Consider the following 72,089-nt stretch of genomic DNA (forward strand, 5'->3'; position numbering starts at 1 on the left):
AGAGACTAGCTGGAGGTGTCTGGACGGGCAAATTTAACTGTCATTTCCCACCAGGAAGAGGAATTAACCAAAGGCTCAGCGTGCCGTGCCGGAACCAAATTAGGGCCCGAAGCAATCCTGCGGTGTTGCGGCCCGCTCACAAGAAAGCGAGTTGAAGAAAGGAGCTCAGGGGCACTGTAATTCACAAACCTGCAGAGTTATAAATGACAGCTATCGTCCAAAAATATACTGAAGTAAGGCTGCCAAGAGGACTTGAAAGCGGGGCAGAATTGCAGGAAACCGATTTCAGGAGGTAGACTGGAATTGCATTTAAAGCATAGGAAAAGAGGCAGAACGTCCACAATGATGCACTTGGACAAAAAGGGCGTATGCGTTTTTTCCTGAATATATTCAGGAAAAAACGCATACGCCCTTTTTGGCCAACCAAGCAAGCTTGCAAAGGAAATCTGCACTACAATGAAGTCTCACTTCCCCCTGGTCAAAAGGGCCATCTGAAAAAAGTGTAAAATCTGAAAGGCAGGACAGGCCATGGAGAACTGGGAGCCTTGTTATTCTGATGGGCGGGATGTAAATTGCCAACAGCCCCTTGGGAGAAGTGTATGGTGTTTCCTGAAACATCTAAAAAACAAAGCAACGGAGCCTAGGGCACATCCACTTATGGCCCTATAGCTTAGGGAAATTAAAATCAAAAAGACACAGCCACCCCTAAATTTGGGATGGTCCGTTTAAAAGAAACTCGTTTACGGTACTAGTTCAATATCGCAGAAAGTGAAAAATGGATAAAGAAGTTGTGGTACTTACGTACAATGAAATATCACTCAGCAATGAAATCTATGTCATCAGGCCCGTAGCAGCATAATGAGTGGATTCAGGTATGATGATTCTAACTGAAATAAGTCACACAGAAAAAGAAACATCATAAGATATCACTAATACACGGAATGTAAACTTGGCTATACAGGAACTGGATTACAAAACAGAACAGGGTCTCAAATTTCGAAAACCAACTTATGCTTGCTTAAGGGGAATGTTGAGTTGAGGTGCTGCATAAAACCAGAGATTGAAATGAGCACAGATAAAGTTCCTTAAGCCAAATATGTAATAGACAAGAGCTACTCCTTGCTCAACGAAATGGACTCAACACCTCATATTAAACGCCTAAGAATGTACCTGACTAGTAAGTATCTTAAAAGCTATGGATTGCTATGTCTCCGAAAGAGAATCAATCGTGTGTACAGGGGCACAACCCCAGCAGTGATAGGATTGGAGAGGTTCGGTGAGCAAATGAAGACCCTTTGATGTCATATTGCATGGTACCATTCCAAGGGTCTCAACTCTCCAGGTTTAAGGGATTCTTCCTTCAGCTAAATCATGCATGTGGAACCCAGAGTATGATCAACCATGTGATTGGGAGATGTGTTCTAATATTTCGCAGTTTTCGTCACCTGGTACTCGGGTGCAATATTCCAGATGCTTTACTAACACTCTCCTGACTTGGAGAGTCAGTGCCTTTAACCGCCTGTTTAGCCCTATTTGCAATTTCTGCGGAAGATGAACAGGAATAAGGAGAACCAATGAGAGACTAGCTGGAGGTGTCTGGACGGGCAAATTTAACTCTCATTTCCCACCAGGAAGAGGAACTAACCAAAGGCTCAGCGTGCCATGTCGGAATCAGATTAGGGCTTGAAGCAATCCTGCGGTGTTGCGGTCAGCTCACAAGAAAGCAATTTGAAGAAAGGAGGTCAGGGGCACTGTAATTCACAAACCTGCAGAGTTATAAATGACAGCTATCGTCCAAAAATATACTGAAGTAAGGCTGCCAAGAGGACTTGAAAGCCGGGCAGAATTGCAGGAAACCGATTTCAGGAGGTAGACTGGAATTGCATTTAAAGCATAGGAAAAGAGGCAGAACGTGCACAATGATGCACTTGGCCAAAAAGTGCGTATGCGTTTTTTCCTGAATATATTCAGGAAAAAACGCATACGCCCTTTTTGGCCAACCAAGCAAGCTTGCAAAGGAAATCTGCACTACAATGAAGTCTCACTTCCCCCCGCACAAAAGGGCCATCTGAAAAAAGTGTAAAATCCAGAAAGGCAGGACAGGCCATGGAGAACTGGGAGCCTTGTTATGCTGATGGGCGGGATGTAAATTGCCAACAGCCGCTTGGGAGAAGTGTATGGTGTTTCCTGAAACATCTAAGAAACAAAGCAACAGAGCCTAGGGCACTTCCACTTGTGGTCCTACAGCTTAGGGAAATTAAAATCAAAAAGACACAGCCACCCCAAAGTTTGGGACGGCTCTGCTTACAAGAACCTCGTTTACGGGACAAGTTCAATATCGCAGACAGTGAAAAATGGATAAAGAAATTTTGGTACTTACGTACAATGCAATATCACTCAGCAATGAAATCTATGTCATCAGGCCCGTAGCAGCATAATGAGTGGATTCAGGTATGATGATTCTAACTGAAATAAGTCACAAGAAAAAGAAACATCATAAGATATCATTAATACATGGAATGTAAAGTTGGCTACACAGAAACTGAATTACAAAACAGAACAGGGTCTCAAATTTAGAAAACCATCTTATGCTTGCTTAAGGGGAAAGGTGAGTTGGGGTGCTGCATAAAACCAGAGATTGAAATGAGCACAGATAAATTTCCTTAAGCCAAATATGGAATAGACAAGAGCTACTCCTTGCTCAACGAAATGGACTCAACACCCCATATTAAACGCCTAAGAATGTACCTGACTAGTAAGTATATTAAAAGCTATGGATTGCTATGTCTCCGAAAGAGAATCAAGCGTGTGTACAGGGGCATAAACGCAGCAGTGATAGGATTGGAGAGGTTCGGTGAGCAAATGAAGACACTTTGAAATCATATTGCATGGAACCCATTCCACGGGTCTCAACTCTCCAGGTTTAAGGGATTCTTCCTTCAGCTAAATCATGCATGTGGAACCCAGAGTATGATCAACCATGTGATCGGGAGACGTGTTCCAATATGTCTCAGTTCTCGTCCCCTGGTACTCGGGTGCAACATTCCAGATGCTTTACTAACACTCTCCCGACTTGGAGAGTCAGTGCCTTTAACCTCCTGTTTGGCCCAGTTTGCAATTTCTGCGGAAGATGAACAGGAATAGGGAGGACCAATGAGAGACTAGCTGGAGGTGTCTGGACGGGAAAATTTAACTCTCATTTCCCACCAGGAAGAGGAATTAACCAAAGGCTCAGTGTGCCGTACCGGAACCAGATTAGGGCCTGAAGCAATCCTGCGGTGTTGCGGCCAGCTCACAAGAAAGCGAGTTGAAGAAAGGAGCTCAGGGGCACTGTAATTCACAAACCTGCAGAGTTATAAATGACAGCTATCGTCCAAAAATATACTGAAGTAAGGCTGCCAAGAGGACTTGAAAGCGGGGCAGAATTGCAGGAAACCTATTTCAGGAGGTAGACTGGAATTACATTTAAAGCATAGGAAAAGAGGCAGAACGTGGACAATGATGCACTTGGGCAAAAAGGGCGTATGCGTTTTTTCCTGAATATATTCAGGAAAAATCGCATACGCCCTTTTTGGCCAACCAAGCAAGCTTGAAAAAGAAATCTGCACTACAATGAAGTCTCACTTCCTCCCGGTCAAAAGGGCCATCTGAAAAAAGTGTAAAATCCATAAAGGCAGGACAGGCCATGGAGAACTGGGAGCCGTGTTATGCTGATGGGCGGGATGTAAATTGCCAACAGCCACTCGGGAGAAGTGTATGGTGTTTCCTGAAACATCTAAAAAACAAAGCAACAGAGCCTAGGGCACATCCACTTATGGCCCTATAGCTTAGGGAAATTAAAATCAAAAAGACACAGCCACCCCTAAATTTGGGATGGCTCCGTTTAAAAGAAACTCGTTTACGGTACTAGTTCAATATCGCAGAAAGTGAAAAATGGATAAAGAAGTTGTGGTACTTACGTACAATGAAATATCACTCAGCAATGAAATCTATGTCATCAGGCCCATAGCAGCATAATGAGTGGATTCAGGTATGATGATTCTAACTGAAATAAGTCACACAGAAAAAGAAACATCATAAGATATCACTAATACACGGAATGTAAACTTGGCTATACAGGAACTGGATTACAAAACAGAACAGGGTCTCAAATTTCGAAAACCAACTTATGCTTGCTTAAGGGGAATGTTGAGTTGAGGTGCTGCATAAAACCAGAGATTGAAATGAGCACAGATAAAGTTCCTTAAGCCAAATATGTAATAGACAAGAGCTACTCCTTGCTCAACGAAATGGACTCAACACCTCATATTAAACGCCTAAGAATGTACCTGACTAGTAAGTATCTTAAAAGCTATGGATTGCTATGTCTCCGAAAGAGAATCAAGCGTGTGTACAGGGGCACAAACCCAGCAGTGATAGGATTGGAGAGGTTCGGTGAGCAAATGAAGACCCTTTGATGTCATATTGCATGGTACCATTCCAAGGGTCTCCACGCTCCAGGTTTAAGGGATTCTTCCTTCAGCTAAATCATGCATGTGGAACCCAGAGTATGATCAACCATGTGATTGGGAGATGTGTTCTAATATTTCGCAGTTTTCGTCACCTGGTACTCGGGTGCAATATTCCAGATGCTTTACTAACACTCTCCTGACTTGGAGAGTCAGTGCCTTTAAAAGCCTGTTTAGCCCTATTTGCAATTTCTGCGGAAGATGAACAGGAATAAGGAGAACCAATGAGAGACTAGCTGGAGGTGTCTGGACGGGCAAATTTAACTCTCATTTCCCAGCAGGAAGAGGAATTAACCAAAGGCTCAGCGTGCCATGTCGGAATCAGATTAGGGCTTGAAGCAATCCTGCGGTGTTGCGGTCAGCTCACAAGAAAGCAATTTGAAGAAAGGAGGTCAGGGGCACTGTAATTCACAAACCTGCAGAGTTATAAATGACAGCTATCGTCCAAAAATATACTGAAGTAAGGCTGCCAAGAGGACTTGAAAGCCGGGCAGAATTGCAGGAAACCGATTTCAGGAGGTAGACTGGAATTGCATTTAAAGCATAGGAAAAGAGGCAGAACGTGCACAATGATGCACTTGGCCAAAAAGTGCGTATGCGTTTTTTCCTGAATATATTCAGGAAAAAACGCATACGCCCTTTTTGGCCAACCAAGCAAGCTTGCAAAGGAAATCTGCACTACAATGAAGTCTCACTTCCCCCCGCACAAAAGGGCCATCTGAAAAAAGTGTAAAATCCAGAAAGGCAGAACAGGCCATGGAGAACTGGGAGCATTGTTATGCTGATGGGCGGGATGTGAATTGCCAACAACCACTCGGGAGAAGTGTATGGTGTTTCCTGAAACATCTAAAAAACAAAGCAACAGAGCCTAGGGCACTTCCACTTATGGTCCTATAGCTTAGGGAAATTACAATCAAAAAGACACAGCCACCCCAAAGTTTGGGACGGCTCTGTTTACAAGAACCTCATTTACGGTACAAGTTCAATATCGCAGAAAGTGAGAAATGGATAAACAAGAAGTGGTACTTACGTACAATGCAATATCACTCAGCAATGAAATCTATGTCATCAGGCCCGTAGCAGCATAATGAGTGGATTCAGGTATGATGATTCTAACTGAAATAAGTCACACAGAAAAAGAAACATCATAAGATATCACTAATACACGGAATGTAAACTTGGCTACACAGGAACTCGATTACAAAACAGAACAGGGTCTCAAATGTAGAAAACCAACTTATGCTTGCTTAAGGGGAAAGGTGAGTTGGGGTGCTGCATAAAACCAGAGATTGAAATGAGCACAGATAAAGTTCCTTAAGCCAAATATGTAATAGACAAGAACTACTCCTTGCTCAACGAAATGGGCTCAACACCCCATATTGAACGCCTAAGAATGTAGCTGACTAGTAAGTATCTTAAAACTTATGGATTGCTATGTCTCCAAAAGAGAATCAAGCGTGCGTACAGTGGCAAAAACGCAGCAGTGATAGGATTGGAGAGGTTCGGTGAGCAAATGAAGACCCTTTGAAGTCATATTGCATGGTACCCATTCCACGGGTTTCAACTCTCCAGGTTTAAGGGATTCTTCCTTCAGCTAAAACATGCATGTGGAACCCAGAGTATGATCAACCGTGTGATCGGGCGACGTGTTCCAATATGTCTCAGTTCTCGTCCCCTGGTAATCGGTTGCAAAATTCCAGATGCTTTACTAACACTCTCCCGACTTGGAGAGTCAGTGCCTTTAACCTCCTGTTTGGCCCAGTTTGCAAATTCCGCGGAAGATGAACAGGAATAGGGAGAACCAATGAGAGACTAGCTGGAGGTGTCCGGACGGGAAAATTTAACTCTCATTTCCCACCAGGAAGAGGAATTAACCAAAGGCTCAGCGTGCCGTGCCGGAACCAGATTAGGGCCTGAAGCAATCCTGCGGTGTTGCGGCCACCTCAGGAGAAAGCGAGCTGAAGAAAGGAGCTCAGGGGCACTGTAATTCACAAACCTGCAGAGTTATAAATGACAGCTATCGTCCAAAAATATACTGAAGTAAGGCTGCCAAGAGGACTTGAAAGCGGGGCAAAATTGCAGGAAACCGATTTCAGGAGGTAGACTGGAATTGCATTTAAAGCATAGGAAATGAGGCAGAACGTCCACAATGATGCACTTGGGCAAAAAGTGCGTATGCGTTTTTTCCTGAATGTATTCAAGAAAAAAAGCATACGCACATTTTCGCCAACCAAGCAAGCTTGCAAAGGAAATCTGCACTACAATGAAGTCTCATTTCCCCCCAGTCAAATGGGCCATCTGAAAAAAGTGTAAAATCCAGAAAGGCAGGACAGGCCATGGAGAATTGGGAGCCTTGTTATGCTGATGGGCGGGATGTAAATTTCCAACAGTCACTCCGGATAATTGTATGGTGTTTCCTGAAACATCTAAAAAACAAAGCAACAGAGCCTAGGGCACTTCCACTTATGGTCCTACAGCTTAGGGAAATTAAAATCAAAAAGACACAGCCACCCAAAAGTTTGGGATGGCTCTGTTTATAAGAACCTCGTTTACAGTACAAGTTCAATATCGCAGAAAGTGAAAAATGGATAAAGAAGTTGTGGTACTTACGTACAATGCAATATCACTCAGCAATGAAATCTATGTCATCAGGCCCGTAGCAGCATAATGAGTGGATTCAGGTATGATGATTCTAACTGAAATAAGTCACACAGAAAAAGAAACATCATAAGATATCACTAATACACGGAATGTAAACTTGGCTACACAGGCACTGGATTACAAAACAGAACAGGGTCTCAAATGTAGAAAAGCAACTTATGCTTGCTTAAAGGGAAAAGTGAGTTGCGGTGCTGCATAAAACCAGAGATTGAAATGAGCACAGATAAATTTCCTTAAGCCAAATATGTAATAGACAAGAGGTACTCCTTGCTCAACGAAATGGACTCAAAACCCCATATTAAACGCCTAATAATGTACCTGACTAGTAAGTATCTTAAAACCTATGGATTGCTATGTCTCTGAAAGAGAATCAAGCGTGAGAACAGGGTCATAAACGCAGCAGTGATAGGATTGGAGAGGTTCGGTGAGCAAATGAAGACCCTTTGAAGTCATATTGCATGGTACCCATTCCACAGGTCTCAACTCTCCAGGTTTAAGGGATTCTTCCTTCAGCTAAACATGCATTTGCAACCCAGACTATGATCAACCGTGTGATCGTGAGTCATGTTCAAATATGTCTCAGTTCTCGTCCCCTGGTACTGGGGTGCAACATTCTAGACACTTTACTAACACTCTCCCGACTTGGAGAGTCAGTGCCTTTAACCTCCTGTTTGGCCCGGTTTGCAAATTCCGCGGATGATGAACAGGAATAGGGAGAACCAATGAGAGAGTAGCTGGAGATGTCTGGACGGGCAAATTTAACTCTCATTTCCCACCAGGAAGAGGAATTAAGCAAAGGCTCAGCGTGCCGTGCCGGAACCAGATTAGGGCCTGAAGCAATCCTGCGGTGTTGCGGTCAGCTCACAAGAAAGCGAGTTGAAGAAAGGAGCTCAGGGGCACTGTAATTCAAAAACCTGCAGAGTTATAAATGACAGCTATCGTCCAAAAATATACTGAAGTAACGCTGCCAAGAGGACTTGAAAACGGGGCAGAATTGCAGGAAACCGATTTCAGGAGGTAGACTGGAATTGCATTTAAAGCATAGGAAAAGAGGCAGAACGTCGAGAATGATGCACTAGGCCAAAAAGGGCGTATGCGTTTTTTCCTGAATATATTCAGGAAAAAACGCATATGCCCTTATTGGCCAACCAAGCAAGCTTGCAAAGGAAATCTCCACTACAATGAAGTCTCACTTCCCCCGGGTCAAAAGGGCCATCTGAAAAAAGTGTAAAATCCAGAAAGGCAGGACAGGCCATGGAGAACTGGGAGCCTTGTTATGCTGATGGGCGGGATGTAAATTGCCAACAGCCACTTGGGAGAAGTGTATGGTGTTTCCTGAAACATCTAAAAAACAAAGCAACAGAGCCTAGGGCACTTCCACTTCTGGACCTATAGCTTAGGGAAATTAAAATCAAAAAGACACAGCCACCCCAAAGTTTGGGATGGCTCTGTTTACAAGAACCTCGTTTACGGTACATAATCAATATCGCAGAAAGTGAAAAATGGATAAAGAAGTTGTGGTACTTACGTACAATGCAATATCACTCAGCAATGAAATCTATGTAATCAGGCCCGTAGCAGCATAATGAGTGGATTCAGGTATGATGATTCTAACTGAAATAAGTCACACAGAAAAAGAAACATCATAAGATATCACTAATACACGGAATGTAAACTTGGCTACACAGGAACTGGATTACAAAACAGAACAGGGTCTCAAATTTAGACAACAAACTTATGCTTGCTTAAGGGGAAAGGTGAGGTGGGGTGCTGCATAAAACCAGAGATTGAAATGAGCACAGATAAAGTTCCTTAAGCCAAATATGGAATAGACAAGAGCTACTCCTTTCTCAACGAAATAGACTCAACACCACATATTAAACACCTAAGAATGTACCTGACTAGTAAGTATCTTAAAAGCTATGGATTGCTATGTCTCCAAAAGAGAATCAACCGTGTGTACAGGGGCATAAACGCAGCAGTGATAGGATTGGAGAGGTTCGGTGAGCAAATTAAGACCCTTTGGAGTCATATTGCATGGTACCCATTCCACGGGTCTCAACTCTCCAGGTTTAAGGGATTCTTCCTTCAGCTAAAACATGCATGTGGAACCCAGAGTATGATCAACCGTGTGATCGGGAGACGTGTTGAAATATGTCTCAGTTCTCGTCCCCTGGTACTCGGGTGCAACATTCCAGACACTTTACTAACACTCTCCCGACTTGGAGAGTCAGTGCCTTTAACCTCCTGTTTGGCCCAGTTTGCAATTTCTGCGGAAGATAAACAGGAATAGGGAGAACCAATGAGAGACTAGCTGGAGGTGTCTGGACGGGCAAATTTAACTCTCATTTCCCACCAGGAAGAGGAATTAACCAAAGGCTCAGCGTGCCATGTCGGAATCAGATTAGGGCTTGAAGCAATCCTGCGGTGTTGCGGTCAGCTCACAAGAAAGCAATTTGAAGAAAGGAGGTCAGGGGCACTGTAATTCACAAACCTGCAGAGTTATAAATGACAGCTATCGTCCAAAAATATACTGAAGTAAGGCTGCCAAGAGGACTTGAAAGCCGGGCAGAATTGCAGGAAACCGATTTCAGGAGGTAGACTGGAATTGCATTTAAAGCATAGGAAAAGAGGCAGAACGTGCACAATGATGCACTTGGCCAAAAAGGGCGTATGCGTTTTTTCCTGAATATATTCAGGAAAAAACGCATACGCCCTTTTTGGCCAACCAAGCAAGCTTGCAAAGGAAATCTGCACTACAATGAAGTCTCACTTCCCCCCGCACAAAAGGGCCATCTGAAAAAAGTGTAAAATCCAGAAAGGCAGAACAGGCCATGCAGAACTGGGAGCATTGTTATGCTGATGGGCGGGATGTGAATTGCCAACAACCACTCGGGAGAAGTGTATGGTGTTTCCTGAAACATCTAAAAAACAAAGCAACAGAGCCTAGGGCACTTCCACTTATGGTCCTATAGCTTAGGGAAATTAAAATCAAAAAGACACAGCCACCCCAAAGTTTGGGACGGCTCTGTTTACAAGAACCTCATTTACGGTACAAGTTCAATATCGCAGAAAGTGAGAAATGGATAAACAAGAAGTGGTACTTACGTACAATGCAATATCACTCAGCAATGAAATCTATGTCATCAGGCCCGTAGCAGCATAATGAGTGGATTCAGGTATGATGATTCTAACTGAAATAAGTCACACAGAAAAAGAAACATCATAAGATATCACTAATACACGGAATGTAAACTTGGCTACACAGGAACTCGATTACAAAACAGAACAGGGTCTCAAATGTAGAAAACCAACTTATGCTTGCTTAAGGGGAAAGGTGAGTTGGGGTGCTGCATAAAACCAGAGATTGAAATGAGCACAGATAAAGTTCCTTAAGCCAAATATGTAATAGACAAGAACTACTCCTTGCTCAACGAAATGGGCTCAACACCCCATATTGAACGCCTAAGAATGTAGCTGACTAGTAAGTATCTTAAAACTTATGGATTGCTATGTCTCCAAAAGAGAATCAAGCGTGCGTACAGTGGCAAAAACGCAGCAGTGATAGGATTGGAGAGGTTCGGTGAGCAAATGAAGACCCTTTGAAGTCATATTTCATGGTACCCATTCCACGGGTTTCAACTCTCCAGGTTTAAGGGATTCTTCCTTCAGCTAAAACATGCATGTGGAACCCAGAGTATGATCAACCGTGTGATCGGGCGACGTGTTCCAATATGTCTCAGTTCTCGTCCCCTGGTAATCGGTTGCAAAATTCCAGATGCTTTACTAACACTCTCCCGACTTGGAGAGTCAGTGCCTTTAACCTCCTGTTTGGCCCAGTTTGCAAATTCCGCGGAAGATGAACAGGAATAGGGAGAACCAATGAGAGACTAGCTGGAGGTGTCCGGACGGGAAAATTTAACTCTCATTTCCCACCAGGAAGAGGAATTAACCAAAGGCTCAGCGTGCCGTGCCGGAACCAGATTAGGGCCTGAAGCAATCCTGCGGTGTTGCGGCCACCTCAGGAGAAAGCGAGCTGAAGAAAGGAGCTCAGGGGCACTGTAATTCACAAACCTGCAGAGTTATAAATGACAGCTATCGTCCAAAAATATACTGAAGTAAGGCTGCCAAGAGGACTTGAAAGCGGGGCAAAATTGCAGGAAACCGATTTCAGGAGGTAGACTGGAATTGCATTTAAAGCATAGGAAATGAGGCAGAACGTCCACAATGATGCACTTGGGCAAAAAGGGCGTATGCGTTTTTTCCTGAATATATTCAAGAAAAAAAGCATACGCACATTTTCGCCAACCAAGCAAGCTTGCAAAGGAAATCTGCACTACAATGAAGTCTCATTTCCCCCCAGTCAAATGGGCCATCTGAAAAAAGTGTAAAATCCAGAAAGGCAGGACAGGCCATGGAGAATTGGGAGCCTTGTTATGCTGATGGGCGGGATGTAAATTTCCAACAGTCACTCCGGATAATTGTATGGTGTTTCCTGAAACATCTAAAAAACAAAGCAACAGAGCCTAGGGCACTTCCACTTATGGTCCTACAGCTTAGGGAAATTAAAATCAAAAAGACACAGCCACCCAAAAGTTTGGGATGGCTCTGTTTATAAAAACCTCGTTTACAGTACAAGTTCAATATCGCAGAAAGTGAAAAATGGATAAAGAAGTTGTGGTACTTACGTACAATGCAATATCACTCAGCAATGAAATCTATGTCATCAGGCCCGTAGCAGCATAATGAGTGGATTCAGGTATGATGATTCTAACTGAAATAAGTCACACAGAAAAAGAAACATCATAAGATATCACTAATACACGGAATGTAAACTTGGCTACACAGGCACTGGATTACAAAACAGAACAGGGTCTCAAATGTAGAAAAGCAACTTATGCTTGCTTAAAGGGAAAAGTGAGTTGCGGTGCTGCATAAAACCAGAGATTGAAATGAGCACAGATAAATTTCCTTAAGCCAAATATGTAATAGACAAGAGGTACTCCTTGCTCAACGAAATGGACTCAAAACCCCATATTAAACGCCTAATAATGTACCTGACTAGTAAGTATCTTAAAACCTATGGATTGCTATGTCTCTGAAAGAGAATCAAGCGTGAGAACAGGGTCATAAACGCAGCAGTGATAGGATTGGAGAGGTTCGGTGAGCAAATGAAGACCCTTTGAAGTCATATTGCATGGTACCCATTCCACGGGTCTCAACTCTCCAGGTTTAAGGGATTCTTCCTTCAGCTAAACATGCATTTGCAACCCAGACTATGATCAACCGTGTGATCGTGAGTCATGTTCAAATATGTCTCAGTTCTCGTCCCCTGGTACTGGGGTGCAACATTCTAGACACTTTACTAACACTCTCCCGACTTGGAGAGTCAGTGCCTTTAACCTCCTGTTTGGCCCGGTTTGCAAATTCCGCGGATGATGAACAGGAATAGGGAGAACCAATGAGAGAGTAGCTGGAGATGTCTGGACGGGCAAATTTAACTCTCATTTCCCACCAGGAAGAGGAATTAAGCAAAGGCTCAGCGTGCCGTGCCGGAACCAGATTAGGGCCTGAAGCAATCCTGCGGTGTTGCGGCTAGCTCACAAGAAAGCGAGTTGAAGAAAGGAGCTCAGGGGCACTGTAATTCACAAACCTGCAGAGTTATAAATGACAGCTATCGTCCAAAAATATACTGAAGTAACGCTGCCAAGAGGACTTGAAAGCGGGGCAGAATTGCAGGAAACCGATTTCAGGAGGTAGACTGGAATTGCATTTAAAGCATAGGAAAAGAGGCAGAACGTCGAGAATGATGCACTAGGCCAAAAAGGGCATATGCGTTTTTTCCTGAATATATTCAGGAAAAAACGCATATGCCCTTATTGGCCAACCAAGCAAGCTTGCAAAGGAAATCTCCACTACAATGAAGTCTCACTTCCCCCGGGTCAAAAGGGCCATCTGAAAAAAGTGTAAAATCCAGAAAGGCAGGACAGGCCATGGAGAACTGGGAGCCTTGTTATGCTGATGGGTGGGATGTAAATTGCCAACAGCCACTTGGGAGAAGTGTATGGTGTTTCCTGAAACATCTAAAAAACAAAGCAACAGAGCCTAGGGCACTTCCACTTCTGGACCTATAGCTTAGGGAAATTAAAATCAAAAAGACACAGCCACCCCAAAGTTTGGGATGGCTCTGTTTACAAGAACCTCGTTTATGGTACATAATCAATATCGCAGAAAGTGAAAAATGGATAAAGAAGTTGTGGTACTTACGTACAATGCAATATCACTCAGCAATGAAATCTATGTAATCAGGCCCGTAGCAGCATAATGAGTGGATTCAGGTATGATGATTCTAACTGAAATAAGTCACACAGAAAAAGAAACATCATAAGATATCACTAATACACGGAATGTAAACTTGGCTACACAGGAACTGGATTACAAAACAGAACAGGGTCTCAAATTTAGACAACAAACTTATGCTTGCTTAAGGGGAAAGGTGAGGTGGGGTGCTGCATAAAACCAGAGATTGAAATGAGCACAGATAAAGTTCCTTAAGCCAAATATGGAATAGACAAGAGCTACTCCTTTCTCAACGAAATAGACTCAACACCACATATTAAACACCTAAGAATGTACCTGACTAGTAAGTATCTTAAAAGCTATGGATTGCTATGTCTCCAAAAGAGAATCAACCGTGTGTACAGGGGCATAAACGCAGCAGTGATAGGATTGGAGAGGTTCGGTGAGCAAATGAAGACCCTTTGGAGTCATATTGCATGGTACCCATTCCACGGGTCTCAACTCTCCAGGTTTAAGGGATTCTTCCTTCAGCTAAAACATGCATGTGGAACCCAGAGTATGATCAACCGTGTGATCGGGAGACGTGTTGAAATATGTCTCAGTTCTCGTCCCCTGGTACTCGGGTGCAACATTCCAGACGCTTTACTAACACTCTCCCGACTTGGAGAGTCAGTGCCTTTAACCTCCTGTTTGGCCCAGTTTGCAATTTCTGCGGAAGATAAACAGGAATAGGGAGAACCAATGAGAGACTAGCTGGAGGTGTCTGGACGGGCAAATTTAACTCTCATTTCCCACCAGGAAGAGGAATTAACCAAAGGCTCAGCGTGCCATGTCGGAATCAGATTAGGGCTTGAAGCAATCCTGCGGTGTTGCGGTCAGCTCACAAGAAAGCAATTTGAAGAAAGGAGGTCAGGGGCACTGTAATTCACAAACCTGCAGAGTTATAAATGACAGCTATCGTCCAAAAATATACTGAAGTAAGGCTGCCAAGAGGACTTGAAAGCCGGGCAGAATTGCAGGAAACCGATTTCAGGAGGTAGACTGGAATTGCATTTAAAGCATAGGAAAAGAGGCAGAACGTGCACAATGATGCACTTGGCCAAAAAGGGCGTATGCGTTTTTTCCTGAATATATTCAGGAAAAAACGCATACGCCCTTTTTGGCCAACCAAGCAAGCTTGCAAAGGAAATCTGCACTACAATGAAGTCTCACTTCCCCCCGCACAAAAGGGCCATCTGAAAAAAGTGTAAAATCCAGAAAGGCAGAACAGGCCATGGAGAACTGGGAGCATTGTTATGCTGATGGGCGGGATGTGAATTGCCAACAACCACTCGGGAGAAGTGTATGGTGTTTCCTGAAACATCTAAAAAACAAAGCAACAGAGCCTAGGGCACTTCCACTTATGGTCCTATAGCTTAGGGAAATTAAAATCAAAAAGACACAGCCACCCCAAAGTTTGGGACGGCTCTGTTTACAAGAACCTCATTTACGGTACAAGTTCAATATCGCAGAAAGTGAGAAATGGATAAACAAGAAGTGGTACTTACGTACAATGCAATATCACTCAGCAATGAAATCTATGTCATCAGGCCCGTAGCAGCATAATGAGTGGATTCAGGTATGATGATTCTAACTGAAATAAGTCACACAGAAAAAGAAACATCATAAGATATCACTAATACACGGAATGTAAACTTGGCTACACAGGAACTCGATTACAAAACAGAACAGGGTCTCAAATGTAGAAAAGCAACTTATGCTTGCTTAAGGGGAAAGGTGAGTTGGGGTGCTGCATAAAACCAGAGATTGAAATGAGCACAGATAAAGTTCCTTAAGCCAAATATGTAATAGACAAGAACTACTCCTTGCTCAACGAAATGGGCTCAACACCCCATATTGAACGCCTAAGAATGTAGCTGACTAGAAAGTATCTTAAAACTTATGGATTGCTATGTCTCCAAAAGAGAATCAAGCGTGCGTACAGTGGCAAAAACGCAGCAGTGATAGGATTGGAGAGGTTCGGTGAGCAAATGAAGACCCTTTGAAGTCATATTGCATGGTACCCATTCCACGGGTTTCAACTCTCCAGGTTTAAGGGATTCTTCCTTCAGCTAAAACATGCATGTGGAACCCAGAGTATGATCAACCGTGTGATCGGGCGACGTGTTCCAATATGTCTCAGTTCTCGTCCCCTGGTAATCGGTTGCAAAATTCCAGATGCTTTACTAACACTCTCCCGACTTGGAGAGTCAGTGCCTTTAACCTCCTGTTTGGCCCAGTTTGCAAATTCCGCGGAAGATGAACAGGAATAGGGAGAACCAATGAGAGACTAGCTGGAGGTGTCCGGACGGGAAAATTTAACTCTCATTTCCCACCAGGAAGAGGAATTAACCAAAGGCTCAGCGTGCCGTGCCGGAACCAGATTAGGGCCTGAAGCAATCCTGCGGTGTTGCGGCCACCTCAGGAGAAAGCGAGCTGAAGAAAGGAGCTCAGGGGCACTGTAATTCACAAACCTGCAGAGTTATAAATGACAGCTATCGTCCAAAAATATACTGAAGTAAGGCTGCCAAGAGGACTTGAAAGCGGGGCAAAATTGCAGGAAACCGATTTCAGGAGGTAGACTGGAATTGCATTTAAAGCATAGGAAATGAGGCAGAACGTCCACAATGATGCACTTGGGCAAAAAGGGCGTATGCGTTTTTTCCTGAATATATTCAAGAAAAAAAGCATACGCACATTTTCGCCAACCAAGCAAGCTTGCAAAGGAAATCTGCACTACAATGAAGTCTCATTTCCCCCCAGTCAAATGGGCCATCTGAAAAAAGTGTAAAATCCAGAAAGGCAGGACAGGCCATGGAGAATTGGGAGCCTTGTTATGCTGATGGGCGGGATGTAAATTTCCAACAGTCACTCCGGATAATTGTATGGTGTTTCCTGAAACATCTAAAAAACAAAGCAACAGAGCCTAGGGCACTTCCACTTATGGTCCTACAGCTTAGGGAAATTAAAATCAAAAAGACACAGCCACCCAAAAGTTTGGGATGGCTCTGTTTATAAAAACCTCGTTTACAGTACAAGTTCAATATCGCAGAAAGTGAAAAATGGATAAAGAAGTTGTGGTACTTACGTACAATGCAATATCACTCAGCAATGAAATCTATGTCATCAGGCCTGTAAAGCATAGAGTGGATTCAGGTATGATGACTCTAACTGAAATAAGTCACACAGAAAAAGAAACATCATAAGATAACACTAATACACGGAGTGTAAACTTGGCTACACAGGAACTGGATTAAAAAACAGAACAGGGTCTCAAATTTAGAAAACCAACTTATGCTTGCTTAAGGGGAAAGGTGAGTTGGGGTGCTGCATAAAACCAGAGATTGAAATGAGCACAGATAAAGTTCCTTAAGCCAAATATGTAATAGACAAGGGCTACTCCTTGCTGAACGAAATGGACTCAAAACCCCATATTAAACGCCTAAGAATGTACCTGACTAGTAAGTATCTTAAAACTTATGGATTGCTATGTCTCTGAAAGAGAATCAAGCGTGAGTACAGGGGCATAAACGCAGCAGTGATAGGTTAGGAGAGGTTCAGTGAGCAAATGAAGACCATTTGAAGTCATATTGCATGGTACCCATTCCACGGGTCTCAACTCTCCAAGTTTAAGGGATTCTTCCTTCAGCTAAAAAATGCATGTGGAACACAGAGTGTGATCAACCGTGTGATCGGGAGATGTGTTCTAATATGTCTCAGTTCTCATCCCCTGGTACTCGGGTGCAAAATTGCAGACGCTTTACTAACATTCTCCCGACTTGGAGAGACAGTGCCTTTAACCTCCTGTTTGGCCCAGTTTGCAATTTCTGCGGAAGATGAACAGGAATAGGGAGAACCAATGAGAGACTAGCTGGAGGTGTCTGGACGGGCAAATTTAACTCTCATTTCCCACCAGGAAGAGGAATTAACCAAAGGCTCAGCATGCCGTGCCGGAACCAGATTAGGGCCTGAAGCAATCCTGCGGTGTTGCGGCCAGCTCACAAGAAAGCGAGTTGAAGAAAGGAGCTCAGGGGCACTGTAATTCACAAACCTGCAGAGTTATAAATGACAGCTATTGTACAAAAATATACTGAAGTAAGGCTGCCAAGAGGACTTGAAAGCGGGGCAGAATTGCAGGAAACCGACTTCAGGAGGTAGAGTGGAATTGCATTTAAAGCATAGGAAAAGAGGCAGAACGTCCACAATGATGCACTTGGCCAAAAAGGGCGTATGCGTTTTTTCCTGAATATATTCTGGACAAAACACATACGCCCTTTTTGGCCAACCAAGCAAGCTTGCAAAGGAAATCTGCACTACAATGAAGTCTCACTTCCCCACGGTCAAAAGGGCCATCTGAAAAAAGTGTAAAATCCAGAAAGGCAGGACAGGCCATGGAGAACTGGGAGCCTTGTTATGCTGATGGGCGGGATGTAAATTGCCAACAGCTACTCAGGAGAAGTGTATGGTGTTTCCTGAAACATCTAAAAAACTGAGGAACAGAGCCTAGGGCACTTCCACTTATGGTCCTATAGCTTAGGGAAATTAAAATCAAAAAGACACAGCCACCCCAAAGTTTGGGACAGCTCTGTTTACAAGAACCTCATTTATGGTACTAGTTCAATATCACAGAAAGCGAAAAATGGATTAAAAAGTTGTGGTACTTATGTACAATGCAATATCAATCAGCAATGAAATCTATGTCATCAGGCCCGTAGCAGCATAATGAGTGGATTCAGGTATGATGATTCTAACTGAAATAAGTCACACAGAAAAAGAAACGTCATAAGATATCACTAATACACGGAATGTAAACTTGGCTACACAGGCACTGAATTACAAAACAGAACAGGGTCGCAAATTTAGAAAACCAGCTTATGCTTGCTTAAGGGGAAAGATGAGTTGGGGTGCTGCATAAAACCAGAGATTGAAATGAGCACAGATAAAGTTCCTTAGGCCAATTATGTAAAAGACAAGAGCTACTCCTTCTTAACGAAATGGACTCAACACCCCATATTAAACGCCTAAGAATGTACCTGACTAGTAAGTATCTTAAAACCTATGGATTGCTATGTCTCCGAAAGAGAATCAAGCGTGTGTACAGGGGCATAAACGCAGCAGTGATAGGATTGGAGAGGTTTGGTGAGCAAATGAAGACCCTTTGAAGTCACATTGCATGGTACCCATTCCACGGGTCTCAACTCTCCAGGTTTAAGGGATTCTTCCTTCAGCTAAAACATGCATGTGGATCCCAGAGTATGATCAACCATGTGAGTGGGAGACGTTTTCAAATATGTCTCAGTTCTCGTACCCTGGTACTCGGGTGCAACATTCCAGACGCTTTATTAACACTCTCCCAACTTGGAGAGTCAGTGCCTTTAAACTCCTGTATGGCCCAGTTTGCAATTTCTGCGGAAGATGAACAGGAATAGGGAGGACCAATGAGACACTAGCTGGAGGTGTCTGGACGGGCGAAATTAACTCTCATTTCCCACCAGGAAGAGGAATTAACCAAAGGCTCAGCATACCGTGCCGGAACCAGATTAGGGCCTGAAGCAATCCTGCGGTGTTGCGGCCAGCTCACAAGAAAGCGAGTTGAAGAAAGGAGCTCAGGGGCACTGTAATTCACAAAACTGCAGAGTTATAAATGACAGCTATTGTCCAAAAATATACTGAAGTAAGGCTGCCAAGAGGACTTGAAAGCGGGGCAGAAGTGCAGGAAACCGATTTCAGGAGGTAGACTGGAATTGCATTTAAAGCATAGGAAAAGAGGCAGAACGTCCACAATGATGCACTTGGCCAAAAAGGGCGTATGCGTTTTTTCCTGAATATATTCAGGACAAAACACATATGCCCTTTTTGGCCAACCAAGCAAGCTTGCAAAGGAAATCTGCACTACAATGAAGTCTCACTTCCCCCCGGTCAAAAGGGCCATCTGAAAAAAGTGTAAAATCCAGAAAGGCAGGACAGGCCATGGAGAACTGGGAGCCTTGTTATGCTGATGGGCGGGATGTAAATTGCCAACAGCCACTCAGGAGAAGTGTATGGTGTTTCCTGAAACATCTAAAAAACTGAGGAACAGAGCCTAGGGCACTTCCACTTATGGTCCTATAGCTTAGGGAAATTAAAATCAAAAACACAAAGCCACCCCAAAGTTTGGGACAGCTCTGTTTACAAGAACCTCGTTTACGGTACAAGTTCAATATCACAGAAAGTGAAAAATGGATAAACAAGAAGTGGTACTTACGTACAATGCAATATCACTCAGCAATGAAATCTATGTCATCAGGCCCGTAGCAGCATAATGAGTGGATTCAGGTATGATGATTCTAACTGAAATAAGTCACACAGAAAAAGAAACATCATAAGATATCACTAATACACGGAATGTAAACTTGGCTACACAGGAACTCGATTACAAAACAGAACAGGGTCTCAAATGTAGAAAAGCAACTTATGCTTGCTTAAGGGGAAAGGTGAGTTGGGGTGCTGCATAAAACCAGAGATTGAAATGAGCACAGATAAAGTTCCTTAAGCCAAATATGTAATAGACAAGAACTACTCCTTGCTCAACGAAATGGGCTCAACACCCCATATTGAACGCCTAAGAATGTAGCTGACTAGAAAGTATCTTAAAACTTATGGATTGCTATGTCTCCAAAAGAGAATCAAGCGTGCGTACAGTGGCAAAAACGCAGCAGTGATAGGATTGGAGAGGTTCGGTGAGCAAATGAAGACCCTTTGAAGTCATATTGCATGGTACCCATTCCACGGGTTTCAACTCTCCAGGTTTAAGGGATTCTTCCTTCAGCTAAAACATGCATGTGGAACCCAGAGTATGATCAACCGTGTGATCGGGCGACGTGTTCCAATATGTCTCAGTTCTCGTCCCCTGGTAATCGGTTGCAAAATTCCAGATGCTTTACTAACACTCTCCCGACTTGGAGAGTCAGTGCCTTTAACCTCCTGTTTGGCCCAGTTTGCAAATTCCGCGGAAGATGAACAGGAATAGGGAGAACCAATGAGAGACTAGCTGGAGGTGTCCGGACGGGAAAATTTAACTCTCATTTCCCACCAGGAAGAGGAATTAACCAAAGGCTCAGCGTGCCGTGCCGGAACCAGATTAGGGCCTGAAGCAATCCTGCGGTGTTGCGGCCACCTCAGGAGAAAGCGAGCTGAAGAAAGGAGCTCAGGGGCACTGTAATTCACAAACCTGCAGAGTTATAAATGACAGCTATCGTCCAAAAATATACTGAAGTAAGGCTGCCAAGAGGACTTGAAAGCGGGGCAAAATTGCAGGAAACCGATTTCAGGAGGTAGACTGGAATTGCATTTAAAGCATAGGAAATGAGGCAGAACGTCCACAATGATGCACTTGGGCAAAAAGGGCGTATGCGTTTTTTCCTGAATATATTCAAGAAAAAAAGCATACGCACATTTTCGCCAACCAAGCAAGCTTGCAAAGGAAATCTGCACTACAATGAAGTCTCATTTCCCCCCAGTCAAATGGGCCATCTGAAAAAAGTGTAAAATCCAGAAAGGCAGGACAGGCCATGGAGAATTGGGAGCCTTGTTATGCTGATGGGCGGGATGTAAATTTCCAACAGTCACTCCGGATAATTGTATGGTGTTTCCTGAAACATCTAAAAAACAAAGCAACAGAGCCTAGGGCACTTCCACTTATGGTCCTACAGCTTAGGGAAATTAAAATCAAAAAGACACAGCCACCCAAAAGTTTGGGATGGCTCTGTTTATAAAAACCTCGTTTACAGTACAAGTTCAATATCGCAGAAAGTGAAAAATGGATAAAGAAGTTGTGGTACTTACGTACAATGCAATATCACTCAGCAATGAAATCTATGTCATCAGGCCTGTAAAGCATAGAGTGGATTCAGGTATGATGACTCTAACTGAAATAAGTCACACAGAAAAAGAAACATCATAAGATAACACTAATACACGGAGTGTAAACTTGGCTACACAGGAACTGGATTAAAAAACAGAACAGGGTCTCAAATTTAGAAAACCAACTTATGCTTGCTTAAGGGGAAAGGTGAGTTGGGGTGCTGCATAAAACCAGAGATTGAAATGAGCACAGATAAAGTTCCTTAAGCCAAATATGTAATAGACAAGGGCTACTCCTTGCTGAACGAAATGGACTCAAAACCCCATATTAAACGCCTAAGAATGTACCTGACTAGTAAGTATCTTAAAACTTATGGATTGCTATGTCTCTGAAAGAGAATCAAGCGTGAGTACAGGGGCATAAACGCAGCAGTGATAGGTTAGGAGAGGTTCAGTGAGCAAATGAAGACCATTTGAAGTCATATTGCATGGTACCCATTCCACGGGTCTCAACTCTCCAAGTTTAAGGGATTCTTCCTTCAGCTAAAAAATGCATGTGGAACACAGAGTGTGATCAACCGTGTGATCGGGAGATGTGTTCTAATATGTCTCAGTTCTCATCCCCTGGTACTCGGGTGCAAAATTGCAGACGCTTTACTAACATTCTCCCGACTTGGAGAGACAGTGCCTTTAACCTCCTGTTTGGCCCAGTTTGCAATTTCTGCGGAAGATGAACAGGAATAGGGAGAACCAATGAGAGACTAGCTGGAGGTGTCTGGACGGGCAAATTTAACTCTCATTTCCCACCAGGAAGAGGAATTAACCAAAGGCTCAGCATGCCGTGCCGGAACCAGATTAGGGCCTGAAGCAATCCTGCGGTGTTGCGGCCAGCTCACAAGAAAGCGAGTTGAAGAAAGGAGCTCAGGGGCACTGTAATTCACAAACCTGCAGAGTTATAAATGACAGCTATTGTACAAAAATATACTGAAGTAAGGCTGCCAAGAGGACTTGAAAGCGGGGCAGAATTGCAGGAAACCGACTTCAGGAGGTAGAGTGGAATTGCATTTAAAGCATAGGAAAAGAGGCAGAACGTCCACAATGATGCACTTGGCCAAAAAGGGCGTATGCGTTTTTTCCTGAATATATTCTGGACAAAACACATACGCCCTTTTTGGCCAACCAAGCAAGCTTGCAAAGGAAATCTGCACTACAATGAAGTCTCACTTCCCCACGGTCAAAAGGGCCATCTGAAAAAAGTGTAAAATCCAGAAAGGCAGGACAGGCCATGGAGAACTGGGAGCCTTGTTATGCTGATGGGCGGGATGTAAATTGCCAACAGCTACTCAGGAGAAGTGTATGGTGTTTCCTGAAACATCTAAAAAACTGAGGAACAGAGCCTAGGGCACTTCCACTTATGGTCCTATAGCTTAGGGAAATTAAAATCAAAAAGACACAGCCACCCCAAAGTTTGGGACAGCTCTGTTTACAAGAACCTCATTTATGGTACTAGTTCAATATCACAGAAAGCGAAAAATGGATTAAAAAGTTGTGGTACTTATGTACAATGCAATATCAATCAGCAATGAAATCTATGTCATCAGGCCCGTAGCAGCATAATGAGTGGATTCAGGTATGATGATTCTAACTGAAATAAGTCACACAGAAAAAGAAACGTCATAAGATATCACTAATACACGGAATGTAAACTTGGCTACACAGGCACTGAATTACAAAACAGAACAGGGTCGCAAATTTAGAAAACCAGCTTATGCTTGCTTAAGGGGAAAGATGAGTTGGGGTGCTGCATAAAACCAGAGATTGAAATGAGCACAGATAAAGTTCCTTAGGCCAATTATGTAAAAGACAAGAGCTACTCCTTCTTAACGAAATGGACTCAACACCCCATATTAAACGCCTAAGAATGTACCTGACTAGTAAGTATCTTAAAACCTATGGATTGCTATGTCTCCGAAAGAGAATCAAGCGTGTGTACAGGGGCATAAACGCAGCAGTGATAGGATTGGAGAGGTTTGGTGAGCAAATGAAGACCCTTTGAAGTCACATTGCATGGTACCCATTCCACGGGTCTCAACTCTCCAGGTTTAAGGGATTCTTCCTTCAGCTAAAACATGCATGTGGATCCCAGAGTATGATCAACCATGTGAGTGGGAGACGTTTTCAAATATGTCTCAGTTCTCGTACCCTGGTACTCGGGTGCAACATTCCAGACGCTTTATTAACACTCTCCCAACTTGGAGAGTCAGTGCCTTTAAACTCCTGTATGGCCCAGTTTGCAATTTCTGCGGAAGATGAACAGGAATAGGGAGGACCAATGAGACACTAGCTGGAGGTGTCTGGACGGGCGAAATTAACTCTCATTTCCCACCAGGAAGAGGAATTAACCAAAGGCTCAGCATACCGTGCCGGAACCAGATTAGGGCCTGAAGCAATCCTGCGGTGTTGCGGCCAGCTCACAAGAAAGCGAGTTGAAGAAAGGAGCTCAGGGGCACTGTAATTCACAAAACTGCAGAGTTATAAATGACAGCTATTGTCCAAAAATATACTGAAGTAAGGCTGCCAAGAGGACTTGAAAGCGGGGCAGAAGTGCAGGAAACCGATTTCAGGAGGTAGACTGGAATTGCATTTAAAGCATAGGAAAAGAGGCAGAACGTCCACAATGATGCACTTGGCCAAAAAGGGCGTATGCGTTTTTTCCTGAATATATTCAGGACAAAACACATATGCCCTTTTTGGCCAACCAAGCAAGCTTGCAAAGGAAATCTGCACTACAATGAAGTCTCACTTCCCCCCGGTCAAAAGGGCCATCTGAAAAAAGTGTAAAATCCAGAAAGGCAGGACAGGCCATGGAGAACTGGGAGCCTTGTTATGCTGATGGGCGGGATGTAAATTGCCAACAGCCACTCAGGAGAAGTGTATGGTGTTTCCTGAAACATCTAAAAAACTGAGGAACAGAGCCTAGGGCACTTCCACTTATGGTCCTATAGCTTAGGGAAATTAAAATCAAAAACACAAAGCCACCCCAAAGTTTGGGACAGCTCTGTTTACAAGAACCTCGTTTACGGTACAAGTTCAATATCACAGAAAGTGAAAAATGGATAAAGAAGTTGTGGTACTTACGTACAATGCAATATCACTCAACAATGAAATCTATGTCATCAGGCCCGTAGCAGCATAATGAGTGGATTCAGGTATGATGATTCTAACTGAAATAAGTCACACAGAAAAAGAAACATCATAAGATATCACTAATACACGGAATGTAAACTTGGCTACACAGGCACTGAATTACAAAACAGAACAGGGTCTCAAATTAAAAAACCAACTTATGCTTGCTTAAGGGCAAAGGTGAATTGGGGTGCTGCATAAAACCAGAGATTGAAATGAGCACAGATAAAGTTCCTTAAGCCAAATATGTAATAGACAAGAGCTACTCCTTGCTCAACGAAATGGACTCAACACCCCATATTAAACGCCTAAGAATGTACCTGACTAGTAAGTATCTTAAAACCTATGGATTGCTATGTCTCCAAAACAGAACCAAGCGTGTGTACAGGGGCATAAACGCAGCAGTGATAGGATTGGAGAGGTTCGGTGAGCAAATGAAGACCCTTTGAAGTCACACTGCATGGTACCCATTCCACGGGTCTCAACTCTCCAGGTTTAAGGGATTTTTCCTTCAGCTAAAACATGCATGTGGAACCCAGAGTATGATCAACCATGTGATCGGGAGACGTGTTCAAATATGTCTCAGTTCTCGTCCCCTGGTACTCGGGTGCAACATTCCAGATGCTTTACTAACACTCTCCCGACTTGGAGAGTCAGTGCCTTTAACCTCCTGTTTGGCCCAGTTTGCAATTTCTGCGGAAGATGAACAGGAATAGGGAGAACCAATGAGAGACTAGCTGGAGGTGTCTGGACGGGCAAATTTAACTCTCATTTCCCAACAGGAAGAGGAATTAAGCAAAGGCTCAGCGTGCGGTGCCGGAACCAGATTAGGGCCTGAAGCAATCCTGCGGTGTTGCGGCCAGCTCACAAGAAAACGAATTGAAGAAAGGAGCTCAGGGGCACTGTAATTCACAAACCTGCAGAGTTATAAATGACAGCTATCGTCCAAAAATATACTGAAGTAAGGCTGCCAAGAGGACTTGAAAGCGGGGCAGAATTGCAGGAAACCGATTTCAGGAAGTAGACTGGAATTGCATTTAAAGCATAGGAAAAGAGGCAGAACGTCCACAATGATGCACTTGGCCAAAAAGGGCGTATGCGTTTTTTCATGAATATATTCAGGAAAAAACGCATACGCCCTTTTGGGCCAATCAAGCAAGCTTGCAAAGGAAATCTGCACTATAATGAAGTCTCACTTCCCCCCGGTCAAAAGGGCCATCTGAAAAAAGTGTAAAATCCAGAAAGGCAGGACAGGCCATGGAGAACTGGGAGCCTTGTTATGCTGATGGACGGGATGTAAATTGCCGACAGCCACTAGGGAGAAGTGTATGGTGTTTCCTGAAACATATAAAAAACAAAGCAACAGAGCCTAGGGCACTTCCACTTATGGTCCTATAGCTTAGGGAAATTAAAATCAAAAAGACACAAACACCCCAAAGTTTGGGACGGCTCTGTTTACAAGAACCTCCTTTACGGTACAAGTTCAATTTCGCAGAAAGTGAAAAATGGATAAAGAAGTTGTGGTACTTACGCACAATGCAATATCACTCAGCAATGAAATCTATGTCATCAGGCCCGTAGCAGCATAATGAGTGGATTCAGGTATGATGATTCTAACTGAAATAAGTCACACAGAAAAAGAAACATCATAAGATATCACTAATACACGGAATGTAAACCTGGATACACAGGAAGTGGATTACAAAACAGAACAGGGTCTAAAATTTAGAAAACCAACTTATGCTTGCTTAAGGGGAAAGATGAGTTGGGGTGCTGCATAAAACCAGAGACTGAAATGAGCACTGATAAAGTTCCTTAAGCCAAATATGTAACAGACAAGAGATACTCCTTGCTCAACGAAATGGACTCAACACCCCATATTAAACGCCTAAGAATGTACCTGACTAGTAAGTATCTTAAAACCTATGGATTGCTATGTCTCCGAAAGAGAATCAAGCGTGTGTACAGGGGCATAAACGCAGCAGTGATAGGATTGGAGAGGTTTGGTGAGCAAATGAAGACCCTTTGAAGTCACATTGCATGGTACCCATTCCACGGGTCTCAACTCTCCAGGTTTAAGGGATTCTTCCTTCAGCTAAAACATGCATGTGGATCCCAGAGTATGATCAACCATGTGAGTGGGAGACGTTTTCAAATATGTCTCAGTTCTCGTACCCTGGTACTCTGGTGCAACATTCCAGACGCTTTATTAACACTCTCCCGACTTGGAGAGTCAGTGCCTTTAACCTCCTGTATGGCCCAGTTTGCAATTTCTGCGGAAGATGAACAGGAATAGGGAGGACCAATGAGAGACTAGCTGGAGGTGTCTGGACGGGCGAAATTAACTCTCATTTCCCACCAGGAAGAGGAATTAACCAAAGGCTCAGCATACCGTGCCGGAACCAGATTAGGGCCTGAAGCAATCCTGCGGTGTTGCGGCCAGCTCACAAGAAAGCGAGTTGAAGAAAGGAGCTCAGGGGCACTGTAATTCACAAAACTGCAGAGTTATAAATGACAGCTATTGTCCAAAAATATACTGAAGTAAGGCTGCCAAGAGGACTTGAAAGCGGGGCAGAATTGCAGGAAACCGATTTCAGGAGGTAGACTGGAATTGCATTTAAAGCATAGGAAAAGAGGCAGAACGTCCACAATGATGCACTTGGCCAAAAAGGGCGTATGCGTTTTTTCCTGAATATATTCAGGACAAAACACATATGCCCTTTTTGGCCAACCAAGCAAGCTTGCAAAGGAAATCTGCACTACAATGAAGTCTCACTTCCCCCCGGTCAAAAGGGCCATCAGAAAAAAGTGTAAAATCCAGAAAGGCAGGACAGGCCATGGAGAACTGGGAGCCTTGTTATGCTGATGGGCGGGATGTAAATTGCCAACAGCCACTCAGGAGAAGTGTATGGTGTTTCCTGAAACATCTAAAAAACTGAGGAACAGAGCCTAGGGCACTTCCACTTATGGTCCTATAGCTTAGGGAAATTAAAATCAAAAACACAAAGCCACCCCAAAGTTTGGGACAGCTCTGTTTACAAGAACCTCGTTTACGGTACAAGTTCAATATCACAGAAAGTGAAAAATGGATAAAGAAGTTGTGGTACTTACGTACAATGCAATATCACTCAACAATGAAATCTATGTCATCAGGCCCGTAGCAGCATAATGAGTGGATTCAGGTATGATGATTCTAACTGAAATAAGTCACACAGAAAAAGAAACGTCATAAGATATCACTAATACACGGAATGTAAACTTGGCTACACAGGCACTGAATTACAAAACAGAACAGGGTCTCAAATTAAAAAACCAACTTATGCTTGCTTAAGGGCAAAGGTGAGTTGGGGTGCTGCATAAAACCAGAGATTGAAATGAGCACAGATAAAGTTCCTTAAGCCAAATATGTAATAGACAAGAGCTACTCCTTGCTCAACGAAATGGACTCAACACCCCATATTAAACGCCTAAGAATGTACCTGACTAGTAAGTATCTTAAAACCTATGGATTGCTATGTCTCCAAAACAGAACCAAGCGTGTGTACAGGGGCATAAACGCAGCAGTGATAGGATTGGAGAGGTTCGGTGAGCAAATGAAGACCCTTTGAAGTCACACTGCATGGTACCCATTCCACGGGTCTCAACTCTCCAGGTTTAAGGGATTTTTCCTTCAGCTAAAACATGCATGTGGAACCCAGAGTATGATCAACCATGTGATCGGGAGACGTGTTCAAATATGTCTCAGTTCTCATCCCCTGGTACTCGGGTGCAACATTCCAGATGCTTTACTAACACTCTCCCGACTTGGAGAGTCAGTGCCTTTAACCTCCTGTTTGGCCCAGTTTGCAATTTCTGCGGAAGATGAACAGGAATAGGGAGAACCAATGAGAGACTAGCTGGAGGTGTCTGGACGGGCAAATTTAACTCTCATTTCCCAACAGGAAGAGGAATTAAGCAAAGGCTCAGCGTGCCGTGCCGGAACCAGATTAGGGCCTGAAGCAATCCTGCGGTGTTGCGGCCAGCTCACAAGAAAACGAATTGAAGAAAGGAGCTCAGGGGCACTGTAATTCACAAACCTGCAGAGTTATAAATGACAGCTATCGTCCAAAAATATACTGAAGTAAGGCTGCCAAGAGGACTTGAAAGCGGGGCAGAATTGCAGGAAACCGATTTCAGGAAGTAGACTGGAATTGCATTTAAAGCATAGGAAAAGAGGCAGAACGTCCACAATGATGCACTTGGCCAAAAAGGGCGTATGCGTTTTTTCATGAATATATTCAGGAAAAAACGCATACGCCCTTTTGGGCCAATCAAGCAAGCTTGCAAAGGAAATCTGCACTATAATGAAGTCTCACTTCCCCCCGGTCAAAAGGGCCATCTGAAAAAAGTGTAAAATCCAGAAAGGCAGGACAGGCCATGGAGAACTGGGAGCCTTGTTATGCTGATGGACGGGATGTAAATTGCCGACAGCCACTAGGGAGAAGTGTATGGTGTTTCCTGAAACATATAAAAAACAAAGCAACAGAGCCTAGGGCACTTCCACTTATGGTCCTATAGCTTAGGGAAATTAAAATCAAAAAGACACAGCCACCCCAAAGTTTGGGACGGCTCTGTTTACAAGAACCTCCTTTACGGTACAAGTTCAATTTCGCAGAAAGTGAAAAATGGATAAAGAAGTTGTGGTACTTACGCACAATGCAATATCACTCAGCAATGAAATCTATGTCATCAGGCCCGTAGCAGCATAATGAGTGGATTCAGGTATGATGATTCTAACTGAAATAAGTCACACAGAAAAAGAAACATCATAAGATATCACTAATACACGGAATGTAAACCTGGATACACAGGAAGTGGAATACAAAACAGAACAGGGTCTCAAATTTAGAAAACCAACTTATGCTTGCTTAAGGGGAAAGATGAGTTGGGGTGCTGCATAAAACCAGAGACTGAAATGAGCACTGATAAAGTTCCTTAAGCCAAATATGTAACAGACAAGAGATACTCCTTGCTCAACGAAATGGACTCAACACCCCATATTAAACGCCTAAGAATGTACCTGACTAGTAAGTATCTTAAAACCTATGGATTGCTATGTCTCCGAAAGAGAATCAAGCGTGTGTACAGGGGCATAAACGCAGCAGTGATAGGATTGGAGAGGTTTGGTGAGCAAATGAAGACCCTTTGAAGTCACATTGCATGGTACCCATTCCACGGGTCTCAACTCTCCAGGTTTAAGGGATTCTTCCTTCAGCTAAAACATGCATGTGGATCCCAGAGTATGATCAACCATGTGAGTGGGAGACGTTTTCAAATATGTCTCAGTTCTCGTACCCTGGTACTCGGGTGCAACATTCCAGACGCTTTATTAACACTCTCCCGACTTGGAGAGTCAGTGCCTTTAACCTCCTGTATGGCCCAGTTTGCAATTTCTGCGGAAGATGAACAGGAATAGGGAGGACCAATGAGAGACTAGCTGGAGGTGTCTGGACGGGCGAAATTAACTCTCATTTCCCACCAGGAAGAGGAATTAACCAAAGGCTCAGCATACCGTGCCGGAACCAGATTAGGGCCTGAAGCAATCCTGCGGTGTTGTGGCCAGCTCACAAGAAAGCGAGTTGAAGAAAGGAGCTCAGGGGCACTGTAATTCACAAAACTGCAGAGTTATAAATGACAGCTATTGTCCAAAAATATACTGAAGTAAGGCTGCCAAGAGGACTTGAAAGCGGGGCAGAATTGCAGGAAACCGATTTCAGGAGGTAGACTGGAATTGCATTTAAAGCATAGGAAAAGAGGCAGAACGTCCACAATGATGCACTTGGCCAAAAAGGGCGTATGCGTTTTTTCCTGAATATATTCAGGACAAAACACATATGCCCTTTTTGGCCAACCAAGCAAGCTTGCAAAGGAAATCTGCACTACAATGAAGTCTCACTTCCCCACGGTCAAAAGGGCCATCTGAAAAAAGTGTAAAATCCAGAAAGGCAGGACAGGCCATGGAGAACTGGGAGCCTTGTTATGCTGATGGGCGGGATGTAAATTGCCAACAGCCACTCAGGAGAAGTGTATGGTGTTTCCTGAAACATCTAAAAAACTGAGGAACAGAGCCTAGGGCACTTCCACTTATGGTCCTATAGCTTAGGGAAATTAAAATCAAAAACACAAAGCCACCCCAAAGTTTGGGACAGCTCTGTTTACAAGAACCTCGTTTACGGTACAAGTTCAATATCACAGAAAGTGAAAAATGGATAAAGAAGTTGTGGTACTTACGCACAATGCAATATCACTCAGCAATGAAATCTATGTCATCAGGCCCGTAGCAGCATAATGAGTGGATTCAGGTATGATGATTCTAACTGAAATAAGTCACACAGAAAAAGAAACATCATAAGATATCACTAATACACGGAATGTAAACCTGGATACACAGGAAGTGGATTACAAAACAGAACAAGGTCTAAAATTTAGAAAACCAACTTATGCTTGCTTAAGGGGAAAGATGAGTTGGGGTGCTGCATAAAACCAGAGACTGAAATGAGCACTGATAAAGTTCCTTAAGCCAAATATGTAACAGTCAAGAGATACTCCTTGCTCAACGAAATGGACTCAACACCCCATATTAAACGCCTAAGAATGTACCTGACTAGTAAGTATCTTAAAACCTATGGATTGCTATGTCTCCGAAAGAGAATCAAGCGTGTGTACAGGGGCAAAAACGCAGCTGTGATAGGGTTGGAGAGGTTCGGTGAGCAAATGAAGACCCTTTGAAGTCATATTGCATGGTACCCATTCCACGGGTCTCAACTCTCCAGGTTTAAGGGATTCTTCCTTCACCTAAAACATGCATGTGGAACCCAGAGTATGATCAACCCTGTGATCGGGAGACGTGTTCAAATATGTCTCAGTTTTCATGCCCTGGTACTCGGGTGCAACATTCCAGACGCTTTATTAACACTCTCCCGACTTGGAGAGTCAGTGCCTTTAACCTCCTGTTTGGCCCAGTTTGCAATTTCTGCGGAAGATGAACAGGAATAGGGAGAACCAATGAGAGACTAGCTGGAGGTGTCTGGACGGGCAAATTTAACTCTCATTTCCCACCAGGAAGAGGAATTAACCAACGGCTCAGCGTGCCGTGCCGCAACCAGATTAGTGCCTGAAGCAAAACTGCGGTGTTGGGGCCAGCTCACAAGAAAGCGAGTTGAAGAAAGGAGCTCAGGGGCACTGTAATTCACACACCTGCAGAGTTATAAATGACAGCTATCATCCAAAAATATACTGAAGTAAGGCTGCCAAGAGGACTTGAAAGTGGGGCAGAATTGCAGGAAACCAATTTCAGGAGGTACACTGGAATTGCATTTAAAGCATAGGAAAAGAGGCAGAACGTTCACAATGATGCACTTGGCCAAAAAGGGCATATGCGTTTTTTCCTGAATATATTCAGGAAAAAACATATACGCCATTTTTGGCCAACCAAGCAAGCTTGCAAAGGAAATCTGCACTACAATGAAGTCTCACTTCCCCCTGCTCAAAAGGGCAATCTGAAAAAAGTGTAAAATCCAGAAAGGCAGGACAGGCTATGGAGAACTGGGAGCCTTGTTATGCTGATGGGCGGGATGTAAATTGCCAAAAGCCACTGGGGAGAAGTGTATGGTGTTTCCTGAAACATCTAAAAAACAAAGCAACAGAGCCTAGGGCACTTCCACTTATGGTCCTATAGCTTAGGGAAATTAATATCAAAAAGACACAGCCACCCCAAATTTTGGGACGGCTCTGTTTACAAGAACCTCGTTTATGGTACAAGTTCAATATAGCAGAAAATGAAAAATGGATAAAGAAGTTGTGGTACTTACGTACAATGCAATATCACTCAGCAATGAAATCTCTGTCAACAGGCCTGTAGCAGAAAATGAGTGGGTTCAGGTATGATGAATCTAAGTGAAATAAGTCACACAGAAAAAGAAACATCATAAGATATCACTAATACACGGAATGTAAACTTGGCTACACAGGAACTGGATTACAAAACAGAACAGGGTCTCAAATTTAGAAAACCAACTTATGCTTGCTTAAGGGGAAAGGTGAGTTGGGGTGCTGCATAAAACCAGAGATTGAAATGAGCACAGATAAAGTTCCTTAAGCCAAATATGTAATAGACAAGAGCTACTCCTTGCTCAACGAAATGGACTCAACACCCCATATTAAACACCAATGAATGTACCTGACTAGTAAGTATCTTAAAACCTATGGATTGCTATGTCTCTGAAAGACAATCAACCGTGTGTACAGGGGCATAAACGCAGCAGTGATAGGATTGGAGAGGTTCGGTGAGCAAATGAAGACCCTTTGAAGTCATATTGCATGGTACCCATTCCACGGGTCTCAACTCTCCAGGTTTAAGGGATTCTTCCTTCAGCTAAAACATGCATGTGGAACCCAGAATATGATCAACCATGTGATCGGGAGACGTGTTCCAATATGTCTCAGTTCTCGTCCCCTGGTACTCGGGTGCAACATTCCAGACGCTTTACTAACACTCTCCCGACTTTGAGAGTCAGTGCCTTTAACCTCCTGTTTGGCCCAGTTTGCAATTTCTGCGGAAGATGAATAGGAATAGGGAGAACCAATGACAGACTAGCTGGAGGTGTCTGGACGGGCAAATTTAACTCTCATTTCCCACCACGAAGAGGAATTAACCAAAGGCTCAGCGTGCCGTGCCGGAACCAGATTAGGGGCTGAAGCAATCCTGCGGTGTTGCGGCCAGCTCGCAAGAAAGCGAGTTGAAGAAGGGAGCTCAGGGGCACTGTAATTCACACACCTGCAGAGTTATAAATGGTAGCTATCGTCCAAAAATATACTGAAGTTAGGCTGCCAAGAGGACTTGAAAGCGGGGCAGAATTGCAGGAAACCGATTTCAGGAGGTAGACTGGAATTGCATTTAAAGCATAGGAAAAGAGGCAGAACGTCCACAATGATGCACTTGGCCAAAAGGGGGTGTGAGTTTTTTCCTGAATATATTCAGGAAAAAACGCATACGCCCTTTTTGGCCAACCAAGCAAGCTTGCAAAGGAAATCTGCACTACAATGAAGTCTCACTTCTCCCCGGTCAAAAGGGCCATCTGAAAAAAGTGTAAAATCCAGAAAGGCAGGACAGGCCATGGAGAACTGGGAGCTTTGTTATGCTGATGGGCGGGATGAAAATTGCCAACAGCCACTCGGGAGAAGTGTATGGTGCTTCCTGAAACATCTAAAAAACAAAGCAACAGAGCCTAGGGCACTTCCACTTATGGTCCTATAGCTTAGGGAAATTAAAATCAAAAAGACACAGCCACCCCAAAGTTTGGGATGGCTCTGTTTACAAGAACCTCGTTTATGGTACAAGTTCAATATCGCAGAAAGTGAAAAATTGATAAAGAAGTTGTGGTACTTACGTACAATGCAATATCACTCAGCAATGAAATCTATGTCATCAGGCCCGTAGCAGCATAATGAGTGGATTCAGGTATGATGATTCTAACTGAAATAAGTCACACAGAAAAAGAAACATCATAAGATATCACTAATACACGGAATGTAAACTTGGTTTCACAGGAACTGGAGTACAAAACAGAACAGGGCCTCAAATTTAGAAAACCAACTTATGCTTGCTTAAGGGGAAAGGTGAGTTGGGGTGCTGCATAAAACCAGAGATTGAAATGAGCACAGATAAAGTTCCTTAAGCCAAATATGTAATAGACAAGAGCTACTCCTTGCTCAACGAAATGGACTCAACACCCCATATTAAACGCTTAAGAATGTACCTGACCAGTAAGTATCTTAAAACCTAAGGATTGCTATGTCTCCGATAGAGAATCAAGCGTGTGTACAGGGGCATAAACGCAGCAGTGATAGGATTGGAGAGGTTTGGTGAGCAAATGAAGACCCTTTGAAGTCATATTGCATGGTACCCATTCCACGGGTCTCAACTCTCCAGGTTTAAGGGATTCTTCCTTCAGCTAAAACATGCATGTGGAACCCAGAGTATGATCAACCGTGTGATCGGGAGACGTGTTCCAATTTGTTTCAGTTCTCATCCCCTGGTACTCGTGTGCAACATTCCAGATGCTTTACTAACACTCTCCCGACCTGGAGAGTCAGTGCCTTTAACCTCCTGTTTGGCCCAGTTTGCAATTTCTGCGGAAGATGAACAGGAATAGGGAGAACCAATGAGAGACTAGCTGGAGGTGTCTGGACGGGCAAATTTAACTCTCATTTCCCAACAGGAAGAGGAATTAACCAAAGGCTCAGCGTGCCGTGCCGGAACCAGATTAGGGCCTGAAGCAATCCTGCGGTGTTGCGGCCAGCTCACAAGAAAGCGAGTTGAAGAAAGGAGCTCAGGGGCACTGTAATTCACAAACCTGCAGAGTTATAAATGACAGCTATCGTCCAAAAATATACTGAAGTAAGGCTGCCAAGAGGACTTGAAAGCGGGGCAGAATTGCAGGAAACCGATTTCAGGAGGTAGACTGGAATTGCATTTAAAGCATAGGAAAAGAGGCAGAACGTCGACAATGATGCACTTGGCCAAAAAGGGCGTATGCGTTTTTTCATGAATATATTCAGGAAAAAACGCATACGCCCGTTTTGGCCAACCAAGCAAGCTTGCAAAGGAAATCTGCACTACAATGAAGTCTCACTTCCCCCCGGTCAAAAGGGCCATGTGAAAAAAGTGTAAAATCCAGAAAGGCAGGACAGGCCATGGAGAACTGGTTGCCTTGTTATGCTGATGGGCGGGATGTAAATTGCCAACAGCCACTGGGGAGAAGTGTATGGTGTTTCCTGAAACATCTAAAAAACAAAGCAACAGAGCCTAGGGCACTTCCACTTATGGTCCTATAGCTTAGGGAAATTAAAATCAAAAAGACACAGCCACCCCAAAGTTTGGGACGGCTCTGTTTACAAGAACCTCGTTTACGCTACAAGTTCAATATCACAGAAAGTGAAAAATGGATAAAGAATTTGTGGTACTTACGTACAATGCAATATCACTCAGCATTGACATCTATGTCATGAGGCCCGTAGCAGCATAATGAGTGGATTCAGGTATGATGATTCTAACTGAAATAAGTCACACAGAAAAAGAAACATCATAAGTTATCACTAATACACGGAATGTAAACTTGGCTACACAGGAACTGAATTACAAAACAGAACAGAGTCTCAAATTTAGAAAACCAACTTATGCTTGCTTAAGGGGAAAGGTGAGTTGGGGTGCTGCATAAAACCAGAGATTGAAATGAGCACAGATAAAGTTCCTTAAGCCAAATATGGAATAGAAAAGAGCTACTCCTTGCTCAACGAAATGGACTCAACACCCCATATTAAACGCCTAAGAATGTACCTGACTAGTAAGTATCTTAAAACCTATGGATTGCTATGTCTCCGAAAGAGAATCAAGCGTGTGTACAGGGGCATAAACGCAGCAGTGATAGGATTGGAGAGGTTCGGTGAGCAAATGAAGACCCTTTGAAGTCATATTGCATGGTACCCATTCCAAGGGTCTCAACTCTCCAGGTTTAAGGGATTTTTCCTTCAGCTGAAACATGCATGTGGAACCCAGAGTATGATCAACCGTGTGATCAGGAGACGTGTTCAAATATGTCTCAGTTCTCGTCCCCTGGTACTCGGGTGCAACATTCCAGATGGTTTACTAACACTCTGCCGACTTGCAGAGTCAGTGCCTTTAACCTCCTGTTTGGCCCAGTTTGCAATTTCTGCGGAAGATGAACAGGAATAGGGAGGACCAATGAGAGACTAGCTGGAGTTGTCTGGACGGGCAAATTTAACTCTCATTTCCCACCAGGAAGAGGAATTAACCAAAGGCTCAGCGTGCCGTGCCGGAACCAGATTAGGGCCTGAAGCAATCCTGCGGTGTTGCGGCCAGCTCAGAAGAAAGCGAGTTGAAGAAAGGAGCTCAGGGACACTGTAATTCACAAACCTGCAGAGTTATAAATGACAGCTATCGTCCAAAAATATACTGAAGTAAGGCTACCAAGAGGACTTGAAAGTGGGGCAGAATTGCAGGAAACCGATATCGGGAGGTAGACTGGAATTGCATTTAAAGCATAGGAAATGAGGCAGAACGTGGACAATGATGCACTTGGCCAAAAAGGGCGTATGTGTTTTTTCCTGAATATATTCAGGAAAAAACGCATACGCCCTTTTTGGCCAACCAAGCAAGCTTGCAAAGGAAATCTGCACTACAATGAAGTCTCACTTCCCGCCGGTCAAAAGGGCCATCTGAAAAAAGTGTAAAATCCAGAAAGGCAGGACAGGCCATGGAGAACTGGGAGCTTTGTTATGCTGATGGGCGGGATGAAAATTGCCAACAGCCACTCGGGAGAAGTGTATGGTGCTTCCTGAAACATCTAAAAAACAAAGCAACAGAGCCTAGGGCACTTCCACTTATGGTCCTATAGCTTAGGGAAATTAAAATCAAAAAGACACAGCCACCCCAAAGTTTGGGATGGCTCTGTTTACAAGAACCTCGTTTATGGTACAAGTTCAATATCGCAGAAAGTGAAAAATTGATAAAGAAGTTTTGGTACTTACGTACAATGCAATATCACTCAGCAATGAAATCTATGTCATCAGGCCCGTAGCAGCATAATGAGTGGATTCAGGTATGATGATTCTAACTGAAATAAGTCACACAGAAAAAGAAACATCATAAGATATCACTAATACACGGAATGTAAACTTGGTTTCACAGGAACTGGATTACAAAACAGAACAGGGCCTCAAATTTAGAAAACCAACTTATGCTTGCTTAAGGGGAAAGGTGAGTTGGGGTGCTGCATAAAACCAGAGATTGAAATGAGCACAGATAAAGTTCCTTAAGCCAAATATGTAATAGACAAGAGCTACTCCTTGCTCAACAAAATGGACTCAACACCCCATATTAAATGCCTAAGAATGTACCTGACTAGTAAGTATCTTAAAACCTATGGATTGCTATGTCTCTGAAAGAGAATCAAGCGTGTGTACAGGGGCATAAACACAGCAGTGATAGGATTGAAGAGGTTCGGTGAGTAAATGAAGACCCTTTGAAGTCATATTTCATGGTACCCATTCCACGGGTCTCAACTCTCCAGGTTTAAGGGATTCTATCTTCAGCTAAAACATGCATGTGGAACCCAGAGTATGATCAGCTGTGTGATCGGGACACGTGTTCAAATATGTCTCAGTTTTCCTCCCCTGGTACTCAGGTGCAACATTCCAGATGCTTTACTAACACTCTCCCAACTTGGAGAGTCAGTGCCTTTAACCTCCTGTTTGGCCCAGTTTGCAATTTCTGCGGAAGATGAACAGGAATAGGGTGAACCAATGAGAGACTAGCTGGAGGTGTCTGGACGGGCAAATTTAACTCTCATTTCACACCAGGAAGAGGAATTAACCAAAGGCTCAGCGTGCCGTGCCAGAACCAGATTAGGGCCTGACGCAATCCTGTGGTGTTGCGGCCAGCTCACAAGAAAGCGAGTTGAAGAAAGGAGCTCAGGGGCACTGTAATCACAAACCTGCAGAGTTATAAATGACAGCTATCATCCAAAAATATACTGAAGTAAGGCTGCCAAGAGGACTTGAAAGCGGGGCAGAATTGCAGGAAACCGATTTCAGGAGGTAGACTGGAATTGCATTTAAAGCATAGGAAAAGAGGCAGAACGTCAACAATGATGCACTTGGCCAAAAAGGGCGTATGCGTTTTTTCCTGAATATATTCAGGAAAAGACGCATATGCCCTTTTTGGCCAACCAAGCAAGCTTGCAAAGGAAATCTGCACTACAATGAAGTCTCACTTCCCCCCGGTCAAAAGGGCCATCTGAAAAAAGTGTAAAATCCAGAAAGGCAGAACAGGCCATGGAGAACTGGGAGCCTTGTTATGCTGATGGATGGGATGTAAATTGCCAACAGCCACTGGGGAGAAGTGTATGGTGTTTCCTGAAACATCTAAAAAACAAAGCAACAGAGCCTAAGACACTTCCACTTATGGTCCTATAGCTTAGGGAAATTAAAATGAAAAAGACACAGCCACCCCAAAGTTTGGGACAGCTCTGTTTACAAGAACCTCGTTTACGGTACAAGTTCAATATCACAGAAAGTGAAAAATGGATAAAGAAGTTGTGGTACTTACGTACAATGCAATATCACTCAACAATGAAATCTATGTCATCAGGCCCGTAGCAGCATAATGAGTGGATTCAGGTATGATGATTCTAACTGAAATAAGTCACACAGAAAAAGAAACATCATAAGTTATCACTAATACACGGAATGTAAACTTGGCTACACAGGAACTGAATTACAAAACAGAACAGAGTCTCAAATTTAGAAAACCAACTTATGCTTGCTTAAGGGGAAAGGTGAGTTGGGGTGCTGCATAAAACCAGAGATTGAAATGAGCACAGATAAAGTTCCTTAAGCCAAATATGGAATAGAAAAGAGCTACTCCTTGCTCAACGAAATGGACTCAACACCCCATATTAAACGCCTAAGAATGTACCTGACTAGTAAGTATCTTAAAACCTATGGATTGCTATGTCTCCGAAAGAGAATCAAGCGTGTGTACAGGGGCATAAATGCAGCAGTGATAGGATTGGAGAGGTTCGGTGAGCAAATGAAGACCCTTTGAAGTCATATTGCATGGTACCCATTCCAAGGGTCTCAACTCTCCAGGTTTAAGGGATTTTTCCTTCAGCTGAAACATGCATGTGGAACCCAGAGTATGATCAACCGTGTGATCAGGAGACGTGTTCAAATATGTCTCAGTTCTCGTCCCCTGGTACTCGGGTGCAACATTCCAGACGGTTTACTAACACTCTGCCGACTTGGAGAGTCAGTGCCTTTAACCTCCTGTTTGGCCCAGTTTGCAATTTCTGCGGAAGATGAACAGGAATAGGGAGGACCAATGAGAGACTAGCTGGAGTTGTCTGGACGGGCAAATTTAACTCTCATTTCCCACCAGGAAGAGGAATTAACCAAAGGCTCAGCGTGCCGTGCCGGAACCAGATTAGGGCCTGAAGCAATCCTGCGGTGTTGCGGCCAGCTCAGAAGAAAGCGAGTTGAAGAAAGGAGCTCAGGGACACTGTAATTCACAAACCTGCAGAGTTATAAATGACAGCTATCGTCCAAAAATATACTGAAGTAAGGCTACCAAGAGGACTTGAAAGTGGGGCAGAATTGCAGGAAACCGATATCGGGAGGTAGACTGGAATTGCATTTAAAGCATAGGAAATGAGGCAGAACGTGGACAATGATGCACTTGGCCAAAAAGGGCGTATGTGTTTTTTCCTGAATATATTCAGGAAAAAACGCATACGCCCTTTTTGGCCAACCAAGCAAGCTTGCAAAGGAAATCTGCACTACAATGAAGTCTCACTTCCCGCCGGTCAAAAGGGCCATCTGAAAAATGTGTAAAATCCAGAAAGGCAGGACAGGCCATGGAGAACTGGGAGCCTTGTTATGCTGATGGGCGGGATATAAATTGTCAACAGCCACTCGGGAGAAGTGTATTGTATTTCCTGAAACATCGAAAAAACAAAGCAACAGAGCCTAGGGCACTTCCACTTATGGTCCTATAGCTTAGGGATATTAAAGTCAAAAAGACACAGCCACCCCAAAGTTTGGGACGGCTCTGTTTACAAGAACCTCGTTTACGGTACAGGTTCAATATCGCAGAAAGCGAAAGATGGATAAAGAAGTTGTGGTACTTACGTACAATGCAATATCACTCAGCAATGACATCTATGTCATCAGGCCCGTAGCAGCATAGAGTGGATTCAGGTATGACGATTCTAACTGAAATAAGTCACACAGAAAAAGAAACATCATAAGATATCACTAATACATGGAATGTAAACTTGGCTACACAGGAACTGGATTACAAAACAGAACAGGGTCTCAAATTTAGAAAACCAACTTATGCTTGCTTAAGGGGAAAGGTGAGTTGGGGTGCTGCATAAAACCAGAGATTGAAATGAGCACAGATAAAGTTCCTTAAGCCAAATATGGAATAGACAAGAGCTACTCCTTGCTCAACGAAATGGACTCAACACCCCATATTAAACGCTTAAGAATGTACCTGACCAGTAAGTATCTTAAAACCTAAGGATTGCTATGTCTCCGATAGAGAATCAAGCGTGTGTACAGGGGCATAAACGCAGCAGTGATAGGATTGGAGAGGTTTGGTGAGCAAATGAAGACCCTTTGAAGTCATATTGCATGGTACCCATTCCACGGGTCTCAACTCTCCAGGTTTAAGGGATTCTTCCTTCAGCTAAAACATGCATGTGGAACCCAGAGTATGATCAACCGTGTGATCGGGAGACGTGTTCCAATTTGTTTCAGTTCTCATCCCCTGGTACTCGTGTGCAACATTCCAGATGCTTTACTAACACTCTCCCGACCTGGAGAGTCAGTGCCTTTAACCTCCTGTTTGGCCCAGTTTGCAATTTCTGCGGAAGATGAACAGGAATAGGGAGAACCAATGAGAGACTAGCTGGAGGTGTCTGGACGGGCAAATTTAACTCTCATTTCCCAACAGGAAGAGGAATTAACCAAAGGCTCAGCGTGCCGTGCCGGAACCAGATTAGGGCCTGAAGCAATCCTGCGGTGTTGCGGCCAGCTCACAAGAAAGCGAGTTGAAGAAAGGAGCTCAGGGGCACTGTAATTCACAAACCTGCAGAGTTATAAATGACAGCTATCGTCCAAAAATATACTGAAGTAAGGCTGCCAAGAGGACTTGAAAGCGGGGCAGAATTGCAGGAAACCGATTTCAGGAGGTAGACTGGAATTGCATTTAAAGCATAGGAAAAGAGGCAGAACGTCGACAATGATGCACTTGGCCAAAAAGGGCGTATGCGTTTTTTCATGAATATATTCAGGAAAAAACGCATACGCCCGTTTTGGCCAACCAAGCAAGCTTGCAAAGGAAATCTGCACTACAATGAAGTCTCACTTCCCCCCGGTCAAAAGGGCCATGTGAAAAAAGTGTAAAATCCAGAAAGGCAGGACAGGCCATGGAGAACTGGTTGCCTTGTTATGCTGATGGGCGGGATGTAAATTGCCAACAGCCACTGGGGAGAAGTGTATGGTGTTTCCTGAAACATCTAAAAAACAAAGCAACAGAGCCTAGGGCACTTCCACTTATGGTCCTATAGCTTAGGGAAATTAAAATCAAAAAGACACAGCCACCCCAAAGTTTGGGACGGCTCTGTTTACAAGAACCTCGTTTACGCTACAAGTTCAATATCACAGAAAGTGAAAAATGGATAAAGAATTTGTGGTACTTACGTACAATGCAATATCACTCAGCATTGACATCTATGTCATGAGGCCCGTAGCAGCATAATGAGTGGATTCAGGTATGATGATTCTAACTGAAATAAGTCACACAGAAAAAGAAACATCATAAGTTATCACTAATACACGGAATGTAAACTTGGCTACACAGGAACTGAATTACAAAACAGAACAGAGTCTCAAATTTAGAAAACCAACTTATGCTTGCTTAAGGGGAAAGGTGAGTTGGGGTGCTGCATAAAACCAGAGATTGAAATGAGCACAGATAAAGTTCCTTAAGCCAAATATGGAATAGAAAAGAGCTACTCCTTGCTCAACGAAATGGACTCAACACCCCATATTAAACGCCTAAGAATGTACCTGACTAGTAAGTATCTTAAAACCTATGGATTGCTATGTCTCCGAAAGAGAATCAAGCGTGTGTACAGGGGCATAAACGCAGCAGTGATAGGATTGGAGAGGTTCGGTGAGCAAATGAAGACCCTTTGAAGTCATATTGCATGGTACCCATTCCAAGGGTCTCAACTCTCCAGGTTTAAGGGATTTTTCCTTCAGCTGAAACATGCATGTGGAACCCAGAGTATGATCAACCGTGTGATCAGGAGACGTGTTCAAATATGTCTCAGTTCTCGTCCCCTGGTACTCGGGTGCAACATTCCAGATGGTTTACTAACACTCTGCCGACTTGCAGAGTCAGTGCCTTTAACCTCCTGTTTGGCCCAGTTTGCAATTTCTGCGGAAGATGAACAGGAATAGGGAGGACCAATGAGAGACTAGCTGGAGTTGTCTGGACGGGCAAATTTAACTCTCATTTCCCACCAGGAAGAGGAATTAACCAAAGGCTCAGCGTGCCGTGCCGGAACCAGATTAGGGCCTGAAGCAATCCTGCGGTGTTGCGGCCAGCTCAGAAGAAAGCGAGTTGAAGAAAGGAGCTCAGGGACACTGTAATTCACAAACCTGCAGAGTTATAAATGACAGCTATCGTCCAAAAATATACTGAAGTAAGGCTACCAAGAGGACTTGAAAGTGGGGCAGAATTGCAGGAAACCGATATCGGGAGGTAGACTGGAATTGCATTTAAAGCATAGGAAATGAGGCAGAACGTGGACAATGATGCACTTGGCCAAAAAGGGCGTATGTGTTTTTTCCTGAATATATTCAGGAAAAAACGCATACGCCCTTTTTGGCCAACCAAGCAAGCTTGCAAAGGAAATCTGCACTACAATGAAGTCTCACTTCCCGCCGGTCAAAAGGGCCATCTGAAAAAAGTGTAAAATCCAGAAAGGCAGGACAGGCCATGGAGAACTGGGAGCTTTGTTATGCTGATGGGCGGGATGAAAATTGCCAACAGCCACTCGGGAGAAGTGTATGGTGCTTCCTGAAACATCTAAAAAACAAAGCAACAGAGCCTAGGGCACTTCCACTTATGGTCCTATAGCTTAGGGAAATTAAAATCAAAAAGACACAGCCACCCCAAAGTTTGGGATGGCTCTGTTTACAAGAACCTCGTTTATGGTACAAGTTCAATATCGCAGAAAGTGAAAAATTGATAAAGAAGTTTTGGTACTTACGTACAATGCAATATCACTCAGCAATGAAATCTATGTCATCAGGCCCGTAGCAGCATAATGAGTGGATTCAGGTATGATGATTCTAACTGAAATAAGTCACACAGAAAAAGAAACATCATAAGATATCACTAATACACGGAATGTAAACTTGGTTTCACAGGAACTGGATTACAAAACAGAACAGGGCCTCAAATTTAGAAAACCAACTTATGCTTGCTTAAGGGGAAAGGTGAGTTGGGGTGCTGCATAAAACCAGAGATTGAAATGAGCACAGATAAAGTTCCTTAAGCCAAATATGTAATAGACAAGAGCTACTCCTTGCTCAACAAAATGGACTCAACACCCCATATTAAATGCCTAAGAATGTACCTGACTAGTAAGTATCTTAAAACCTATGGATTGCTATGTCTCTGAAAGAGAATCAAGCGTGTGTACAGGGGCATAAACACAGCAGTGATAGGATTGAAGAGGTTCGGTGAGTAAATGAAGACCCTTTGAAGTCATATTTCATGGTACCCATTCCACGGGTCTCAACTCTCCAGGTTTAAGGGATTCTATCTTCAGCTAAAACATGCATGTGGAACCCAGAGTATGATCAGCTGTGTGATCGGGACACGTGTTCAAATATGTCTCAGTTTTCCTCCCCTGGTACTCAGGTGCAACATTCCAGATGCTTTACTAACACTCTCCCAACTTGGAGAGTCAGTGCCTTTAACCTCCTGTTTGGCCCAGTTTGCAATTTCTGCGGAAGATGAACAGGAATAGGGTGAACCAATGAGAGACTAGCTGGAGGTGTCTGGACGGGCAAATTTAACTCTCATTTCACACCAGGAAGAGGAATTAACCAAAGGCTCAGCGTGCCGTGCCAGAACCAGATTAGGGCCTGACGCAATCCTGTGGTGTTGCGGCCAGCTCACAAGAAAGCGAGTTGAAGAAAGGAGCTCAGGGGCACTGTAATCACAAACCTGCAGAGTTATAAATGACAGCTATCATCCAAAAATATACTGAAGTAAGGCTGCCAAGAGGACTTGAAAGCGGGGCAGAATTGCAGGAAACCGATTTCAGGAGGTAGACTGGAATTGCATTTAAAGCATAGGAAAAGAGGCAGAACGTCAACAATGATGCACTTGGCCAAAAAGGGCGTATGCGTTTTTTCCTGAATATATTCAGGAAAAGACGCATATGCCCTTTTTGGCCAACCAAGCAAGCTTGCAAAGGAAATCTGCACTACAATGAAGTCTCACTTCCCCCCGGTCAAAAGGGCCATCTGAAAAAAGTGTAAAATCCAGAAAGGCAGAACAGGCCATGGAGAACTGGGAGCCTTGTTATGCTGATGGATGGGATGTAAATTGCCAACAGCCACTGGGGAGAAGTGTATGGTGTTTCCTGAAACATCTAAAAAACAAAGCAACAGAGCCTAAGACACTTCCACTTATGGTCCTATAGCTTAGGGAAATTAAAATGAAAAAGACACAGCCACCCCAAAGTTTGGGACAGCTCTGTTTACAAGAACCTCGTTTACGGTACAAGTTCAATATCACAGAAAGTGAAAAATGGATAAAGAAGTTGTGGTACTTACGTACAATGCAATATCACTCAACAATGAAATCTATGTCATCAGGCCCGTAGCAGCATAATGAGTGGATTCAGGTATGATGATTCTAACTGAAATAAGTCACACAGAAAAAGAAACATCATAAGTTATCACTAATACACGGAATGTAAACTTGGCTACACAGGAACTGAATTACAAAACAGAACAGAGTCTCAAATTTAGAAAACCAACTTATGCTTGCTTAAGGGGAAAGGTGAGTTGGGGTGCTGCATAAAACCAGAGATTGAAATGAGCACAGATAAAGTTCCTTAAGCCAAATATGGAATAGAAAAGAGCTACTCCTTGCTCAACGAAATGGACTCAACACCCCATATTAAACGCCTAAGAATGTACCTGACTAGTAAGTATCTTAAAACCTATGGATTGCTATGTCTCCGAAAGAGAATCAAGCGTGTGTACAGGGGCATAAATGCAGCAGTGATAGGATTGGAGAGGTTCGGTGAGCAAATGAAGACCCTTTGAAGTCATATTGCATGGTACCCATTCCAAGGGTCTCAACTCTCCAGGTTTAAGGGATTTTTCCTTCAGCTGAAACATGCATGTGGAACCCAGAGTATGATCAACCGTGTGATCAGGAGACGTGTTCAAATATGTCTCAGTTCTCGTCCCCTGGTACTCGGGTGCAACATTCCAGACGGTTTACTAACACTCTGCCGACTTGGAGAGTCAGTGCCTTTAACCTCCTGTTTGGCCCAGTTTGCAATTTCTGCGGAAGATGAACAGGAATAGGGAGGACCAATGAGAGACTAGCTGGAGTTGTCTGGACGGGCAAATTTAACTCTCATTTCCCACCAGGAAGAGGAATTAACCAAAGGCTCAGCGTGCCGTGCCGGAACCAGATTAGGGCCTGAAGCAATCCTGCGGTGTTGCGGCCAGCTCAGAAGAAAGCGAGTTGAAGAAAGGAGCTCAGGGACACTGTAATTCACAAACCTGCAGAGTTATAAATGACAGCTATCGTCCAAAAATATACTGAAGTAAGGCTACCAAGAGGACTTGAAAGTGGGGCAGAATTGCAGGAAACCGATATCGGGAGGTAGACTGGAATTGCATTTAAAGCATAGGAAATGAGGCAGAACGTGGACAATGATGCACTTGGCCAAAAAGGGCGTATGTGTTTTTTCCTGAATATATTCAGGAAAAAACGCATACGCCCTTTTTGGCCAACCAAGCAAGCTTGCAAAGGAAATCTGCACTACAATGAAGTCTCACTTCCCGCCGGTCAAAAGGGCCATCTGAAAAATGTGTAAAATCCAGAAAGGCAGGACAGGCCATGGAGAACTGGGAGCCTTGTTATGCTGATGGGCGGGATATAAATTGTCAACAGCCACTCGGGAGAAGTGTATTGTATTTCCTGAAACATCGAAAAAACAAAGCAACAGAGCCTAGGGCACTTCCACTTATGGTCCTATAGCTTAGGGATATTAAAGTCAAAAAGACACAGCCACCCCAAAGTTTGGGACGGCTCTGTTTACAAGAACCTCGTTTACGGTACAGGTTCAATATCGCAGAAAGCGAAAGATGGATAAAGAAGTTGTGGTACTTACGTACAATGCAATATCACTCAGCAATGACATCTATGTCATCAGGCCCGTAGCAGCATAGAGTGGATTCAGGTATGACGATTCTAACTGAAATAAGTCACACAGAAAAAGAAACATCATAAGATATCACTAATACATGGAATGTAAACTTGGCTACACAGGAACTGGATTACAAAACAGAACAGGGTCTCAAATTTAGAAAACCAACTTATGCTTGCTTAAGGGGAAAGGTGAGTTGGGGTGCTGCATAAAACCAGAGATTGAAATGAGCACAGATAAAGTTCCTTAAGCCAAATATGGAATAGACAAGAGCTACTCCTTGCTCAACGAGATGGACTCAACACCCCATATTAAACGCCTAAGAATGTACCTGACTAGTAAGTATCTTAAAACCTATGGATCGCTGTATCTCTGAAAGAGAATCAAGCGTGTGTACAGGGGCATAAACGCAGGAGTGATAGGATTGGAGAGGTTCGGTGAGCAAATGAAGACCCTTTGAAGTCATATTGCATGGTACCCATTCCACGGGTCTCAACTCTCCAGGTTTAAGGGATTCTTCCTTCAGCTAAAGCATGCTTGTGGAACCCAGAGTATGATCAACCATGTGATCCGGAGACGTGTTCCAATATGTCTCAGTTCTCGTCCCCTGGTACTCGGGTGCAACATTCCAGATGCTTTACTAACACTCTCCCAACTTGGAGACTCAGTGCCTTTAACCTCCTGTTTGGCCCAGTTTGCAATTTCTGCAGAAGATGAACAGGAATAGGGAGAAAGAATGAGAGACTAGCTGGAGGTGTCTGGACGGGCAAATTTAACTCTCATTTCCCACCAGGAAGAGGAATTAACCAAAGGCTCAGCATGCCGTGCTAGAACAAGATTAGGGCCTGAAGCAATCCTGCGGTGTTGCGGCCAGCTCACAAGAAAGCGAATTGAAGAAAGGAGCTCAGGGGCACTGTAATTCACAAACCTGCAGAGATATAAATGACAGCTATCGTCCAAAAATCTACTGAAGTAAGGCTGCCAAGAGGACTTGAAAACGGGGCAGAATTGCAGGAAACCGATTTCAGGAGGTAGAACTGATTTGCATTTAAAGCATAGGAAAAGAGGCAGAACGTCGACAATGATGCACTTGCTAAAAAGGGCTTATGCTTTTTTTCCTGAATATATTCAGGAAAAAAAGCATACGCACTTTTTGGCCAACCAAGCAAGCTTGCAAAGGAAATTTGCACTACAATGAAGTCTCACTTCCCCCCAGTCAAAAGAGCCATCTGAAAAAAGTGTAAAATCCAGAAAGGCAGGACAGGCCATGGAGAACTGGGAGCCTTGTTATGCTGATGGGCTGGATGTAAATTGCCAACAGCCACTAGGGAGAAGTGTATGGTGTTTCCTGAAACATCTAAGAAACAAAGCAACAGAGCCTAGGGCACTTCCACTTATGGTCCAATAGCTTAGGGAAATTAAAATCAAAAAGACACAGCCACCCCAAAGTTTGGGACGGCTCTGTTTACAAGAACCTCGTTTACGGTACAAGTTCAATATCGCAGAAAGTGAAAAATGGATAAAGAAGATGTGGTACGTATGTACAATGCAATATCACTCAGCAATGAAATCTATGTCATCAGGCCCGTAGCAGCATAATGAGTGGATTCACGTATGATGATTCTAACTGAAATAAGTCACACAAAAAAAGAAACATCATAAGATATCACTAATACACGGAATGTAAACTTGGCTACACAGGAACTGGATTACAAAACAGAACAGGGTCTCAAATTTAGAAAACCAACTTATGCTTGCTTAAGGGGAAAGGTGAGTTGGGGTGCTGCATAAAACCAGAGATTGAAATGAGCACAGATAAAGTTCCTTAAGCCAAATATGGAATAGACAAGAGCTACTCCTTGCTCAACGAAATGGACTCAACACCCCATATTAAACGCCTACGAATGTACCTGACTAGTAAGTATCTTAAAACCTATGGATCGCTATGTCTCCGAAAGAGAATCAAGAGTGTGTACAGGGGCATAAACGCAGCAGTGATAGGATTGGAGAGGTTCGGTGAGCAAATGAAGACCCTTTGAAGTCATATTGCATGGTACCCATTCCACGGGTCTCAACTCTCCAGGTTTAAGGGATTCTTCCTTGATCTGAAACATGCATGTGGAACCCAGAGTATGATCAACCGTGTGATCGGGAGACGTGTTCCAATATGTCTCAGTTCTCGTCCCCTGGTACTCGGGTGCAACATTCCAGACGCTTTACTAAAACTCTGCCGACTTGGAGAGTCAGTGCCTTTAACCTCCTGTTTGGCCCAGTTTGCAATTTCTGCAGAAGATGAACAGGAATAGGGAGAACCAATGAGAGACTAGCTGGAGGTGTCTGGACGGGCAAATTTAACTCTCATTTCCCACCAGGAAGAGGAGTTAACCAAAGGCTCAGCGTGCCGTGCCAGAACAAGATTAGGGCCTGAAGCAATCCTGCGGTGTTGCGGCCAGCTCACAAGAAAGCGAGTTGAAGAAAGGAGCTTAGGGACACTGTAATTCACAAACATGCAGAGTTATAAAAGACAGCTATCGTCCAAAAATATACTGAAGTAAGGCTGCCAAGAGGACTTGAAAGCGGGGCAGAATTGCAGGAAACCGATTTCAGGAGGTAGACTGGAATTGCATTTAAAGCATAGGAAAAGAGGCAGAACGTCAACAATGATGCACTTGGCCACAAAGGGCTTATGCGTTTTTTCCTGAATATATTCAGGAAAAAACGCCTATGCCCTCTTTGGCCAACCAAGCAAACTTGCAAAGGAAATCTGCACTACAATGAAGTCTCACTTCCCCACGGTCAAAAGGGACATCTGAAAAAAGTGTAAAATCCAGAAAGGCAGGACAGGCCATGGAGAACTGGGAGCCTTGTTATGCTGATGGGCGGGATGTAAATTGCCAACAGCCACTCGGGAGAAGTGTATGGTGTTTCCTGAAACATCTAAAAAACAAAGCAACAGAGCATAGAGCACTTCCACTTATGGTCCTATAGCTTAGGGAAATTAAAATCAAAAAGACACAGCCACCCCAAAGTTTGGGATGGCTCTGTTTACGAGACCCTCGTTTACTGTACAAGTTCAATATCGCAGAAAGTGAAAAATGGATAAAGAAGTTGTGGTACTTACGTACAATGCAATATCACTCAGCAATGAAATGTATGTCATCAGGCCCATAGCAGCATAATGAGTGGATTTAGGTATGATGATTCTAACTGAAATAAGTCACACAGAAAAAGAAACATCATAAGATATCACTAATACACGGAATGTAAACTTGGCTATACTGGAACTGAATTCCAAAACACAACAGGGTCTCAAATTTAGAAAACCAACTTATGCTTGCTTAAGGGGAAAGGTGACTTAGGGTGCTGCATAAAACCAGAGATTGAAATGAGCACAGATAAAGTTCCTTAAGCCAAATATGGAATAGACAAGAGCTACTCCTTGCTCAACGAAATGGACTCAACACCCCATATTAAACACCTAAGAATGTACCTGACTAGTAAGTATCTTAAAACCTATGGATTGGTATGTCTCCGAAAGGGAATCAAGCATGTGTAGAGGGGCATAAACGCAGCAGTGATAGTATTGGTGAGGTTCGATGAGCAAATGAAGACCCTTTGAAGTCATATTGCATGGTACCCATTCCACGGGTCTCAACTCTCCAGGTTTAAGGGATTCTTCCTTCAGCTAAAACATGCATGTGGATCCCAGAGTATGATCAACCGTGTGATCGGGACACGTGTTCAAATACGTCTCAGTTCTCGTCCCCTGGTACTCGGGTGCAACATTCCAGATTCTTTACTAACACTCTCCCGACTTGGAGAGTCAGTGCCTTTAACCTCCTGTTTGGCCCAGTTTGCAATTTCTGCGAAAGATGAACAGCAATAGGGAGAACCAATGACAGACTAGCTGGAGGTGTCTGGACGGGCAAATTTAACTCTCATTTCCCACCAGGAAGAGGAATTAACCAAAGGCTCAGCGTGCCGTGCCGGAACCAGAATAGGGTCTGAAGCAATGCTGCAGTGTTGCGGCCAGCTCACAAGAAAGCGAGTTGAAGAAAGGAGCTCAGGGGCACTGTAATTCACAAACCTGCAGAGTTATAAATGACAGCTATCGTCCAAAAATATACTGAAGTAAGGCTGCCAAGAGGACTTGAAAGCCGGGCAGAATTGCAGGAAACCGATTTCAGGAGGTAGACTGGAATTGCATTTAAAGCATAGGAAAAGAGGCAGAACGTCGACAATGATGCACTTGGTCAAAAAGGGCGTATGCGTTTTTTCCTGAATATATTCAGGAAAAAACGCATACGCCCTTTTTGGCCAACCAAGCAAGCTTGCAAAGGAAATCTGCACTACAATGAAGTCTCACTTCCCCCCGGTCAAAAGGGCCATCTGAAAAAAGTGTAAAATCCAGAAAGGCAGGACAGGCCATGGAGAACAGGGAGCCTTGTTATGCTGATGGGCGGGATGTAAATTGCCAACAGCCACTGGGGAGAAGTGTATGGTGTTTCCTGAAACATCTAAAAAACAAAGCAACAGAGCCTAGGGCACTTCCACTTATGGTCCTATAGCTTAGGGAAATTAAAATCAAAAAGACACAGCCACCCAAAAATTTGGGACGGCTCTGTTTACAGGAACCTCTTCTGCAGCACAAGTTAAATATGCCAGAGAGCAAATAATGGATAAAGAAGTTGCGGTACTTACGTACAAAAGAATACCTCTCAGCAATGAAAACTATGTCACCAGGCCCGTACCAGCATAATGAGTGGATTGAGGCACGGTGATTCTAAGTGAAAAAAGTCACACAGAAAAAGAAACATCATAAGGTACCACTAATACATGGAATGCGAACTTGGCTACACATGAACTGAATTACAAAACAGAACAGGGTCTCATGTTTAGAAAACCAACTTATGCTTGCTTAAGGGGGAAGGTGAGTTGGGGTGCTGCATAACACCAGAGTTTGAAATTAGCAGAGATACCATTCCATAAGCTAAATATGTAATAGACAAGACCTACCCCTTGCTCAACAAAATGGACTCAACAATGAAGTATCACCTCACACCTGGTAGAATGGGCATCATCAGAAAATCTACAAACAAAAAATGCTGGAAAGGGTGTGGAGAAAAGGAACCCTCTTCCACTATTTTTGGGAATATAAATTGATACAGTCACTATGGAGAACAATATGGAGTTTCTTAAGAAACTAACAGTAGAATTACCATATGATACAGCAATCCCAGTTCTGGACATATACCCAGATAAAACCATAAATCAAAAAGAGACATTCACCGCAATGTTCATTGCCTCACTCTTTACAATATCGAGGTAATGGAAGCAACCTAAATGCCCACAGACAGACGAATGCATAAAGCTGTGGTACATATATAAAATGGAATATTACTAAGCCATGAAAAGGAATGAAATTGGGTCATTTGTAGAGACGTCGATGGATCTAGAGAGTGTCATACAGAGTGAAGTAAATCAGAAAGAGAAAAACAAATCTTGTATATTCATGCATATATGTGGAACCTAGAAAAACTGTACAGGTTAACCATTTTGCAAGGCATAAATAGAGCAACAGATGTAGACAACAAACGTATGGACAACAAGGGGGGAAAGCTGTTGGGGGGGTGGTGGTGGGAGGAGTTGAGAGACTGGGATTGGCATGTATACATTTATATGTATAAAATAGATAACCAATAAGAACCTGCTGTATAAAAATATAAAATAAAATTCAAAATTAAAAAGAAATAAAATTTAAAAAATAAAACAGAAAAAACAATTATTCCCTTCACATACATGTATTTATATGAATAAATTATTTCCATGCTTATATCTGTAAATACAAAAAAGAGGAATAAAATCTACCTTGAACCAAAAATGAAAAAGAGAAAACAAAACACAGAACCCACCAGTTCCACAGAGGAAAACCGTATCAGGGCACTTGCTCCAGTTGTAAACAATTCTGAAGTTGGTCAGTGGTGGGGAATCGTCTCCCATTCAGCCAGCAGCCCCCACGCAACAAGCATCCTCATTGCAAAGCTGGGGCACCGTGCTGAGGCATCTGTGAGTAAACGTGAGCTGAGCCCCAGGCCAGTTGCTGCTGAACTATTCCCACCCGTCCCAGGTAAAACACCTGAATATATACAAGGACTTGAAAGCCTAGAGGAAGGGCCATAGAGCCACACGAGTGACAGCATGCCGGCCGACTTGGTGCCTGCAGGCCAGCCAGGATGGTCCTGGCCCTGGGTGCTCTTCTGGAAGATTTCCATTTCCCTGCCTGAGATACCCGTCCTGTCCCTGCCCCCACTGCTTTTTTCCTTCCTCACCTCTGCCCAGGGAGAAATTCCAGCAGCAGATATAGGTGACACATCCTCTTCTTTAGCAGGTGGCAGCCTGGCAACTGCTGCAGAAAGTCCAGCAGAGCCCCACTCACACTGGGCCACCCACAAAGCCGTGGCCTCTCACTCCCTCCCACCAGCCCAGCCCCGAGACTGCTGACAGGGCAGAGAAAATGGCATCAGGCACGGCTGCAGGGCCTCTTGCTGCCTGGAGTGGTATTTATATTGATCTCAACCCAGGCACACCTGGGGAGGGCTGGCCGGCATGGTAAGGCTGCCCAGGTCAGCCAATCATCACCCCTCAGGGGCTCACAGCTGCAGAAAATGGAACTTGCTGAACCGGCCAGGTCCAAGGAACAGGTGTGGGCTCCTGAGAGTCAGGATAGACAAGGGGCTGCAGCTTTGGCTTGTTTTCTAATCATTTTATCTGGCCCATGAGTGGGAGACAACTTCAAGAAAACCCTCTCCTAATGAGAGGAACCCAGGAGTCAGGGAGAGGAGGGGTGGGTGGTGGTTGGAGACAGAGGCCTGGTGCCCCGGGTGCAGTGGAAGTCTCTGGAAGACCAGGTGGAGGGAGGCCGCACAGAGTGATGCCCAGGGTCACAGACCTGTCGCAGCTGCTGTTTGTTAGTTCAAGTCCTGCTCTGAGGTGCTCTGTGTCAGCTCTGAGCGACAGGTGTGCTGGGGGTGCTCTGCAATGAGGGCTATGTGCACGGTTCCTGTGTGCCCAGCCCTGCAACGGTACCTGCAAGGGTAGCTCTGTATCCTGGGAGGGGCCTGACCACGAGAGCCCCGTGGGCTGGGGTGGGGGTGGGGTACCTGCCCAGGTGAGCTCCATATTCTGGGATTGGTCTGACCACGAGAGCCCCATGGGCTGCTGGGGACCTGGTAAAGGATGTCAGGACAGTCAGTGAAGCCACCGAGGATATACCTCCAGCTGCTCCTAATTCCTACACCCTGCTGGTCATTCTACCAACCACCAGGACATGGTATTCTGTATTAGTCTTCAATGATGCCTTCTTTTGTATTCCATTAGTCCCAGAGTCACAAGAAATTTTGGCTTGTGAGTGGCAGGACTCAACATACAACTAAAACAATACTTCCGGGCCGTCTTGCCCCAAGGGTGCAAAAATTCCCACACCATCTTTGGGGAAAGCTTAGCTAAAGACCTAAAAGTTCTACCTCTGGAAAAGGAAACCCTCCTTCAGTACACAGACGACATTCTGATCGCCAGCCCTACTAAGGAGGCCTCTGAACTACCAAGCCAATAAAGGATAGAAGTTGTCCAAGAAAAAGCTCAAATATCACAGACTGCGGTGACCTGCCTGGGCTTCATTCTCACAGAAGGTCGGAGAAGCCCATCCCAGGAAAGGAAAGAAACCATTTTCAGCCTTACCCCTTTCTAAAACTAGAAGACAGCTTAGGGGTTCCTGGGGAGGCCAGGGTTTGCTGCTTCTGGATCCCTAACTACAGTCCACTAGCTGGGCCTCTATATGAAACACTGAAAGGAAAAGATGATGATCCTTTTGAATAGAATCCAGAAGTGGCCTTTCAAGAATGGAAAGAGCAGTCAATTCAGACCCTTGCCCTGGAACTCCCTAATTTAGCTAAACCCTTTGACCTTTACATTCCCAGTGAATCGCCATTGGAGAATTAGTGCAAAATCTGGGACCACTTGAAATGGAACAATGCAAGAATGCAATGAATGCCATCCAGGTAGGATAAACTACGGTCACCAAGGGGCTTGGCCCACTGCCACATCTGGCCAAGATACTGGCGGTATCTAAAAACCTGGAAATCAGCAGCCACAAAGGCCACCTCACTCCTAAGGGAAAAGGACCCCACGTGGTGATCCTAACCACCAACCATGCCCTGAAGTTGCAGGGTTCGCTCTGTGGGCACACCAACCTCGAGTGAGGAGGCCTTCCAACTCCAACATCCAGAGAGATAACCGGGGGCAACAGGGCACCATGACGACTCATGTGAACATCACTTGACCTGGAGTTTCTCTCATAAAACAACAAGAGTGTGTCCCAAAAGAATAGACTACTGCTTGCAGGACATACTGCACCCAGAGGGGAGCTAATAATCTTGGCGGGGGAACCGTATATCACACTGTCACCAAAGAAAAGCCTACAGACACCGTGATGATGGTGGCCAATGAGACCGGCTGGACTTCTGTTTACTTCAAAAGGCTGTTGACTCAGTGGCCATCATGGTCCTTGATCACCACTGACCCTGGACTGTCTGGGAGTTGAGCGGGCAGGGCTCTGACACCTGGTGCTGTTTGTACGTTAATTCAGGGACCTAATTGAAGAAAGCGCAGACTACTGGTCAGAGCATCTAGGCTGGCAGAAACGGTCAGCCTAAGGTGGCCGAACAAATGTGGGGCGGGGTGAAACCGGCCCCCACAGCGTCTCTGCACATCTCTTTCCTGGACCCTTAAAGGTCATTAGAATCTATAACACTTCCAATGCTGGTGCTCAGGTGGACGAGCAGGGAGGCAGGGGGCCTGGGGACAATCAACGTCACCTGGAGGCTGCTGGGGAGAGCTCTGACCCTCGCCCCCGGGTATGAGGGCTCCCAACTCAGCACTCAGCAGTTACAGAAGAAGGGTCTGCACCCTCAGCACTCCAAGAATGAGGAACGGGGCAAAAGGCAGAGGAGGGGTTTGTCCCCAGCAAAGCCCATTAAAAATCCCTGGGAGATAAAAATAGAATCTGGGCAATAAAGTCAAGTCTAACCGTTTTTATCCTTTGTGCTTTGTCTAATTTCATGTGCTCCTAGGGTCCCGCATGCAGAGGTTCCACACCCGGCACTTCAGACCAGATTTCCTAGTGCAGAATGGCTGGGACGACACCTCAGCCCCTGGGGCCCAGTGCAGACTCCGCGATATAGAGCCTGAGCTGCAGCCAACCCGGCCCTCAAGAGCTCCGCCCCCTCCCTCCCACTGACTCTGACAGGATCTCTACACAACAGCCCAGCCCACAGCCCACGGGGTAGTGCATGCTCTCACCTCTCCATTCTCTGATCAAAATATAAAGTTTCCTTTGCTTGTGAACCAAACTCAGTCTCGATCTGTTGGCCCCAATGACACTGGGCAGGGGGACACTTGTTGGGGTCCACTCTGGAGGATCAGTAACAGAAATTGAGACTATTGTAACCTCAATGAACAGATGTGTGAGCCAAACTGTAGTTAACATAGAACAGTGTATAAGGCTCGGGTAAAATAAGATGTTTCTAACACTTCCATTTGATATTTCCATCACTTTATTATAAGCAAGTTCAGTGAAAAGGTTTGTCTTATTTGTCAGGTCAATATTAGAGAAACGAAGTGATTTCTTTCCAAGGATGTACATCTAATAATCTTGGTTAAAGCTTCAATCTTGTTTTAAATGCTTTTCCATTGAAAATGATACCTCTCTTTCAGCTCCCCCATTTCTGAGAAGTATAAAATCTTATAATTTATTATTACCAAAGGAGAAAGGTGGGAGGAGGGATAAATTAACAGTTTGGGATTAACACATACACACTGCTATGTATAAAATAGATCATCAACAAGGAACTACTGTATAGCACAGGGAACTACACTCAACATTTTGCTATAACCTATAAGGGGAAATAATCTGGAAAAGAATAGATATTTTTATTGACATCATCTATCAATGACAGTTAAAGTGTAACCTAAGGGAAGCTGGTGGTGAGTGCTTCTGACCCTGAAGACTTCAATCATCTAAAGTTTGGACTCTGCCTACTTCCCAAGGCCCTTAATGAACATATGTGTAGCCGTAGCTTAAAAAATTCCCCAGTTTGGGTTTCGGGGAGACACTGATTTTGAAAAAGCCCTGGTGTTCTCCTTACATGAATGGGACTCTTCCTACTGCTAAAACATGTCTGTCACACCCAGAGGATGGTATACCATCTGATCGGGAAGAGTTTGGAAAAGGCATCTCATCTCCTCATCTCCTGGTGCTCGGGTTCACTCCTCCAGCGTCTTTACTAACAGTCTCCCCACTTGGAGATGTCAGCACTGTCAACATCCTGTTGCGTACAGTTTGGAATTTGTCCAGAGGATGAAGCGGAAGGATGAGGAACAATGAGAGACAAGTCCTAGGTGTTCAGACAGGCACATGTCACTCTAATTTCCAATCAGGAAGACGAATTGACCAAAGGCTAGGGTTGCCCATGGAAACAGTATAGGGCTTGAGGAAATCCCTCTGCTTTGTGGCCAGTTCCCATAAACACAAGTTGAACAATGGAACTCAGGGGCAGTAAAATTCACGAAACTGCAGAGTTGAAAATATCCATCACTGAAAAATGTCTTGAGGAAAGTCAGAGAAAAGGACTTGTAAGCAAGGGAGAATGGCAGGAAAGGGATTTGAGGAGGTAGAAAGGACTCGCCATTAAGCACAAGAAAAGGAGCTGAACATTGCCAACATTGCAGTTGGCCAAAAAGGGTGTATGCGTTTTTTTCTGTATATATTCAAGAAAAGGGCATACACTTTTTTAGCCAACCAAACAGGTGGGCACTGGAAGTCAATACTACAAAAGATATCACTTCGCATCAGTCAGAAGAGCCATCCGCATAAAGCGTAAACAACAGAAATGCAGGACAGGGCAAGGAGAAGAGGGAGCCCTGTGAGACTTATAGTGGAAATGTATATTGCCAACGGCCATTCTGGAGAAGTGTATTGTGTTTACTAAAGCATCTAAAAAATGAGCTACAGAGCATAGGGCACTTGCACTCATGGGCGTATATCTTGGGAAAAACAAAAATCGAGAGGACACAGGCACCCCAATGTTTACCCCCTCTCTGTTTAAAAGATCCTCGACTAGGATATAACTTAAATGTCTCTGGAGAGAAAAAATGGATAGAGATGTGGTACTTAGGTAGAGTGGAATATTATTCAGCCTGGAAATCAATGAAATATGGCCAGTTGTAACAACTCCGGAGGAGTTACGTATGATCATTCTAAGTGACATAATTCAAAAAGAAAAAGACACATATCATAAGATATCACTTAAAGGTGGAATCCAAAATGGCTACACATGAAATAAATTACAAAACAAAAACATAGTCAAGCAACCAAGATTACTCTACCCAGCAAGGATCTCATTCAGATTTGATGGAGAAATTAAAACCTTTACAGACAAGCAAAAGCTGAGAGAGTTCAGCACCACCAAACCAGCTCTACAACAACTGCTAAAGGAACTTCTCTAGGCAAGAAACACAAAAGAAGGAAAAGACCTACAATAACAAACCCCAAACAATTAAGAAAATGGGAATGGGAACACACATATCAATAATTACCGTAAATGTAAATGGACTAAATGCTCCCACCAAAAGACACAGATTGGCTGAATGGATACAAAAACAAGACCCATATATTTGCTGTCTACAAGAGACCCACTTCAGACCTAGAGACACATACAGACTGAAAGTAAGGGGATGGAAAAAGGTATTTCATGCAAATGGAAACCAAAAGAAAGCTGGAGTAGCAATCCTCATATAAGTTTTATATATATATATATATATATATATATATATATATATGTAGTTTGCTTGAGTGCAGTGTTTTTTGTTTTCTGTACTGAATTCATTAGCATGGGTTGGTATAAAATTTAGCATAGGTCAATATGTAATTTGTAAACTAATAAGGTCTTAAAGTGAGGAATTAAGTCTTTTAAATTTAATTATTTATTGTAAAGAGCAGAATAGCATACATAAACAGGTGCCTAAGGAAAACTTGTATTCTAATATGGAACTCTCATGAACACCTTTCTTTTTTTCTTCTAACGGTATGATAGTAGGCCATTTGATTATTTTTATGGCTTTAACTTTACAACAATGAAATATTCGTAAATTTTAAAAAGTATTTTTCTTTATTTGATGCGGGTGGGATACTGGAGAAATGAAAGGTCAAACATCTATTGAGGATTCCATACTTGTCTATATATTGTGTACTTTTATTTCAAGAACTGATTTAAAATTCCTAAAAGGATGCTATAATAAGTTATTATGCCATTTTACAGACTGAATTAAGTGAATTTCAGGGAGGTATGAAACTTGCCTAAGGCTATCCAGCTACCAAGTGGTAGAAGTGAGAATTAAATCCAGGTATACCTATAAAAAAAAAATAAAAAAAAAAAAAACAAAAAAAAAAAGAAGGCGAGGGCAGCACCAGGGTATGGGGTTGTTAGTTTTATAGGGGTGAGTAATTTCATACGCTGATGAGTGGGAGGAGTATTCCAGCTATTTTGGGGAAGGGGTGGGGATTTCTAGGAATTGAGCCACCGCCCACTTTTTGACCTTTATGGTCATCCTTGGAACTGTCGTGGCACCTGTGGGTGTGTCGCTTAGCTTGCTGATGTGTTACAATGAGTGTATACTGAGGCTCAAGGTCTAGTGGAAGTAGACTCGTCCGCCATCTTGGACCTATATTGTTCTAATCAGTTTATGTTGTGTCCTCGGGCTATGTAATTCTTTTAAAGGTTGTGCCCTGCCCCCTTTCCTCCTGTTTCATATTGAATATATAATATTTACCAGAGTATGTTTTAATAATTAATACATGATATATTGTATAATTAATTTATATATCATATATATAATGATATCTATAGGTATTTGTTCTAATAAGTCATTAAAAATAAAAAAAAAAAAAAAAAACATAGTCAAATATGTAGAAAACACGCATAAGGCTGCTAAACGGGAAAGGTGGGGAGGGGTGAGGCATCATCCAGGAGGTTGAAATTAGCAAAGATACCATTCCAAATACCAAACTGATAATCAACAAGGCCCACACGGTAGCTAAAAGAACTGAACTCAGCACACTCAAGTCACCGGAAAAGAATATATACGACTGGTAAGAATCTGAAAAAGAATTTACTGATGTCTCTCTGTACGTGAATCAAGTGGATGTACAGCAGCAAGAAACAGAGCTTTGAAAATCAGCTGTAACCAATATAGTAATAAATTGAAAAAAATAAACGACAGAGAGACAGAGAAAACCTCTTACAACTTTTCCTCAGGGACGGTGATGCAACATGGATTGAACACATCTAGACCCACAGCAGGATGAGACATAAGGCTGGAAACTGTTTGCACTAAGAGAAATGTGAGGTTGGGTGAGGAAATGCACACCCTTTAAAGTAATACTACCTGGTACCCATTCAATGGGTCCCCAATCTGCAGGTTCAAGGGATCTTCCTACAGCTAAAACATGCATGGAAAACCCAGAGGACTGTACACCATGTGATCGGGAGATGTGTCTAAAATGCAGCTCATTTATCCTCTCCTGGTGCTCCTGTTCACCATTCCAGCCACGTTACTTAGAATCTCCCCACTTGGAGAATCAGCACATTTCAACTTCTGTTTCACACATTTTGCAAATTGTGAGGAGGATGAACGGGAAGAGGGGGAACCAATGAGAGAATAGTTGTAGGGGTTTGGACGGGCACATATCACTCTAATTTCCCATTAAGAATAAGAATTGAAAAAAGGCTCAGCCCGCCTCGCCGGAGCCAAAATAGGGCCTGAAGCAATCCTGCGGGTTTGAGGCCAGCTCACAAAAGAGCAACTTAAAAAATGGAGCTCAGGGTCACTGCAATTCACAAACCTGCAGAGTTATAAATGAAAACTAACGTCCAAAAATATGTTGAGGTAAGGCAAAGAAGAGGATCTGAATGCAAGACAGAATTGCAAGAAACAGATTTCAAGAGATAGATTGGACTCGTCTTTAAAGCACATGAAAAGCGGCAGAATTTCGACAATGATGCAGTTGGCCCAAAAGGGCGTATGCGTGTTTTCCTGATTATATCCAGGAAAAAACGCATACGCACTTTATGGGCAACGAAGCAAGCAAGCAATGCAAATGTGCACAACAAAGAAGTCTCATTTCCCACCGGTCAAAAGGGCCATCCTAAAAATTTGTAAAAACCAGAAATGCAGGACAGGCCATGGAGAACAGGGAGCCTTTATACGCTGATGGGCAGTGTGTGAACTGCCAAGAGCCACTCTGGAGAAGTGTATGGTGGTTCCTAAATCATCTAAAAAACAGAGCTACAGAGCATAGGACACTTCCAATCATGGGAGTATATCTAGGGAAGTCTAAAAATCAACAAGACACAAGCACACCACAGTTTAGGGCTACTCTGTTTACAAGAACCTCAACTTCAGTACACCTTAAATATCCCAGGAAAGAGAACAATGGATAAAGAAGATGTGGTACTTATGTACAATGGAATATCTCTTCACCATGAAATCAAGGTAATAAGGCTAGTAGAAGGATAAAGAGTGGATTTAGGTCCGATAATACTACTTGAAATAAGTCAAACAGAAAAAGAAACATATCATAAGATATCACTTATAGAGGGAGGGTAAATATGGCTGCACAAGAAATGAATTACAGAACAGAACAGTGTCTCACATTTAGAAAACACACTTATGTCAGCTTAAGGGGAAAGGAGAGGTGGGGTGATGCATAAAACCAGAGTTTGAAATTAGCACAGATACCGTTCAATAAACCAAATAGATATTAGACAAGATCTACACCTTGCTCAATGAACTGGCCTCAACACACCCTATACACCGCAGAGAAATATATCTGAGTAATAAGAATCTTAAAACCCATGTATTGATATATCTCCATAAGGGAATCAAGTGTGTGCAGAGCGGCACAAACACAGCAGTGAAAATGAGCTAAACCCCATTATAGAAATAAATTTTAAAAACAAAACGCAGAAACAATGAAAGAGAGAAAAATTCTTACAAAATTTGCTCAGGGGCTGTGATGCAACCTGGATTGACCACATATAAACCCACAGCTGGATAAGACATAAGGCTGCACACTTGGGGCTGAGAGGATTGGTGAGCTTTGGTGAGCAACTGCCAAAAGTTTAATGCAATACTTCATGCTACTCATTCCAAGGGTCCCAAAACTCCAGGTTGAAGGGAATCTTCCTACAGCTAAACCATGCTTGGGAAACGCAGCGACTGGTATACCATATGATCGGGAAAGGTTTCTAAAACACACATCATTTTTCCTCTCCTGCGGCTCCAGATCGACATTCCAGCCGCTTTACTAACAATATCCCCACATGGAGAGTCAATGCCTTTAAGTTCTGGTATCGCACAGTCTGCAGTTAGTGCGGAGGATGAATGGGAATAGGGGGAACCAGTGAGAAACTAGCTGTAGCAGTTTCAATGGGCACATGTCACTCTAATTTCACATCAGTAAGAAGAATAAACCAAAGGCACAGCAAGGTGCCCCAGAAGAAGAATACGACCTGAAGGAATGCTGTGGTTATGAGGCAAGATCACAAAAATAAGAGCTGAAAAATGGAGCTAAGGGCCACTGCAATTACAAAACCTGCAGAGTTATAAAGGCCAACTATTTTCAAAAAATATATTGAGATAAGGCTATGAAGAGGCATTGAAAGCAAGGCACAATTGCAGGAAACCGATTTCAGGAGGTAGACTGGAATTGCATTTAAACCATAGGAAAAGAGGCAGAACGTCGACAATGATGCACTTGGCCAAAAAGGGCGTATGCGTTTTTTCCTGAATATATTCAGAAAAAAACGCATAGCCCTTTTTGGCCAACCAAGCAAGCTTGCAAAGGAAATCTGCACTACAATGAAGTCTCACTTCCCCCCGGTCAAAAAGGCCATCTGAAAAAAGTGTAAAATCCAGAAAGGCAGGACAGGCCATGGAGAACTGGGAGCATTGTTATGCTGATGGGCCGGATGTAAATTGCCAACAGCCACTCGGAGAAGTGTATGGTGTTTCCTGAAACATCTAAAAAACAAAGCAACAGAGCCTAGGGCACTTCCACTTATGGTCCTATAGCTTAGGGAAATTAAAATCAAAAAGACACAGCCTCCCCAAAGTTTGGGACGGCTCTGTTTACAAGAACCTCGTTTACGGTACAAGTTCAATATCGCAGAAAGTGAAAAATGGATAAAGAAGTTGTGGTACTTACGTACAATGCAATATCACTCAGCAATGAAATCTATGTCATCAGGCCAATAGCAGCGTAATGAGTGGATTCAGCTATGATGATCCTAACTGAAACAAGTCACACAGAAAAAGAAACATCATAAGATATCACTAATACACGGAATGTAAACTTGGCTACACAGGAACTGGATTACAAAACAGAAGAGGGTCTCAAATTTAGAAAACCAACTTATGCTTGCTTAAGGGGAAAGGTGAGTTAGGGTGCTGCATAAAACCAGAGATTGAAATGAGCACAGATAAAGTTCCTCAAGCCAAATATGTAATAGAAAAGAGCTACTCCAAGCTCAACGAAATGGACTCAACACCCCATATTAAACGCCTAAGAATTTACCTGACTAGTAAGTATCTTAAAACCTATGGATTGCTATGTCTCCGAAAGAGAATCAAGCGTGTGTACAGGGCCATAACCGCAGCAGTGATAGGATTGGAGAGGTTCGGTGAGCAAATGAAGACCCTTTGAAATAATATTGCATGGTACCCATTCCACAGGTCTCAACTCTCCAGGTTTAAGGGATTCTTCCTTCAGCTAAAACATGCATGTGGAACCCAGAGTATGATAAACCGTGTGATTGGGAGACGTGTTCAAATATGTCTCGGTTCTCGTCCCCTGGTACTCGGGTGCAACATTCCAGACGCTTTACTAACACTCTCCCGACTTGGAGAGTCAGTGCTTTTAACCTCCTGTTTGGCCCAGTTTGCAATTTCTGCAAAAGATGAACAGGAATAGGGAGAACCAATGAGAGACTAGCTGGAAGTGTCTGGAAGGGCAAATTTAACTCTCATTTCCCACCAGGAAGAGGAATTAACCAAAGGCTCAGCGTGTCATTCCGGAACAAGATTAGGGCCTGAAGCAATCCTGCGGTGTTGCGGCCAGCTCACAAGAAAGCGAGTTGAAGAAAGGAGCTCAGGGGCACTGTAATTCACAAACCTGCAGAGTTATAAATGACAGCTATCATCCAAAAATATACTGAAGTAAGGCTGCCAAGAGGACTTGAAAGCGGGGCAGAATTGCAGGAATCCGATTTCAGGAGGTAGACTGGAATTGCATTTAAAGCATAGGAAAAGAGGCAGAACGTCCACAATGATGCACTTGGCCAAAAAGGGCGTATGCGTTTTTTCCTGAATATATTCAGGAAAAAAAGCATACGCCCTTTTTGGCCAACCAAGCAAGCTTCCAAAGGAAATCTGCACTACAATGAAGTCTCACTTCCCCCTGGTGAAAAGGGCCATCTGAAATAATTGTAAAATCCAGAAAGGCAGGACAGGCCATGGAGAACTCGGAGCCTTGTTATGCTGATGGGCGGGATGTAAGTTGCCAACAGCCACTCGGGAGAAGTGTATGGTGTTTCCTGAAACATGTAAAAAACAAAGCCACAGAGCCTAGAGCACTTCCACTTATGGTCCTGTAGCTTAGGGAAATTAAAATCAAAAAGACACAGCCACCCCAAAGTTTGGGACAGCTCTGTTTACAAGAACCTCGTTTACGGTACAAGTTCAATATCGCAGAAAGCGAAAAATGGATAAAGAAGTTGTGGTACTTACGTACAATGCAATATCAATCAGCAATGAAATCTATGTCATCAGGCCCGTAGCAGCATAATGAGGGGATTCAGCTATGATGATTCTAACTGAAATAAGTCACACAGAAAAAGAAACATCATAAGATATCACTAATACACGGAATGTAAACTTGGCTACACAGGAACTGAATTACAAAACAGAACAGGGTCTCAAATATAGAAAACCAACTTATGCTTGCTTAAGGGGAAAGGTGAGATGGGGTGCTGCATAACACCAGACATTGAAATGAGCACAGATAAAGTTCCTTAAGCCAAATATGTAATAGACAAGACCTACTCCTTTTTCAACGAAATGGACTCAACACCCCATATTAAACGCCTAAGAATGTACCTGACTAGTAAGTATCTTAAAACCTATGGATTGCTATGTCTGCGAAAGAGAATCAAGCATGTGTACAGGGGCATAAACGCAGCAGTGATAGGATTGGAGAGGTTCGGTGAGCAAACGAAGACCCTTTGAAGTCATATTGCATCGTACCCATTCCACGGGTCTCAACTCTCCAGGTTTAAGGGATTCTTCCTTCAGCTAAAACATGCATGTGGAACCCAGAGTATGATCAACCGTGTGATCGGGAGATGTGTTCCAATATGTCTCAGTTCTTGTCACCTGGTACTCGGGTGCAACATTCCAGACGCTTTACTAACACTCTCCCGACTTGGAGAGTCAGTGCCTTTAACCTCCTGTTTGGCCCAGTTTGCAAATTCCGCGGAAGATGAACAGGAATAGGGAGAACCAATGAGAGACTAGCTGGAGGTGTCTGGACGGGCAAATTTATCTCTCATTTCCCACCAGGGAGAGGAATTAACCAAAGGCTCAGCGTGCCGTGCCGGAACCAGATTAGGGCCTGAAGCAATCCTTCGGTGTTGCGGCCAGCTCACAAGAAAGCGAGTTGAAGAAAGGAGCTCAGGGGCACTGTAATTCACAAACCTGCAGAGTTATAAATGACAGCTATCGTCCAAAAATATACTGAAGTAAGGCTGCCAAGAGGACTTGAAAGCGGGGCAGAATTGCAGGAAACCGATTTCAGGAGGTAGACTGGATTTGCATTTAAAGCGTAGGAAAAGAGGCAGAACGTCGACAATGATGCACTTGGCCAAAAAGGGCGTATGCGTTTTTTCCTGAATATATTCAGGAAAAAACGCATACGCACTTTTTGGCCAACCAAGCAAGCTTGCAAAGGAAATCTGCACTACAATGAAGTCTCACTTCCCCCCCGTCAAAAGGGCCATCTGAAAAAAGTGTAAAATACAGAAAGGCAAGAAAGGCCATGGAGAACTGGGAGCCTTGTTATGCTGATGGACAGGATGTAAATTGCCAACAGCCACTCGGGAGAAGTGTATGGTGTTTCCTGGAACATCTAAAACAAAGCAACAGAGCCTAGGGCACTTCCAGTTATGGTCCTGTAGCTTAGGGAAATTAAAATCAAAAAGACAGAGCCACCCCAAAGTTTGGGATGGCTCTGTTTACAAGAACCTCGTTTACGGTACAAGTTCAATATCACAGAAAGTGAAAAATGGATAAAGAAGTTGTGGTACTTATGTACAATGCAATATCACTCAGCAATGAAATCTATGTCATCAGGCCCGTAGCAGCATAATGAGTGGATTCAGGTATGATGATTCTAACTGAAATAAGTCACACAGAAAAAGAAACATCATAAGATATCACTAATACACGGAATGTAAACTTGGCTACACAGGAACTGAATTTTAAAACAGAACATGGTCCCAAATTTAGAAAATCAACTTATGCTTGCTTAAGGGGAAAGGTGAGTTGGGGTGCTGCATAAAACCAGAGATTGAAATGAGCACAGATAAAGTTCCTTAAGCCAAATGTGTAATAGACAAGAGCTACTCCTTGCTCAACGAAATGGACTCAAAACCCCATATTAAACGCCTAAGAATGTACCTGACTAGTAATATCTTAAAATCTATGGATTGCTATGTCTCCGAAAGAGAATGAAGCATGTGTAGAGGGGCATAAACGCAGCCATGATAGGATTGGAGAGGTTCGGTGAGCAAACGAAGACCCTTTGAAGTCATATTGCATGGTACCCATTCCACGGGTCACTACTCTCCAGGTTTAAGGGATTCTTCCTTCAGCTAAAACATGCATGTGGAACCCAGAGTATGATCAACCGTGTGATCGGGAGATGTGTTCCAATATGTCTCAGTTCTCGTCCCCTGGTACTCGGGTGCAACATTCCAGAAGTTTAACTAACACTCTCCCGACATGGAGAGTCAGTGCCTTTAACCTCCTGTTTGGCCCAGTTTGAAATTTCTCTGGAGGATGAACAGGTATAGGGAGAACCAATGAGAGACTAGCCGGAGGTGTCTGGACGGGCAAATTTAACTCTCATTTCCCACCAGGAAGAGGAATTAACCAAAGGCTCAGCGTGCCATGCCGGAACCAGATTAGGGCCTGAAGCAATCCTGCGGTGTTGCGGCCAGCTCACAAGAAAGCGAGTTGAAGAAAGGAGGTCAGGGGCACTGTAATTCACAAACCTGCAGAGTTATAAATGACAGCTATCATCCAAAAATATACTGAAGTAAGGCTGCCAAGAGGACTTGAAAGCCGGGCAGAATTGTAGGAAACCGATTTCAGGAGGTAGACTGGAATTGCATTTAAAGCATAGGAAAAGAGGCAGAACGTCCACAATGATGCACTTGGCCAAAAAGGGTGTATGCGTTTTTTCCTGAATATATTCAGGAAAAAACGCTTACACCCTTTTTGGCCAACCAAGCAAGCTTGCAAAGGAAATCTGCACTACAATGAAGTCTCACTTCCCCCCGGTCAAAAGGGCCATCTGAAAAAAGTGTAAAATCCAGAAAGGCAGGACAGGCCATGGAGAACTGGGAGCCTTGTTATGCTGATGGGCGGGATGTAAATTGCCAACAGCCACTCGGGAGAAGTCTATGGTGTTTCTTGAAACATCTAAAAAACAAAGCAACAGAGCCTAGGGCACTTCCACTTATGGTCCTATAGCTTAGGGAAATTAAAATGAGAAAGACACAGCCACCCCAAAGTTTGGGATGGCTCTGTTTACAAGAACCTCGTTTACGGTACAAGTTCAATATCACATAAAGCGAAAAATGGATAAAGAAGTTGTGGTACTTACGTACAATGCAATATCACTCAACAATGAAATCTATGTCATCAGGCCCGTAGCAGCATAGAGTGGATTCAGGTATGATGATTCTAACTGAAATAAGTCACACAGAATAAGAAACATCATAAGATATCACTAATACACGGAATGTAACCTTGGCTACACAGGAACTGGTTTACAAAACAGAACAGAGTCTCAAATTTAGAAAACCAACTTATGCTTGCTTAAGGGGAAAGGTGAGTTGGGGTGCTGCATAAAACCAGAGATTGAAATGAGCACAGATAAAGTTCCTTAAGCCAAATATGGAATAGACAAGAGCTACTCCTTGCTCAACGAAATGGACTCAAAACCCCATATTAAACACCTAATAATGTACCTGAGTAGTAAGTATCTTAAAACCTATGGATTGCTATGTTTCTGAAAGTGAATCAATCGTGAGTACAGGGGCATAAACGCAGCAGTGATAGGATTGGAGAGTTTTGGTGAGCAAATGAAGACCCTTTCAAGTCGTATTTTATGGTACCCATTACACGGGTCTCAACTCTCCAGGTTTAAGGGATTCTTCCTTCAGCTAAAACATGCATGTGGAACCCAGAGTATGATCAACCGTGTGATCGGGAGACGTGTTGAAATATGTCTCAGTTCTCGTCCCCTGGTACTCGGGTGCAACATTCCAGATGCTTTACTAACACTTTCCTGACTTGGAGAGTCAGTGCCTTTAACCTCCTGTTTGGCCCAGTTTGCAAATTCCGCGGAAGATGAACAGGAATAGGGAGAACCAATGAGAGACTAGCTGGAGGTGTCTGGACGGGCAAATTTAACTCTCATTTCCCACCAGGAAGAGGAATTAACCAAATGCTCAGCGTGCCTTGCCGGAACCAGTTTAGGGCCTGAAGCTATCCTGCGGTGTTGCGGCCAGCTCACAAGAAAGTGAGTTGAAGAAAGGAGCTCAGGGGCACTGTAATTCACAAACCTGCAGAGTTATAAATGACAGCTATCGTCCAAAAATATACTGAAGTAAGGCTGCCAAGAGGACTTGAAAGCGGGGCACAATTGCAGGAAACCGATTTCAGGAGGTAGACTGGAATTGCATTTAAAACATAGGAAAAGAGGCAGAAAGTCGACAATGATGCACTTGGCCAAAAAGGGCGTATGCGTTTTTTCCTGAATATATTCAGGAAAAAACGCATACGCCCTTTTTGGCCAACCAAGCAAGCTTGCAAAGGAAATCTGCACTACAATGAAGTCTCACTTCCCCCCGGTCAAAAGGGCCATATGAAAAAGTGTAAAATCCGGAAAGGTGGGACAGGCCATGGAGAACTGGGAGCCTTGTTTGCTGATGGGCGGGATGTAAATTGCCAACAGCCACTCGGGAGAAGTGTATGGTGTTTCCTGAAACATCTAAAAAACAAAACAACAGAGCCTAGGGCACTTCCGCTTATGGTCCTATAGCTTAGAGAAACTAAAATCAAAAAGACACAGCCACCCCAAAGTTTGGGACAGCTCTGTTTACAAGAACTTCCTTTACGGTACTACTTCAATATCGCAGAAATTGAAAAATGGATAAAGAAGTTGTGGTACTTATGTACAATGCAATATCACTCAGCAATGAAATCTATGTCATCAGGCCCGTAGCAGCATAATGAGTGGATTCAGGTATGATGATTCTAACTGAAATAAGTCACACAGAAAAAGAAACATCATAAGATATCACTAATACACGGAATGTAATCTTGGCTACACAGGAACTGAATTACAAAATAGAACAGGGTTTCAAATTTAGAAAAGCAACTTATGCTTGCTTAAGGGGAAAGGTGAGTTGGGGTGCTGCATAAAACCAGAGATTGAAATGAGCACAGATAAAGTTCCTTAAGCCAAATATGTAATAGACAAGAGCTACTCCTTGCTCAACGAAATGGACCAAAAACCCCATATTAAACGCCTAAGAATGTACCTGACTAGTAAGTATCTTAAAACCTATGGATTGCTATGTCTCTGAAAGAGAATCAAGCGTGTGTACAGGGGCATAAACGCAGCAGTGATAGGATTGGAGAGGTTCGGTGAGCAAATGAAGACCCTTTGAAATCATATTGCATGGTACCCATTCCACGGGTCTCAACTCTCCAGGTTTAAGGGATTCTTCCTTCACCTAAAACATGCATGTGGAACCCACAGTATGATCAACCGTGTGATCGGGAGACGTGTTCCAATATGTCTCAGTTCTCGTCCCTGGTACTCGGGTGCAGTATTCCAGACGCTTTACTAACACTCTCCCGACTTGGAGAGTCAGTGCCTTTAACCTCCTGTTTGGCCCAGTTTGCAATTTCTGCGGAAGATGAACAGGAATAGGGAGAACCAATGAGAGACTAGCTGGAGGTGTCTGGACGGGCAAATTTAACTCTCATTTCCCACCAGGAAGAGGAATTAACCAAAGGCTCAGCGTGCCGTGCCGGAACCAGATTAGGGCCTGAAGCAATCCTGCGGTGTTGCGGCCAGCTCACAAGAAAGCGAGTTGAAGAAAGGAGCTCAGGGGCACAGTAATTCACAAACATGCAGAGTTATAAATGACAGCTATCGTCCAAAAATATACTGAAGTAAGGATGCCAAGAGGACTTGAAAGCGGGGCAGAATTGCAGGAAACCGATTTCAGGAGGTAGACTGGAATTGCATTTAAAGCATAGGAAAAGAGGCAGAACGTCGACAATGATGCACTTGGCCAAAAAGGGCGTATGCGTTTTTTCCTGAATATATTCAGGAAAAAAACGCATACGCCCTTTTTGGCCAACCAAGCAAGCTTGCAAAGGAAATCTGCACTACAATGAAGTCTCACTTCCCCCAGGTCAAAAGGGCCATCTGAAAAAAGTGTAAAATCCAGAAAGGCAGGACAGGCCATGGAGAACTGGAAGCCTTGTTATGCTGATGGGCGGGATGTAAATTGCCAACAGCCACTCAGGAGAAGTGTATGGTGTTTCTTGAAACATCTAAAAAACAAAGCAACAGAGCCTAGGGCACTTCCACTTATGGTCCTATAGCTTAGGGAAATTAAAATCAAAAAGACACAGCCACCCCAAAGTTTGGGATGGCTCTGTTTACAACAACCTCGTTTACGGTACAAGTTCAATATCGCAGAAACCGAAAAATGGATAAAGATGTTGTGGTACTTACGTACAATGCAATATCACTCAGCAATGAAATCTATGTCATCAGGCCCGTAGCAGCATAATGAGTGGATTCAGGTATGTTGATTCTAACTGAAATAAGTCACACAGAAAAAGAAACATCATAAGATATCACTAATACACGGAATGTAAACTTGGCTACAAAGGAACTGAATTACAAAACAGAACAGGGTCTGAAATTCAGAAAACCAACTTATGCTTGCTTAAGGGGAAAGGTGAGTTGGGGTGCTGCATAAAACCAGAGATTGAAATGAGCACAGATAAAGTTCCTTAAGCCAAATATGTAATAGACAAGAGCTACTCCTTGTTCAACGAAATGGACTCAACACCCCATATTAAACGTCTAAGAATGTACCTGACTAGTAAGTATCTTAAAACCTATGGATTGCTATGTCTCCGAAAGAGAATCAAGCATGTATACAGGGGCATAAACGCAGCAGTGATAGGATTGGAGAGGTTCGGTGAGCAAACAAAGACCCTTTGAAGTCATATTGCATGGTACCCATTCCACGGGTCTCAACTCTCCAGGTTTAAGGGATTCTTCCTTCAGCTAAAACATGCATGTGGAATCCAGAGTATGATCAACCGTGTGATCGGGAGACGTGTTGAAATATGTCTCAGTTCTCGTCCCCTGGTACTCTGGTGCAACATTCCAAACGCTTTACTAACACTCTCCCGAATTGGAGAGTCAGTGCCTTTAACCTCCAGTTTGGCCCAGTTTGCAATTTCTGCGGAAGATGAACACGAATAGGGAGGACCAATGAGAGACTACCTGGAGGTTTCTGGACGGGCAAATTTAACTTTCATTTCCCACCAGGAAGAGGAATTAACCAAAGGATCAGCATGCCGTTCCATAACCAGATTAGGGCCTGAAGCAATCCTGCCGTGTTGCGGCCAGCTCACAAGAAAGCGAGTTGAAGAAAGGAGCTCAGGGGCACTGTAATTCACAAACCTGCAGAGTTATAAATGACAGCTATCGTCCAAAAATATACTGAAGTAAGCCTGACAAGAGGACTTGAAAGCGGGGCAGAATTACAGGAAACCGATTTCAGGAGGTAGACTGGAATTGCATTTAAAGCATAGGAAAAGAGGCAGAACGTGGACAATGATGCACTTGGCCAAAAAGGGCGTATGCGTTTTTTCCTGAATATATTCAGGAAAACACGCATACGCCCTTTTTGGCCAACCAAGCAAGCTTGCAAAGGAAATCTGCACTACAATGAAG

This window comes from Orcinus orca, chromosome 5, assembly GCF_937001465.1.
Source record: "Orcinus orca chromosome 5, mOrcOrc1.1, whole genome shotgun sequence".
NCBI lineage: Eukaryota > Metazoa > Chordata > Mammalia > Artiodactyla > Delphinidae > Orcinus > Orcinus orca.